This window comes from Labeo rohita, chromosome 6 (genome assembly GCF_022985175.1).
Source record: "Labeo rohita strain BAU-BD-2019 chromosome 6, IGBB_LRoh.1.0, whole genome shotgun sequence".
Lineage (NCBI taxonomy): Eukaryota > Metazoa > Chordata > Actinopteri > Cypriniformes > Cyprinidae > Labeo > Labeo rohita.
This window is the reverse complement of record NC_066874.1, coordinates 5,750,209-5,805,678: the sequence shown is the minus strand read 5'-3', so window position 1 is coordinate 5,805,678 and position 55,470 is coordinate 5,750,209. Positions and strand designations below refer to the sequence as shown.

The window sequence follows — 55,470 nt, the reverse complement described above, 5'->3', positions numbered from 1 at the left end:
ATGGAATGTTCCTCTAATGTTTACATAACAAAAAAAGGACATTTTGAAGGTTTAAAAACATTCTGAAATAACATTTTTATTACATTTAGATTACAGAAGATGTGAAAAATGTAGGTCATGTACATTTTTGGTGTTTTTTGTCCTTTTGAAGTTTGACAGCAGTGTTATTTTAGTATAATTTATTAAATGTTAGTATCGTTTACACAATATAATGTTATAGTGTTTATTAATATTTTAAAATCATTTTTAAAAATGTTTTACTTTATTATTTTAATTTTTTTTTAAATAGTTTTCTAATTGTTTAATAAAATTGTATTTTTATAAAATGTAATTATTTATATTATTATTTCAGTATTAGAAAATGACACAAAAATTAAATTAAATCTGGTTCCATGGCAACTGAAAATCTGAATAAAAAGTTTTTAATTTTTTATATTTTATTTTTATATTTTATTTAATTTCATATAACATTTATTTTAGTTAACATAAATATTTTTAATAGTTTTCATTTTAGTTTTAGTTAATAATGCCAACACTGGTTCTCATAGTCAGTATAAACAGTCAATTAAAAAAAAAAAAACCTAATTGACAAACTTTCCACAAACTGGCTAAGTGCAAACAGCCCGCCTTATTGGCAGAGGCTATTTACACAAACTCCGCCCACCAACATGTGATTGGACTAGTCAACACTACACAAGACCATAGTCTAATAACAGCTCCAGTGGTGTAAATAGTAAAGGATGTGCTTTGGTCTTTTGTGATGTGAACGACCTGAGTTCAAATCCACCTTTTGTCAAACTTTTTTTTCTCCCTTTTAAATCTCATATCACATTGAAAAGGCATTTAGTTTTAATAAAAATAAAGGAAATAATCAAAAAGTTGAAAAATACAGCATTGGTTAGGGTTAAGATAGGTGTTCGAAGGGCTTATATTATCCTAAAAAAGGTGGCATCCATTTAATAATTTGAATTAAAATACTAATTTACATTTAATACATTATAATTGCATACTGTCTAATAATGTACTACAATACTGAGGTGCATATAATTGCCATTATTTGCAATAAGTAGTATAAATTGCAGAAAATCCTGCTATGTTAACATAATGTAAATAAAATCTACACTACTAGAGTAGATTGAACTTGTTTTAAATGTTTTAAACCATAAAAAGGTCTGACTAAACCATAATACCATTAAAAAAAGTCTGACTAAACCCATGACGAATGATTTAATTTGAACTTCCTGAGCATCCACAAATCCCTCTTGACTATTGTAACGTCAGACAAGTAATCTAGAGGAGTGCTCTCCAAAAAGCAGCAAGGTTATGAACCTCAAAAGCAGCAGAAGCAGTGAAGTGTTAAGTGCTCCGCTGTTGCAGTAAGTCAGTAAACCCCCCTCTGAGCAACCTCCCATTTTCAATCACTTTCTCTGAGCCCCCCTGGGAAGCCTAATAGTTGGCATTATCAAACCACATAATCAAACAAACAAGGGAAACATCACGATTATGTATACTGGGCCTCTGCTAACGCCCCCTTCCCTCTGTATTCTCTCTTTCTTTGTGTCTCTGTGCAGGCAGAACAAGAACACTGATTACTTCTCTCAGCTGGGGGAATGCAGGACTAAAGCTCATAGCTGCTGCATTAATCAAAGTCCTGTATGGATTTCTCTCAAAACCGCAGGCCTACACATTTGCAGGGTGCTGCTTCGCAGGAGAGCGTACTGTGAGCACAGGAGCTTTTATGTTGTCAGTGTTGATGCTTCTTGCTTTATTATGATATCAAATCGTACTGTGAGTCACGCACATCCATTCTCACAGCTACTGTGTATTATTCGCCAGCAACATACTGTATGCAAATGTGTAATTTCCACCAATTTCCAAGGAAAATCATCTATTCTTGTCTCACAAATGTATTCAGTTAGTTTTGCTTGTAGTAATGATCATTTTCATTCGTCACGCTTTTCTAATAAGTTCATTTGGTTCATTTTTACCTGGGTTTCTGCAGGACTTATAAAGTCTTAATTCACTCTTCCACCAATTAAGGCCTTAATATGTCTTAAATTGGAGCAGAAAGTCTTACATTCAAAAATAATGGCATAAAATGTTGCATGCAATTCCTTAGTATTTTTGTCTCGCTGTCCAGATATCAAGACACATCTACTTAAGATGCAAAATGAAGTCTTGTTTTCTGAGAAATGTAATAATTTTACATTTTACATAGAGTTTATGCTTAAAACAAGAACAAATATCTGTCAATGGATTAAGAAAAAAACTTGTTTGTCCTTTGAATAAAGCTGATTTTTCTGGGCCCATTAAACTCACTTGCTCAATTTTGATTAATTTGTCTGAAAACACAACTTTATATATCTGACCTTGGACCACAAAACCAGTAATAAGTAAGTAACAAACCATACAACAATGGAAAGCTTTCTTCAGCTTTCATATGATGTATAAATTTTAATTAAAAAAAAACTGACCCTTATAGGTTTTGTGGTCCAGGGTCATGATGTAAGAATATCTGCACTGCAAAACAATACAAAAATAGAGGAATCAGAAGGTAAAGTAGAAGTTAATGCCATAATTTAATGGAAGGGTTAACAAAAACAAAATTATAAAATGAGAAATGAGAAAAACACATAAAAATGACTAAAACTGTAACTAAAATTAAATTTTAATTAAAAAAAATTAAATATAAAAATAAAATCTAATTCAAAATATTAAGAAAAACTCTAATAGTAAAAATTATATGAAAATTACACTATGCTATGGTTGGGAGCAGAGGTATTTAAGCCTGAAGCTTTTTTTATTCTATTTTATTTATTCATTTATTTATTTATTTAGAAAATAAATGCAAAAGTTATGGAAATCTGTTATAAGTTGTACTTTCAAATGCTTAAGTGTTGCTGATACAATTCATTGTGTGCTCCTATTTACATTTAGAAAACATATGGACATCTTATGTTCCCGTTAAATTATTACTTGGTTTAAGAAACAACTTTTAAAAAGACTTAAATAAACCTTCATAAAGCAGCCAAACTGAATCAGATCTGTGTTTTGCCGTTTGAAAAATGTATTTTGCAGCATAAGAAGACAACAGTGACACTTAAGGCAGCTAAACATTAATAGCCACCAGCGTCGTGTCTTTAAAAAAAAGAAAAAGAAAAAAGAATAATTGTCCCCATCTTGTTGTCAAGGCTCCTGTGGCGCTTGATGACTAATGTATGTAAATGCACTCAACAGAAAGATAAATTACCAGCTCTGTGTTCATGAGATGTTTACTGTTCCAAAGATAGCCGCTTCCTTGAATCTACACTGTCATAGCTATGCACTCTCTAATAATCTTAAACTTGTCAAAGCGGGATGTGTCTCTAATTATCATAGGAGAAATTATCTGCACTTGTTTTTTACACAAGATGAATAAAAGTGTAGTGCAATATAACTATTTGCCTACTGATTGTATTTTAGCTCAGGACTGGTCAGTTTGAAAAGGAGTGGGGAAGATTTTGAGGTGTCGTTTTTATGAAGTTACAGGTTATTAGTGATTGTTGTGGGAAAAATCTTATAGAGCTCCATTTAAATTGTTTGAGGAACAAGATGTTTTTCCGCCCCCACAGACTCTAAACACCAAGTGCCTTGAAGATAAATACAGACAGTCAATTACAGCAAGTTCAACAAAAGCCAAATGGTTGAATTATTGTTTTGTTGTCTTATCTCTGACAAGTGAAACTTTCAAATGATTATCTAATACTTGATTCAATTATAGATTGTCTTGAAAAGCACAATATACTGATGCAGATTTGATGGCATGGGGAAGCATCTATATAGGTCTATTATTCGGAGCTGTCCATGGTGCTGAAATACAGACAGGTTGAGACTAGAAAAAAAGTCTAAATTTTATACAGATCTTTTCACTGTTAATAATTTTCAAAATATAGAAGTTGTGGATGAATGAATGATTGCATCATTAAGTAAATCAAGGCCAAAGTGTGACATTTGCTTAAATGCAATTTTCACTCAAAAACTGCTAGTAAATTTCACATACAATTACACAGAAACAGCAAGTAACACATTTAATTAAACATTAAATTCTGATGCAGAACAACCATTATTCTCTCCACATAAAGATGTATTGTATTTAAAATACAGTCATTATTATGCAAACAGTGGACTTACATTATTAATATAATATAGGATCTTAAATTACTAATATCAAGTACTATGAGTCTCTAATTTGTTATTTGCACATATTTTGGTCTCTTCACTTATAGATCTCCAACTTTTATTAACTGGTCACTATTATTCCAATGTTGTTTCCAATACTGATTTGAGTGAATATTTTTACTTTGTTTATTAGCCTTTTGTCTTTATTTAGTAGGTCAGTGGAGAAGTGACAGAAGAGTACAAGAAGAGGGTGAACAGAAATGGGACATGACCCAGGCCGGCTCCACAACACATTCCCACAAGCCTCAACAATGCTTCCTATGTCAGGAGCAATGCACTAGCCTCTGAACCACAGCTCTGACTGAGAGGTTATTTGGGGTAAGAGAGACCAGGGAGTATTGTAATGGGTTTACTAGAACCAATTAGAAAAGAAATGGAAGTTTTACATTTCCTTGCACTTTCAGTTAAAAACCAAATGCCATATAACCTGACATTATTATGGAAAGCAAAATGTAAGAACTTCCAAATACTGGAAAGAAGAACATTAAAAAACCCTTCTGCCCAAACCCCAGATTTTTGTCAGGTAATACTGTTAAAGTAGGACACAAAGTAGAAAACTTTTGTCTCCTTAGCAAACAAGATAGGGGGGCTAGTACTTGCCATTTTTGGCTTACATAAAGGCTAAAATATACACTTAGTATGTCAACTTAAAGGGGTCATGACATGAGAAACCAAATTTCTCTTTATCTTTTGACATAGAAGAGTTGTATGCTTAATTCATCCTGCAAGTTTCATAACTTAAAATGTCCTCATCATCAATATAAAAGCATTTATGTAATAACCCTCAGAAAACGGCTCGTTTGGATCCAAGGTGTGAGGTGACGTCGCCCTGGCACATTCGTTTGCATAAGCACTGCCTCCAATGGAAGACATTGAAGAATAGTCTTCTTGTCACTATAGGCCCCGCCCACTGCCATTCAGTTGCTTAACGGCTGACACTTGATTATGCTGAATTTGAGTGTCGTGTTGCGCCAAAAGCAAATGGAAATTACAATCATTGCAGCGTTCTTGTCTACACTTGATGCAGTATACAGATGCGCATTCACTTTCTGACACAGTCCACGCAATTGAATCTGTCTTGACGTTTAAACAGCTCGTTCACATCTTTGTACAGATATCAGAAGGATCCCAGCCTAAGAAACAAGTGGATGGTTTATTTTTAATGGCATCCCGGATTGTGTCAGAGGATTGTTCATACTTCAGAGCATGTTGTTTTGTAAACGAGGCACAGTGTCATGGAGAGTTCACAAAGAAACTTTGTTGAAAGTTGAAGCGGTACTAGATTTTACTGCAGCTGCATCACAAACTGTAAGTAAATGGTTTCATAATGCTTTGTTTGGAAATTACAGTTTTATTTTGATTCTGCTGTCAAAATACTCACATGCAATAGTGAGGAGGTGGGGCATTAATACTGTTTCTTATGCAATGATGTTAGCCAATCAAAACAGTGGCAAGTCTTAAAGGACCCGCCCCTTTAAACAGATCGTTTTAGACAGAGGGTCAGAATGAGGGTTGAAAATAGTTTTTCCACATATTTATTTGTTTATTTTTGTGCAAAAAATGTTATTAACAATATAAGTGAAACTCAAGGAACATCTTAAAATAATAATAAAAAAATTAAACCTCTCGATATATTCGATTATAACTTCCCACTTATCTGATTTAAAATATTTTACTCAAGTCATCTTTCCTTGTTCTTTAACATTAAATGATTTACTTTATAAACTAAAATTAACAGGTTTTACCTCAGATTTATGTTGAAGACTTCCGGTTTGCAGCTGATAGCCTAGCAGCGAGAAGAACTGTTTGCAGTACTTGTTCATAATTAAGAAAATACATTAAAATAATATAATAAGACAAGCAAGTTTGCAATATCAAGCATCTAAACCAGCTAAAAATAGCTGAAAACTGAGGACACCTAAAGCTTCACACATTAAATTTACAAATGACCGCGCTTGCTGGTATGGGGAAAAATAAGGTGGATAACTATGTTTGCCATTTTTAGACTTGTGCACCATTTTTTTAAAAGTAAAAAGGGTTTGCAAATGTTCTGCACAGGCCAATTTAAGAATAAATTAATGCACACATTTTACTGTCCATCTTTTTCACTCTGTGTTGGATATTTGTACACTACTGAACAACTACTTTAATCTGTAGCAAACAAGTATGTGAACATTATGTCAAAGTTTCTTTGATATAAGTTCTGAGGGTCACCCTTCCACAAGCAAGACTGACCCAACAAGCTTTTGCATATAACGCATCCAATGATTTCTAGTTGCATCTCCCTCTCTTTCTCTCCCTCTCCTCACACGACGAGCAAGTTGCAACAGGAACTCAACTTCTTAAAGCTCATCTCAGAAAGCTGCATTACAAAGCAGTGCAATCAGCGCTGAAGCTCGGCGCGACGGAGCGGGTCTTTGGATGTGTTTTACAATGGGTCCGGATCTCATCTCCACAGCCAAAATACGGCTAAAATCTACGTTCAACATTGAGACGATCTGCACGGCAAATTCATGTTCAAAAAAGGTGCGCCGTTTTACCTGGTAGTTTATGAAGCTGCTTGTAAAAGCGTCATTTCCAAGTTTAGTAGGCTACAATGAGGAAACGCAAGGCTTGCTTTACCTTTCTGTCTACTATTTGACGGTCCACCTTTCCTTTATGTAACTATGATCTAACTGAAGGCGCTTCGCGGTGTTCGTCTGCGTTGAGACGCTCTTCGGTGCCGGATCAGACTTTGTCTGTGACTGTGAGCATCATCTTGAAAGCACCTGGACGACTCATTCAGCAGCAACAGCATCACCAATGGCGTGATCACGGATCGTTGTCTTTGCAATGGATGATAAATCCAACAAACTCCTTTTAGTTCCTGTTTTGACCGTTTTGTTTGTCATGATCGGCTATCAATATATTTGTCCTGCGGGCAGCACGTCCTGTCGGTTCGGCAATGGAGAGAGTTTTCCGTTCTCCAAATATCCAGCAGACGTCAAGAGAGAGTCTCCGGATCCGGACGAGGACGCTTCGTTTAGATTCCAGTCTAAATTCAACTTCACACGCGAGGACCTCGAACGCCACGTGGATTTCGACATGAAGGGGAACGACGTGATCGTGTTCCTGCACATCCAGAAGACCGGAGGAACGACGTTCGGAAGGCACCTGGTGCGGAACATCCACCTGGAACGCCCGTGTGACTGCCGCTCCGGTCAGAAGAAGTGCACGTGTCACCGACCCGGTAAAGCGGAGTCGTGGCTCTTCTCGCGCTTCTCCACGGGCTGGAGTTGCGGTTTGCACGCAGACTGGACCGAGCTGACGAACTGTGTCCCTGCTGTGATGAATAAAAAGCAAAAGAAAGACGCGCCATTGAACAGGCGGTAAGTGTGTGTGGCTTCTAATAAAAGTGATCAAAAGTTCAGTTGGTGAGACTTTAAAATAACTTTCAGTAGTTAATAACACGTTTAGTACTATTATTGCTATAATATAAAACATTATAATTTCACGTATGGGGAGTAACCCTTGTTTCAACATCTGTAACGCCAGTGTTTTTGCGTTTTAAACTTAAAATATTCACGTTTGTCTGCTACAAATGTGACCATGGACCACAAAACCAGTCATAAGGGTCCATTTTTTGAAATTGAGATTTATACATCATCTGAAAGCTGAATAAATTAGTTTTCTATTGATGTATGGTTGGTTAGGATAGTACAGTATTTGGTCGGGATACAACTATTTGAAAATCTGGAATCTGAGTGTGCAAAAAATCAAAGTATTGAGAAAATTGGCTTTAAAGTTGATCAAATGAAGTTTTTTGCAATGCATATTGTTAATAAAAAAATATATTTATGGTAGGAAATATCTAAATGGAACATGATCTTACCGTGAATTTAACGGTAATACTGTAAAAACACTACAGTAAAAAACCTGTTAAATGGTTAACGGTAAAAGGCCGTAAAATTTACAGTGAACAGTAAAATTTACCGTAAACTGACATTCCCAGAATTCCATGTGTTACATTTTTTTAAAATTTGATGTTTTTTTGTTGAAATAACCCTTTCTTCTTAGTTTTTTCTTAGCTGTTTTGTACATTAGGGTTCTATGTTACATCTAATGTTGTTAAATTAATGTTTATGCATTATTTTAGTTTCATGTGTTACCATGATGGTGTTTAGTGTTTGTGTGAATGACACTGTGCACCTTCTGTATGTTAATATTTAAAAGCTGTTTGTGATAAGCTTTGGTTCATCATTTGACTTTCTCATCACCACCTGCTTTTGGTGGTTATCAGTGTATTACAAAGGTACAGAACAGATATTTCAGTATTTCAATAGGTGGTACATTAACATTATATCAGTTAATGCAATTACGGTGTTTACCTGTAAATTTAAGTGCAAACCGCAAAACATAAAATGTTGCTACCATATTTTTTACGGTAAAATTCTGGCAACCACAGCTGCCAGTTTTTTACCGTAAATTTTACGGAATATTTTTTTACAGTGTACTTAATATAATAATGATTTTTGGCATAAAAGAAAAATCAATTTTGACCCATACCCAATGTATTTTTGGCTATTGCTACAAATATACCCGTGCTACTTAAGACTGATTCCGGTTATCCAGGGTCACATATTAGTTTCAAAACCATGTTACGAAATGGTATAAAGTAACTGAAGCACAAAAAAAATGCTGTTGAGTTGTAACACCAATAGAAAAACATATGTTTTAAATTTTGTAAATGAATTTACTGTATTGGGGTGATGAAATTTACTTTAAGTAATCATTATACAGCTCTACCATTACAGATGTACCAGAGATATTTTTCTACAGTCACTTCAGAAGGGTGGTGGTCAAATGTGATGGTGATTTCACCCCACACACTCTTAAAAAGGTTGAAGAACCTTTAATGGAACCTTTCCATTGCACAAAAGGTTCTTTGTAATGGAAAAGGTTATTATTGAAATAAGAAAATGGATCTTTTAAAAAAGGTTCTTTGGGGAATTGATTGTTCTTCTGTGGCATCACTGCAAAAAATCCACTTTTGGAATCTTTATTTTTAAGTGTAGTTTTACCTTGTTAAACTGGTGTTACAACTCTTCCTGTTACAACACTTTAATATGCATACAGGCCTGTAGCTATATAAAAGCTGCTTTTATACATGTGTAAAAATGTAAGTTGCTACCCTTTGTTATATAAGCATCAGCATAGCATGGAAGCTATATCTGTTGACGAGAAATGATATATCTTTATTCTTTTGTCAGTGCTTTGCAATATTTTTGCTAGTGTCATGAGTTTGAATATTTCACGGTCTGTGTCTAAAAATGATCCACATCTGTGAATATCAGCTCCCTGCTGAGGGCCATTCTGAGTCATGCAGTTTTGAATATGTGTGTGACTGAGTGTGGGACAGCTTTAGACAGCTGTAAATATGTTGCACAACTGCTTATGTCAAACTAAGCTAAAAAGGAATGGAATGTCTACTGTTCGATTTTACTCCAATAAGACTTAACGGGACGTTCCACCCCAAAAATGAAAAATCTGTTGCCATTTACTTAAAGGAGACCTATGACTCTTTTTACAATATATGTAATATAAGTCTCAGGTGTCCCCAGAATGTGTCTGTAAAGTTTCAGCTCAAAATACCCCACAGATCAATTATTATATCATTTTGAAAATGACAATTTTGAGAGGAAGCAGGAACATGCTGTTTTTGTGCATGTCTCTTTAAATTCAAATGAGCTGCTGTTCCCCGCCCCCCTTTTCAGAATAGAGCTGCACCTTTACAGTGATGGGAAGTTCAGATCATTTTACTGACTCGGACCTTTGAGTCTCATTCAGCAAAATTAACAAATCTTTTTTCGAGTCATTTTGTTCATTTTAGCAAAATATAATACAAATGTTACATGTTACTTCCCTAACACATCTACTGCTTACACAAACGTTGATCACGCTACAAACAAGACAAAACTACAATGCTATAAGAAACAGAAAAGATTAATTCATTATTTACATGGGTCTTTAGTCTATGATTAGCTCACCTCACCTCTTATCTGACAAGTTTTTGGGTTTTGAGTAGTTCGTTCATCACGTGACAGCCCTATAAGCTTAACCAATGCAGTGTGAGCCAAAAAAAGAACGACTCAAAAACCCGGAGACTCGAAACAGGTGAACTAATTCCGGCACAGAACCTAATAGGATGTTGCGCATGCGTGACTGAACGAATCACTCCCCGACTTCTGATTTAAAGGGGTCATCGGATGCAAAGTTCACTTTTACATGTTGTTTGAACATTAATGTGTGTTGGCAGTGTATGTACAAATCTACCCCATAATGATAAAAATCCATGCAGTGGTTTTTAATTAATCTGTAAAAATAATATCCCCTTTGTCAAATCGAGCCATTCTCAGATGCATGTCGGATGCCGACAGAGGCCGCTCCCATGATAGTTGATTGACATGAGCGTCTTACCTCAGATCAGCTGTAACAGTCTGACCTCCATTGTTTCGATGCCGGAGCAGGGATATAAGTTAGACTAGAATATCTCCAATTGAGCGATTGAGGTGTTGTGTTTCTGGATGTAATAATGAACATAGTGGTCGTCATTTACTCCCAGCATCTGAGCCGCTGAAGATGCAGTGGATTATGTTTGTTTGTGAATGCAATGTGCCTCCCGATCTACATAAATGTTTCTGTGTCCAGCTTCACTTACAGCAGAAGTGAGTATAAGGGTTTTTTTATGAATCTTTGCGATCGACTTTCCTAATAACGTGCTAGTTAGCAAGTTTAGCGGCTAAAGTAAACAGGCTCGTCACTCCACAGAGAGAACAGAGGGGCGGGGCAAGCAGGGCTTATTAACATTTAAAGCAACCTTGACCAGAACAGGATGATTTTTGCAGAGCTGATTTTGGCAAGGTAAAAAGGGTGTTGTTTTATACTACCATTGAGAATTTTTAATCGAAGTATATTATAGACTTTTCATTAAGACGCTAAAGAATCATCAAGGCTTACCATCAAGGCTTACCAAAAAAAAGTTACTGGGATGTCTTTTTTGACGTTTTCTGGGTTGGAAGATGCACTGGGCACACGATTATAGTAGTTAACGTGGAAAAAGTCAGATTTCATTTTCATGAGTCACCTTTAATTAAAGAAATATTTTGAGACACAATACAAGTCAGTGGAGTCCAATGTAGTTTAAACTCATTTTGGGTGAACTGTCTGTTTGAGACTTGTTCATTGATTACAGTGAGACAGATTCATCCTGATGGGTAGGTTACTAGGCCTGTTCGTGCAATAAAACGCACACCTCTTGTAACATGTGTTTGCAACCACATGAATATTCCCCCTCATTACCCTCCTCGTCTCAGTTGGCCTTGCAGAACTTCTTCAAGCATGTTTATGATCCTCCTCTAAAGGGTCTCTTTACCACAGAACATAAATCGATACTCTCAGCTGACTGAGTCAGAGGTGTTGATCCACTGCACAGGGCTTGTACACTCTATCATTATAATGTTATTATGGGCAAGAATAGCTAAAGTACTGCATTATCAACTGTATGCACCCTGTTAAGATGCGTTAAAATTGCTGATACAACAAAAAAGCAGCTTTTTTGTTTGTTTTGAGTTGATTTATTGTCTCGCTGTTCATTAGTTTGACAAAGCAGTCAGACTGTAATGCATAAGCTGCTGCTACACTCTTAATAAATAAGGTTGACATCTGCATCTGAAGTTCAGTGAAGAACTTTTAACATCGATGGAAACTGTGCATTGGACAAAAGGTTCTTTATAGTAAAAAAGATTATTTAGATTTTCAAAACCCCCTTTTGAAGCTTTATTTTAAAAGTGTGAAGAAAAGTGCACGCAGAAATGTTGCAACGCACAGTGCGGAACGCAGTGGAACACTGTATGTATTGCACCGCAGCTTCTCACTTTCCCGCATGCAACAATGGATGTGGTTTCATTTACACGATCGCGTTACGTTGAGAGGTCCACGGCAGACAATAGTGAAAAAAATCCCATCTGCTGCCACGATTCAGGATATTAATCCCCTCCCCACATACACACACGCCGAATCTCTCATCTTCTAAATCCTCCGTTCGTTCGTGATGCCTCGTCAAGCAGGCACTCCAGCATTCAAGCGGATAAAGGCAAAACGAGATGTGATATAGCAAAAGAGATAGCTCTGAGATCCAACTTCAGACACATTAATAGCTTTTATTGGGTACTTTTGAAGACAAGTGCTTCTGCAGTGCTCGTCCCCTATAATCATGTATTATTGCATTGGCATTTGAGATATTGTGTTGTAAGTAAAGACTGTGGAAAGTGTGTGCATTGGAGAAGAGATGACCTGTGATGAGTGTGTGTGTGTATGCATAAGGCAGCATAAGGCATCAGGCATGTTTGGAAATGGAGCACTACAGGCATTACATTAGCAATGCATGAAGGAGTGCAGCATGTCCTATGTGCAGCGATAGAATAACAATCCTTTATATAGACTGTTTGGCATTCTCACAATAGAAGCGTTGTTGGTGTCTCTCCTTAATCTAGCTGCTTTTGGGATATTTAGAAGGCTTGCTGCATTGTCAATTTTATTTATTTATTATTTATTTATTACTCCCTGAATATCCATAAGGAAGCAGTGGGAAAAACCACAATGAGAGCTTTGACCAGAATGCAACAAAGAAAGGGAATTTAAAGGAGTGGTTCACTTCCAGAGGAAAAATTTACAGCTAATGTACTCACCCCTTGTCATCCAAGATGTTCATATCTTTTCTTTCTTCTGACGTTTTTTGAGGAAAACATTTCAGGACTTATCTCAGGACTTATCTCAGAAAACGTAATTTTTTTATGACTGAAGAAAGAAAGACATGAACATCATGAATGACAATGGGGTGAGTACATTATCTGTACATTTTTGTTCTGGAAGTGAACTACTCCTTTAAAGTAATAGTCCACCCCAAGAATTAAATTCTGTCATCATTTACTCACACTCACGTTGTTCCAAATGGTTATTTCTTTTGTCTGTGGAACACAAAAGAAGATATTTTTAAGAATGTTGGTGACTAAACAGTTTCCAGCTGACTTCTTTTCTTCTTCTGTATAATGGAATTCAATACAATTGGGAAAAAAGTCTAATTGAGATTTTTCTGAAAAAAAAAAAAAAGAAAGAAAGAAGTTATTTAAAATGTGATTTAAAAAATCCAGAAACCCAAAGATGTTGGGTTGCACAATTTTGACAAATTTTAGTAATTATACATCAATATGTCTATAAAATAATGAGGAATAATAATAATAATAATAATAATAATAATAATAATAATAATTATTATTATTATTATTATTATTATAAATAATAATTTACAATTTGCATAGTAAAATATAATTTAAATAGTAAAAGAAAAAAATAGTATTTTAAAAATATAATAATAATAATAGTCATTTTAATTTACATTACAGTTTTAAAATTAAAATACTAATATTTATTGGTGTCTTACATTGTTCATTTGCAAATGCAAAACCATTAAAGTGTTTATTTGATGCATGTTAAAGTGACCTACATTTAAAGCAGATGCAAAGATTGAGTTTGTGGCAAATAATGAGCAGCTCACTTGTAAATGAACACAGTGACGTGCTTCACACTGAAATGCATAACACATAAATCTATTTTATTAAATCACAGCCTTTGCTATTTGATAATTGCACTAAACCGTATCACAATTTCATTTTGATTCATTATAGACTTTCGTTCTTGTGGAACACAAAAGAAGATGGACATATAATAAAAATAAGTGATGTTCATAGTTATTTTAGACCCTATTGGCATTCATTGTATTGGTAGAGACTGTTTAAACATTCTTCAAAATATCTTCTTTTGTATTACACAAAAAAAGGAGATCAGATTTGGACTTGATGGTGAGTTAAACGAGAAGTTCACTTCCAGAATGAAAATTTCCTGATAATTTACTCACCCCCTTGTCATCCAAGATGTTCATGTTATTCTTTTTATCAGTCACAAAGAAATTAAGGGTTTTGAGGAAAATGTTCCAGGATTTTTCTCCATATAGTGGACTTCAATGGTGCCCAATGGGTTGAATCTGTCTTTTCTTAAAACGTCATGCTTTTTAACCACAAATTCTCATCTTGCACTAGTGTGATGTAGGCGGTACCGACCCAGTGTTTACAAAGCCAACGTGCAAAGAAAGTAAAACCCCCTTTACAAAAAAACGTAAAACATCTGAAACATCTGATCAAAAAATATCTAATATATTTTAAAGTTGGAGGAGAAAATGACATGTATTTTTTCGCTCTACCCTACCTTTTTGAACCAGAGTACACAGACGAAGAACTAACAACATCTGATTTTTCCAACGTGATTATGTAATGCTTAAAGTCAAGCTAGTGGAAAACGAGCATTTGTGGTTAAAAAGTATATAAATTTCTATTTTTTTTTAGAAAATTACTAATCGTTTTAATAGATAAGACCCTTATTCCTTGGCTGGGATCGTGTAGAGACCTTTGAGGCTGCATTGAAACTGCTATTTTGGACCTTCATCCTGTTGGCCACCACTGAAGTCCAATATATGGAGAAAAATCCTGGAATGTTTTCCTCTAAAACCTTAATTAAACCTTAAAGAAAGAAAGACATGAACATTTTGGATGACATGGGGATGAGTAAATTAAGAAGTAAACTTCTTCATTAACCATGAAAGGATTTTTATTTATGGGTAAACTATCCCTTTAAATTATATCAAGCACAAATACAGGTTTAGCCTGTTTATTTTAACCAAATGTATGCCACTATCTCTGTCTCTCCACCCCTTTCCTCCTATTTGTGTAGGTAAATCCAATTCTACATATCAAACTTGTGTCTAAGCCCCTGTTGTCGTCAGACATTAATCAGTGAGGCATCAGTCGCTTCCAGCAAGGTATTCTTGAGATGCTTGTAATCTTCGGATTCCTTCAGGAAGATTAGTGCAAGCGAGAGCGGCAATCTCATCATCTGAGTGAGAGATTACCATCCAGATTTATGCAGAAGTCTGTGTCTTAATACCAGTTGTGTGTCCTCCCGCTGCTCTAGGGATCTCTGCCATCAGCTCCCGTGGGTTTATTCTTAATGTGTTTTTTATGTCGTGCCCTTTCGCTCCTTGAAAATTCAGAGCATGGAGTTTTTTTAAATGAAAATCAGGCTGATGATACCCATCACTGGCACCAGCACTCGAGAACGGTTTTCCTTTTCAATATGCAAACACATCAGCTTTATCCAGCAGAAAGTGTTTTTGTGCAAGTGTGATAAGCACATTTATTTCAATCAGTTCTCACCTGTGTTTCCTTTAGGTATCAAACTTGGTTTCAGATGTTTCTCTCAGTATTCCTTATAAAATATGTGGGTACATCTCAATAAATTTGAATGTCGTGGAAAAGTTCATTTATTTCAGTAATTCAGCTCAAATTGTGAAACTCGTGTATTACATAAATTCAGTGCACACGGACTGAAGTGATGATTTTGGCTCACATCTAACAAAAACCTACCAATTTACTATCTCAACAAATTAGAATACTTCATAAGACCAATAAAAAAAAAAAAACATTTTTAATGAAATGTTGGCCTTCTGGAAAGTATGTTCATTTACTGTATATGTACTCAATACTTGGTAGGGTCTCCTTTTGCTTTAATTACTGCCTCAATTTGGCGTGGCATGGAGGTGATCAGTCTGTGGCACTGCTGAGGTGGTATGGAAGCCCAGGATTTTTTGACAGTGACCTTCAGCTCATCTGCATTGTTTGGTCTCTTGTTTCTCATTTTCCTCTTGACAATACCCCATAGACTCTCATTGGGGTTCAGGTCTGGTGAGTTTGCTGGCCAGTCAAGCACACCAACACCATGGTCATTTAACCAACTTTTGGTGCTTTTGGCAGTGTGGGCAGGTGCCAAATCCTGCTGGAAAATGAAATCAGCATCTTTAAAAAGCTGGTCAGCAGAAGGAAGCATGAAGTACTATAAAATTTCTTGGTAAACGGGTGCAGTGACCTTGGTTTTCAAAAAACACCAAAAACACCAGCAGATGACATTGCACCCCAAATGCAACAGTCCATTTCTTCATCTCCTTAGCCCAGGTAAGACGCCTCTGACGTTGTCTGTGGTTCAGGAGTGGCTTAACAAGAGGAATGTGACAACTGTAGCCACATTTCTTGACACGTCTGTGTGTGGTGGCTCCTGATGCCTTGACCCCAGTCTCAGTCCATTCCTTGTGAAGTTCACTCAAATTCTTGAATCGATTTCGCTTGACAAGCCTCTCAAGGCTGCGGTTCTCTTGGTTGGTTGTTGGTTGTCTTTTTCTTCCACACTTTTCCCTTCCACTCAACGTTCTGTTAACATGCTTGGATACAGCACTCTGTGAACAGCCAGCTTCTTTGGCAATGAATGTTTGTGGCTTACCCTCCTTGTGAAGGGTGTCAATGATTGTCTTCTGGACAACTGTCAGATCAGCAGTCTTCCCCATGATTGTGTAGCCTAGTGAACCAAACTGAGAGACCATTTTGAAGGCTCAGGAAACCTTTGCAGGTGTTTGTTGAGAACTTCCAATTTGTTGAGTTTGTGAATTGGTGGGTTTTTGTTAAATGTGAGCCAAAATCATCACAATTAAAAGAAGCAAAGACCTAAACTACTTCAGCCTGTGTGCACTGAATTTATTTAATACACAAGTTTCACAATTTGAGTTAAATTACTGAAATGAAGGAACTTTTCACGACATTCCAATTTATTGAGATGCACCTGTATATGAAAACTTGTTTCCGCCATGAGATAAAAAAAAAAACTATATAAATAAAAAAGGTTATTGTGACTTTTTAGGCTACAATTCAGACTTTTTCCTCACAATTCTGAGAAAAAGTCAGATTTGTGATATATATTTACTCAGACTGTCAGTTTATTGTGTTAACTTAATTAATCAGTTATGAAAAAAATATTTTTCCATCATTTTGCCTTGGAATATTAATACTTTTGGAATAAATTATGACTGTAGCTGTTTCTGCCAGTTATATCTTGTGTTTTAGTAATGGCAATATTATTACCCAAAACACAATTTAATCGTGATGATAAAATTTCCATTGCCATTTGCGTCAGCATTATGACGCCAAGGGTTTCTTGTTTTGACCCTGCGTGTCAAAAAATTACACTAAAATGGTACCTTGTGCATCAGAAAGTGATGCCAAAGGGTCAATATGCGACGAGCTGGGAGTGAGAACGTGTTGCATAATCCATCAGAAAATGTCTAGGGAAAAAGAGCCTTTTCATTATGTGAAAACAGAACGGAGAATTTATGATCTATTTTATTTCAATGGCCGGACACAAATATCATCAGACCAGTCTGAATGATTGTGCCTCTATCACATGTGGCAATAAAATAACGTTGGCCTGGTGACACAGCGTCCCTTTAAACACTTCAGGACAGATCATATATTATAAACTTTGAGACACAGTGTGATGTGGCCACCAATCAACTTAAGAGCCGATGCAGAGAGATATGCAGAGAGTGCAGCACAGAGCGTTTGATGCCAGAGGTGTGTTGAATCTGGTCCAAGAGCCTTTGGGGTTCAGTGCTGGAGCTCTTAAATGCTATCTGGTTTCAGAGTCCTTGGGTATGCAAAGTCAGGAGCAGATTTATGCATGAACACACTGCGCACATTTGCTTTCACACACACACACACACTCTTGCTGCCTTTGTTAAATTCTCCTTTTACTCCATTTCCAGTCTTGCATCCCCTGGGGTTTCCAGCGTCTTCCAAGAATAGACTGCACTCTGCTCTGGGATCAGCAGTGAAGCACACTGTACGGGCTGCAGTGAAACTGATATGTGTGTACTAGCTCTCTGAGCCTATAGGTCTTTTACACATACAGCTGGCTAGTTTTGCTTAATGTACTGGCCTCTTTTGTATTTTATGTATTAACTAATATGAAACAATTACACTGTTAATCTTTGTTAATGCTAGTTAATAAAAATGCAGTTGCTCATTGTGTATGTTAGTTCACAGTGCATTAACTAATGCTATAACAAACACAACTTGTGAGTTTAATAATGCATTAGTGAATGCTGGTTTAAGATTAACAACTGCTGTAGAAGTATTCATTTTTAGTTCATGTTAACTAATGTAGTTAACTAATGTTAAAGGAGAAGTCCACTTCCAAAACAAAAATTCACATATAATGTACTCACTCTCTTGTCATCCAAGATGTTCATGTCTTTCTTTCTTCAGTCGTAAAGCAAAAAAATTAAATATGCATTTATAAAAAACCTAATAGTATGCAGTTTTGCTCCACAAGTAAATTGACAAATAGTGTGTTCTAGTTTTTAATATCCAAATGAAAGCAAATTCAGATTTATGCTTAAAACAAGAAAGAAAAAAATTCAGCAAATGTTGAAAAAACAACAAAAAATTATTTATCAAATATGTATTAAAAATCGTAATATTATGCTGATGTTGATAAATTGTGGTTTCTAGTTTTTAATATTAAAATAAAAGCAAATTCAGATTTATGCTTAAAACAAGAAAAAAATTGTGAATGTGGTAAAAAAAAAAAAAAAAATAATTAAAAATCTTACTATTATGCAGTTTTGCTCCACAAGTAAATTGACAAATAGTGTTTTCTAGTATTTAATATAAAAATGACAGCATATTCTGATTTATGCTTAAAACAAGAAAAAAATGCAAGTGTAGTAAGAAAAAACTTTTTCACTAATTAATATTATGCAATATTGCCATCACTAATTGTAATATTATGCAATTTTTCTCCACAAGTAAATTTATATTTTTCACAACAAAAGTACTAATTAAAAAATCATGTTTTTGCTCTGAACCTGTTTGCATCTGTTTCAGATATCTTGAGATATCTAACAAATTTCAAAATTAATTTTAGTATTAATTAATATTAGCATTTAAAACAATTGACCTTAGTGAAAAATAAATATACTAAAATGTATTTAAAATACATTTATTTCATACTAAGTATATGAAAAATACATGTTACTTAATAAAAATACAGCACAATTATACTTTTGGTGTGCTAAACTGATATATTTAAAGTCTGCAAAATTGCAACAACTAATGTTGTACTTAATGCACTTTAATTGTGTGGATGTAGTGTTGAAGTCAAACTAAACATATACTTAAGTATATTTGATAAATATTTAATGAATATTTTGCATACAAAGATATTATTTAAAGATCATACAATCCATCAATAGTGACATTAAAACATATTTTAGGCTTAATATTAAGAAATGTGCATTGTGCACAAGTAGTACTCAAAATAAAGTTTAATTAAAACTTTCTTATATTTTTATATCAGTCTCAAGCAATATGTCAGCAAATATATTAATAGACTTGAACTTTAGTATAAAATAAATGCATTTATTACTTTTTTTACTAGGGGATTTTAGTGTTGTTTGTTTTGTTTGTTTTTACATTTTATATCAAATTTTAATATCAGCTATTTATTGGTTATTGGCCTTTAGATAAAAATAATTATTGACTCATGGTTTAGGCCAAAAGTATTTTAATATCAGTGAATCTTTATATAATTTATATAATCAATAATATATACGTAGATAATTAAACATATATAATCAAATAAAGCACACAATACACAGGTACTGCTCATTGTGTGCATGTGAGCGCTATGATTTGTCGCGTCAGAGCCAGATGGAGCAGGAATCTCTGAGTGAGGCTTTGGCTCAGGCTTGTTTTTCTAATAGTATCACAGATCAAATTGGGCAGCAGTGAGAGTGTCAGCATCTTTGTGCAGCTTTTATATTTGAGTGTCAGTCGGGAATCCAGTGCCAACCAGTTGGCATCAGCCATGAGAAATCACTTCCTTTGCAGACCTCTTTATCAGAGACACAGAAAGACATGGTTTTCTATGCGTGTAGGTGGACAGGAGACAGACGGAGAGAGTGAAGGAGGCAGACAAAGAGAACATGATTGTGCGAGAATACGTTTTGTAGTTTGCCGCAGTTGTATGTTAAATTTTCATTTTTGGGTGAACTATCCCTTTAATGTATTTTTGTTGTCCAAGCTAACCAGACAGTTGAATGATTGATGTTTTTAATCGCTGTCCCTTCCTTTCATATGTTTGTACCTGAATAATTTCACATTTGAGCGGTCTTGTGTGGGCACTTGTGTTTTGATTGTGACAGCTCCCTTGTGAGCGAAAGCCGAAGTCCTGCAGTGATAACCGTTTCAAAACACAAGTAAATAAATAAGCAAGACATTATTAAACCAAACAAGGTCATGAAAGCGTGAAGTGTCAAACGTCTGAGTGGAAATTTAAATTCGAGCACAGACTGTTTACTTTGGGGCCCTGGTGGCACAGAGCATGAGCATTTCATCTGTCACAGCGTGACAAGCACTTCAGTACAGCTCAAAGTCTCACGACAATACCTGAGCCAGAATAATTCATCCAGACAGTTATTTACTTCACGAAAGACAAGTGTAAACTTCAGCACTGATTTGCACCGTGTGTAGGACTGATCTAACGCTAACATTGAAGGGATGAATAAGACTTTTATTGCTTTTTTACTCATTTTGTTTAGGCTTTGCACTATAGTAGCTTGTTTCCGCCAATGAATAAAAATAAAATGGTAATTCCGACTTTTTTCTCACAATTGCAAATACATCTTGCAATTCTGACTTTTTTTTATTGTGAAATATAAACTCATAATTGGGAGATAAAAAAATCAGAATTGTGAGATATAAACTCGCAGTTCTTACAAATATAGTCAGAATTGTGAGATAAAACTTGCAACTGTATGAAAATAGTATTTTTTTCCTCAGAATTGGACTTTTTAAATAGCAATTGTGAGAAAAAGTCAGAGTTGTAAGATATAAACTACCAAGTGTGCAAACAAATTGCAAGTTTATATACCACAATTCTGACATTTATTGCTTTTTATTTTATTATTTTTTATACTTTTTTTACCTGCTCAAACCTGACTTTTTTCCTTGTTATTTCAAGTTTACATCTTGCATTTCCTTTTTCTCAGAATGGTGACATATAAACTTGTAATTGCACATTTGTGAGAAAAAATGTCAGAATTGGAAGTTAATATGCAACAATTCTGACATGTATTGCTTTTTTTACTCATTTTGCATGATCTTTGCACAATGAAAGCTTGTTTCTGCTACTGAATAAAAATAAAAAAGTAATTGTGATTTTTTTTAATCTCATAATTCTGACTTTTTTTCTTAGAATTGTGAGATATAAACTTGTAATTGGGAGTTATGAAGTCAAAATTGTGAGATGTAAGAAAATAGTAGGTCTTTTTTCCTCAGAACTGGACTTTATAACACGCAATTACAAGTAAGTATCTCAAAATTCTGAGAAAAAAAAAAAAAATTGGGAAATTATTTTTTATAATTTAGAATTTTGACTTTTTTTTCTCACAGTTGCGAGTTTACATTTTGCAATTCTGTCTTTTTTCTCCAATTTTTGAGATATAAAATTGTAATTGCGAGTTATAATGTCAGAATTGCAAGATGTAAACTCACAGTTCATAAAAGTCAAAATTGTGAGATATAAACTTGCAACTGTGAGAAAAAAGTCAGAATTGTGAGTCGTAATTCTGACATTTGTTGCTTTTTTACTCATTTTGCTTGGACTTTGCACTATGGAAGCTTGTTTCTGCCACTGAATAAAAAGGTAAAAGGTAATTGTGACTTTTTGTCTCACAATTTTGACTTTTTTTCTCAGAATTGTGAGATATAAACTTGTAATCAGGAGTTATGAAGTCAAGATTGTGAGATTAAAAACTCACAACTGAAAGAAAATAGTCTTTTTTCCCTCAGAATTTGACTTTATAACTTGCAGTTACAAGTTTATATCCCACAATTCTGACATTTATTGCTTTTTTACTGATTTTGCTCAGGTTTTCTGTGACTGAATAAAGATAAAAAAAGGTAATTATCTTATAGTTTATCTTATAGTCAGAATTGCTAGATTATGTCACGCAATTGGGAGAAAAAAAGTCCGAATTGCGAGATTTAAACTTGCAATTGCAAGAAAAGTTTCACAATTGTGAGTTTACATCCCACAATTCTGACGTTTGTTGCTTTTTTACTTATTTTGCTTGGGCTTTGGACTATGGAAGCTTTCCACCACTGATTAAAAATACAAACGTAATTGCGACTTTTTATCTGACAATTTTAACTTTTTAAAAGTTTACATCTTTCAATTCCGACATTTTTCTCAGAGTTGTGAGATATAAACTTGTAAGTGCAAGTTATAAAGTCAGAGTTTTGAGAAATAAAATAAGAGTAAATGAGAGTAAAATCGTAATTCCAAAAAAAAAGTCAGGATTGTGAGATAAAACTCACAACTGTAAGAAAATTGACTTTATAACTCGCAATTGCAAGTCAGTTCTGAGAAAAAAGTCAGAATTGTGAGTTTATGTCCCGCAATTCTGACATTTATTGCTTTTTACTAATTTTACTTTGGGCTTTGCACTATGGAAGCTTGTTTCCACCACTGAATAAAAAAAAGGTAATTGCGACTTTTTATCTCTCAATTTTGACTTTTTTCTCACAGTTGCGAGTTTGCACAGTTACATCTTGAATTTCTGACTTTTTCTCAGAATTGTGAGATATAAACTTGTAATTGCAAGTTATAAAGTCAGAATTGCAACATATAAGCTTGCAGTTCTGAGAAATAAAGTCAGAACTGTGAGATAAAAACTTACAGAATATGGACTTTTTTCCTCAGAATTGGTCTTTATAACAATTGAAAAAGGTCAGAAATAATAGAAAAAGTCAAAATTGCATAATCACATAATTGTAAGAGAAAAAGTCAGAATTGTAAGTTTATTTCACACAAGTATGAGAAAAAAAGTCAGAGATATAAATTCGCAATTGTGAGACAAAATCAGAATTGTGAGTTTATATCGCGCAGTTCTGACATTTATTGCTTTTTTATTCATTTTGCTTGGGCTTTGCACCAGGGAAGCTTGTTTCCACCACTGAATAAAAAAATAGCTCATTGCAACTTTTTAACTCAGTTTTGACTTTTTTTTCTCATAGTTGTGAGTTTACATTTTGCCTTTCTGACATTTTTAGTCAACTGTAAGATATAAACTTGTAATTGTGAGTTATAAAGTCTGAACTGCGAGATATAAACTTGCAGTTCTGAGAAGTAAAGATCAAAACTTAAAAGTATTTTTTCCCTGAGAAATGGTCTTCATAACTCACGGTTGTGAGTTTGTATCTAACAGTTGTGAGAGAAAGGTCAGAATTTGCAGAAAAAAGTCAGAATTGCAATTTTATATCACATAATTCTGAGAAAAAAATTTCTTTAGTGGCAGAAACAGGCTCCCATATTACACAATTTCTTTTAAAAAACAGTTTTTATTTGCTACATACTCTCTTGAAACCTGTTAGTCGTTAAGGACCCATGAGACTAAAATAAGAAATACCTCTGTGGTTAAAATGCTGACACATGCAGATACTTTCCAAACACTGAGAGACATGCATTAGCAATGAATAGATGCTTTTTCTCCCAAGCGCACGGGGCACAGCGGTACGTCTTGTCTGCAGCTCACATGTAATGATAACAGATCAAAGCAAACCTTCTTCCATCAAAGCCTTTTGTTGCACAAATGAGCTAAATGAGTGAACGAGCGCTACCCTTATGTTCCCTTTGTCCTCTTATTTTAGTATGTGTGTAGGCACATTTTTCTTCTGCAGTTTCTTGTTCCCTGATCTGCTGCTCATTATCAAAGAGCGTTTGACACATATAGTAGGAGGAATAGCAGCAGTTTTCCCTGCTTTAACCTGCTTCTGTAGCGAACACAATTGCACCATTAACTCAGAGGCCACTTTATGAGACATAGCCGCATGTTAAAGGAACACTTCACCCAAAAGTCATATGTAGATGACAGTGTTAAGTGTTAAGACGACGACGAAAAATATTCGTTAACAAACAATTTTTCTGTGACGAAGACAAGACGTTGACGAGTTAACACTAATATCTGATAATAAAAAGTATGACAAAATTTATGCTGCCTCTTCGTTAACAAGACGAGACAGGATGAGAATGTTATTTGAGGACTAGCGGACATTGAAAATACATCCTATAGGCTTACTGTCATGAGGTTGCAATTGGATAAGAGGCGTTTGCATGTCTAGTCTCAATATGGCAGCCAAGGCTACCAAAATGCGAACTTGTGATCTGAAATAATGGCCTCAGCACCTGAAGGGCTAAGGATAGAGTCATCAGATGTCCCGTTTTCCCTGGTAGTCACAATTCGTTGTCGATTAACTTAAAGTTAGTGAAGGCAGAATCGCGCTGATAGACACACCAGAATCACGCAGGCTCCACTTCTTCTGTTTTCAGACAGCGCACAATCAGTTCTCAGTGCTCAGATGCACACACAGTAGCCCAAATGTCTATTATGTTGAGTATCTCATGTAAATTATGTAACAGGTGGGTAAAAACTGACTGTGTCAGTATTACATGCATGCCTTCCGTCTTAATGGGACAGCGTTCCGAATTAAATACCTATCTGTTATTAATGTTAAAGGAGAACTCCACTTCCAAAACAACAATTTACAAATAATTTACTCACCGCCCCCATGTCATCCACGATGTTCATGTCTTTCTTTCTTCAGTCGTAAAGAAATTATGTTTTTTGAGAAAAACATTTCAGCATTTTTCCCCATATAATGGACTGGTATGGTGCCCCGATTTTGAACTTCCAAAATGCAGTTTAAATGCAGCTTTAAAAGATCCCAAATGCGGTTGTAAACGATCCCAGCTGAGAAAGAAGGGTCTTATGTAGCATAACGATCGGTTATTTTAATAAAAATAATACAATTTATATACTTTTTAATGCCAAACGCTCATCTTGTGTTACTCTGCCTGGACTGTTTTTGTTCCGGTTCATGACAGTTAGGGTATGTCAAAAAACTCCCATCTCATTTTCTTCCTCAACTTCAAAATCGTCCTATATCGCTGTTTTACCTTTTTTGTTAAGGGTGTTTGATCTTCTTTGCATGTTCACTTTGCAAAGACTGGGTCGGTACTTCTGCAGCGATGTAGGATGATTTTAAAATAACTGTGAGAACAAAAAATAACTGATCGTTTCACTAGATAAGACCCTTCTTTCTAGGCTGGGATCGTTTACAACCGCATTTGGGATTGTTTGAAGCCGCATTTAAACTACATTTTGGAAGTTCATAATCGGGACACCATATCAGTCCATTATATGGAGAAAAATGCTGAAATGTTTTCCTCAAAAAACATAATTTCTTTACTACTGAAGAAAGAAAGACATGAACATCTTGGATGACACGGGGGTGAGTAAATTATTTGTGAATTGTTGTTCTGGAAGTGGACTTCTCCTTCAACCAACAAAAGATGTAAAATAAATGTATAGCCTACATGTTAATTAAACTTACTGTATCTGAAAAAATAGTTTAATTTGTATCTCTAGCATATTTGTTTTATTGTGCCTCTTTTTCAAAAATGATAAATTATATATATATATAAATTAACAACTAATAATTATATAATAATAAGTAAAAGTACAACTATAATAATAAGTACTCCTTTTTTCCATATTGTTAAATGGATAGTTCACCCAAAAATGAAAATTGTCATAATTTATTTAAGTTTTCCCAAATTCAAAATAGTCAAACTTCAGTTTGACTAAAAGTAATGACTAAAAGTTAACAAAAATGCAATGACTTTTCGTCGACTAAAACTATGAAAGACTCAAATGACTAAAATGTGACTAAGACTATTAAGCATTTTAGTCTCAAGATAAAGACTAAGACTAAATCAAAAATGCCTGTCAAAATTAACACTGGTAGATCAGTTTCCCTCAAGCAATCAAAGATGCAGATGAGTTTGTTTCTCTATTGGAACAGATTTGTAGAAATTGAGCTTTTCAGGACTGTCAGAGCAGTGCGAAAATGAAATATTCAGTTTTCAGGAGCAGTTCATGTGAGTGAACTCACAGCAAATTACAAATCTGTTGTTGTTGCTTTGGCGGTACAACATTTCTCCATCTCTGCCTTCCTCATTGTGTTGTTGAGGCTACAGACTCAATTTTGTTTAGCCCTGATCCCTGGCAGTTTTATTGACTTTTGGCCTGTTTCAGATTAGTTTTAAACTGCTTCTGAAGAAGCAACTAGTAAGAAAGTCAGAGAAAAAGCGACAGAGCCATGATAGTCTGTTTAGTGTCTGCCTGTGTCACTTCTGTTTGCAGGCTTTTTGTACTCTGAAAAAAATGTACTCTGAAGTCTAAACAAAACAATAATTGGATGAGACTGCAGTTAATTATTTATTAGAAATTAACAAATAATGTTTGGAATGTTTTTGTGGCTTGTTAAGAACATTCCAGTCAGTAAGTTGCTTGGATACCTTGAGATTTCCGGCAAATATGAAAATTCTGTTATGATTCCTTCACCTTCATGTAGTTCTGAACCCATATGCTGTTGAAACACAACAAAAGAGAAGTATGTCTGTCCAACTGTTTTTGCTAAAATAGCAGTTAATAGTGATGTCTGTCAGTAAATAACAACATTTTTATATAGAAATTTCAAAACTGGTATCAGATGATGTAAACTGATATGCTAAAATGTAATGTTCACAATGTGCCTGTAAAGTATATATTGCTGTCTGCTATCAAGTCAGCATGGCTTTAATTGGCTGCTTAGCAACTCCTGTAGGTGAACAGATGAGAGGCTGGCATCAAGTTTGATTTACAATACTGCAATTAACAATCACTATCTTGTCCTCTATGCAGTTTTGTGGAAAATGAAAATGATTAGCTGCTTAGTGGAAACTGATCTTGGGTTTTCAGAATGGAAATGCATTTGATATACGATGGCTTTGTCAGAGGATGCAGCAGACAGCTGTAATTAGACGAGAACCAATTATTAACAGGATGATGACAGGGAGAATGAACACCAGTTGTGACATGATGAATACACTTTGATTCACATTTATATTAATTGGCAAAATTCTTAGATTTGTAATTGAATGGCAAAAAAAAACAAAAAACAAACATACAATCTCATACTTTGGAAAGATAACTTACTATGAAAAGGTTGCGCATTATTCTGAACAGAGAATGGCTTTGGAATTCCTGAATCTGAATTGAGGATGCAGAATTGTATTAATTCTATTAATTCTAATTAATTTATAAAATTCAACTAAAAGTAGAATGTAAAATGTAATGCCATTTACATTGCTGATTGCTGTAAATGTAGTTGCATTTTATTTTTAATTGTTCATTTTAAGCATGCTATCATACATGCACAAGCATACAACTGTATATATACATACAGGTCACAGGTCAAGGTTTACATACGCCTTGCAGAATCTGTAAAATGTTCATTATTTTACCAAAATAAGAGGGATCATACAAAATGCATGTTATTTTTTATGTATTTCTGGCCTGAATAATATATTTCACATAAAAGATGTTTACGTAGTGCACAAGAGAAATAATAGTTGAATTTATAAAAATGACCCCGTTCAAAAGTTTACATACACTTGATTCTTAATACTGTGTTGTTACCTGAATAATCCACAGCTGTGTTTTTTTGTTTAGTGATTGTTGTTCATGAGTCCCTTGTTTGTCCTGAACAGTTAAACTGCCTGCTGTTCTTCAGAAAAATCCTTCAGGTTCCACAAATTCAAATCCATCTTTTCACACTGAGGACAACTGAGGGACTCATATGCAACTATTACAGAAGGTTCAAAAGCTCACTGATGCTCCAGAAGGAAACACAACACATTACAACACTTTAAATTTGAAGATCCTTGAAATTTGAACTTATTTTGTCTTATGGGAAACATGTAGGTATCTTCTATAGCTTCTAAAGGGCAGTACTAAATGAAAAAAATATGATATTAGGCAAAATGAGAAAAATGTGCACATCTTCTGTTCAAAAGTTTTAATTCATTGTGTTTCCTTCTAAAGCATGAGTGAGCATTTGAACCTTCTGCCATGCCTTTCTTTCTTAAGTCAAAAATTAAGAAGGTTTTTGAGGAAAACATTCCAGGATTTTTCTCCATATAGTGCATTTCAATAGGTGCCAATGGGTTGAAGGTCCAAATTGCAGTTTCAATGCAGCTTAAAGGGTTCTACACAATCAAGTCAAACTGTTTGACTTTCTTTGCACGTTCACTTTGTAAACACTGGGTCGGTACTTACGCCTACATCATGTGTGACCTTTCCAACATGACTACGATGCATGAAGTTGAATTAGTGCAAGACGGGCATTTGTGGTTTTATAAATATATATATATATATACATTAGCGTTCAAAAGTTTGGGGTCAGTAAGACTTGTAATAGTCTTTAAAAGAGTCTCTCATGCTCATCAAGGCTGCATTTATTTGATTAAAAATATAGAAAAAAAAACTGTAATATTGCAAAATGTTTTTACAATATAAAATAATGTTTTTTATTTTAACATACTTCAAAATAGAATTTATTCCTATGATGAAAAGCTGAATTTTTATCAGCTGTTACTCCAGTCTTAAGTGTCACATGATCCTTCAGAAATCATTCTAATATGCGGATTTAATATTAGAATGATCAATGTTGGATAATATCAACAGTTGTGCTGCCAAATATTTTTTGGAACCTGTGATTTTTTTTTTTCAGGATTCTTTCATGAATAACAAGTTTAAAAAGTACAGTGTTTATTCAAAATATAAATATTTTATAACAATGTAAATTATTTATTATTAACTTTTAATTAACTTTAATAAAATGTACTGACCCCAAACTTTTGAACGGTAGTATATATATATATATATATATATATATATTAGTTTTAGTCTAGAGCCCTTTGAAGCTGCATTGAAACCATTGAAGTCCACTATATGGAGCAAAAACATGGAATAATTTCCTCAGAAACATTCATTTATTTTCGACTGAAGTAGTGCTGCTTTCGTCAATGAAAATTATAACTAAATATCATCGTCAACGAACATTTATCACATGACGAAAATGAGACGAGACGCTTCCGTGTCTGAAATGGATGTATTCTTGAGTCTATAAAGTAACAATAATATAATAAGATAGCCTTGTTTGAAATGGGTTTGGCTAAAAGAAAATTTTGGTTTCGTCTATACTACTAGGTACTTATACTATATTCTGACTGGGTTAAATAGAATTGCATTGCTAAAAAGAGACTAAAATACAATTTTCATTGACTAAAACTATACTAAATGTCATCAGTTTTCGTCGACTAAAACTAGACGAAAATAGTCATGGATAATTCTGACTAAAATAAAACTAAAATGCTCAGACTTTTAGTTGACTAAAAAGACTAAAATGAGTAGGAAGGTGACTAAAACTAATAAAAACTAAAATTACAGCTTCACACAAAGACTAGACTAAAACTAAAATTAAAACAGGCCGCCAAAAACAACACTGGATTGAAGAAAGAAAGATATGAACATCTTGGATGATATGGGGGTGAGTAAATTATCTGGTAATTTTTTTTCTGGAAGTGAGCTAATCCTTTAAAGGCACAATATGTAAGTTTTCACAGCTAGAGGGCGCATATTCAAAACAAACAAAGAAACAAAGGCGTAGTGTGATGACCCAGTGATTGAGTGTGGAATCATGGTAGTTGTTGTCTTGCATCCCGTTGCAATCCATCGGGACTCACGGCTCGAAAGCATGCCACAGTCGACCACTTCCGCTTCTTCTGGTCATTCGTATGTAGGAAAAAACATGCTGTTTCATCATACTATATACATGTGAGTGTGTTAAAAGTTCTGTTATAATGCTACTCTGTGCGTTCGCCACCTGTCTAATAAAATGCATAACATATAAAGTGTCTTTGGGGTTTCCATGTTCAAAACATTTGGGATAATGTAAGTACACAAGTCAGCAAAATATTTAACACTGTTCTAGTGGTTTTTGGATATTTTAATAAATTTAGTAAATCCTTCCTGTCATTCTAATTGAAATTCAGCATCCTGTGGGATTTGGCCAATTCCATTTCCAGCTCCTAAATTAAAAAGCGAGCAATCCTGTTGCCGTCTTTGTAAGTTTTAGTAAGGACATGCTCTCTATTTGCAGACCAATTTAATAGTCTTTCTGTTTTGCATACTCAAATAATACTAACAATATGTAGTTCTGACATATGGTGGTCATGTGGTAAATATAATCATGAAGTAGAAAATGTTGTAATGCATCACCACTAGAGGTCATTAAACTTTCTTCACTGATTACATGGCACATTAAGTGAATCTGGGATGACAGAGTTCTCTATAGCTTTGATTTTTATCCTTTTATATTTTTTCCCCATCTATACCCAATCTCATTTGTGTAAGAGCCTGGAGCAGTGGCGATAACTGCGACGAGCGGCCGATGACTCAGCACATCCAGACAGAAACGGCCTATGGGGCGTTCATGCTTTGCTGTCTGTATGGAAATGGCAAGCTGTTCCTGCCACAGCCCTCTGCAATTGATGATATGACTAGAGCCGCCGCATGCCTGATGACTGCAAAATCTGCCATCTGCTTTTCTTAAGTGAAAATGCTATTGAAAGGAATGTGCACTTTCCGAATATGCTGCGGTAGAGGAAATTCAGAAAACGGCACAGTAAGAAGTATTCCTGAGCCAACCAGTGGTTAATCTTAAAAGAATAATTTTCTCAAAGATTACTCACCGCAATGATTCATTTATCCTGTGAGAGAATCATTCAGATTCAGCCAATTCAATGAAAAAAATCACATTTTTCACAAAAACATTTTTTGCTCATGATTCAGGCTTTACTGAATGTAGATGTCAAGATTTTTGGTGGAAAAAACTAAATTAAATTAGTCTGCTCTGCTCCCAAAAGCACATCCATCCATCCCTCCATCTATCCATCTGTCCATCCATTCATCCATCTGTCCGTGTATCCATCCATTCGTTTATCTGTCCAGGTATCCGTCCGTCCATCCATCCATCCACTCGTCCATCCTCTGTCTGTCTATCCGTTCATCCATTCATCTGTCTATCTGTCTATCCATCCACCCACCTGGCCGTCCATTATCCATCCATCAATCCATCCGTCCACTCATCCATCCTCTGTCTGTTCATCCATTCATCTGTCTATCCGTCCATACATCCATCCTTCTGTCTGTCCATCCAACTATCCATCCATCTACCCACCTGGCCGTCCATTATTCATTCATCAGTCTGTTTGTGTATCCATCTGACCATTCATCCATCGTCTATCTGTCCATCCGTCTGTCTATCTGTCTGTGTGTCTGTCCATAAATCCTGACAAATTTTGCCTTTGTAACTAAACTGAGTGACAAATATCTTTGAATTTCCTTACATGAAAAATTGAATCACACAAGTCACTCTCAATTCACAGTGGTGCACACCCCTGATTTTATGTAAACACAAAATCAAAATGCATTAATATTTAATTATTGATGTCTATTGTATGACTTCAGAAACTAACTTGTCATGTTTTCAGCCTCTGCGTCTACACTTTACGTAAACTTCATCTCCAGAGCTGCTCTGAGAATTCACCTCATGAGTGTTTCACTTTCTCATTTCATAAAACTGTCATTAGATAACATACAGTAGCTGAAAGGTCTTCAAAAGTGTTTTCCACTCAAAAAAAGGTAGTAGAAACAAATTTTCACTCAGAAATTGCTAGTAAATTTCACAAATAATCAGTAATCTGAATCTCCCGTTTTGTTTTTACGAATCATTATCACAGTGCATCTTTTTTCCTGCTTATTGTAATTGCATTGAAAAAATGACCAGTTCCGTGAAGGAAAGAAAGTCATGGTTTTGGATCAACTTGAATACATAATGACAGACTTTGCTTTTTGGGGGTCAACTATCCCTTTAAGGTCTTTCTTTGAAATGAAGCAGACCCCTCAGCTTTGCTGTCCTTTATCAGGGCAGTTTAAATGTGCTGTGAAACTGCTTTCCATTCAAGCAAACACCCTGCTTAGTGAAACAGAAGATTTTAAAATCATCAGTTAATGTTAACCCAGTAGAGCATGAAGCACCAGAGCAGATGTTGCTTCTGAAAGCTATCCTCAAATGAACCGCGATCGCAGTCTTAAATGTGGCTGCTTTTTGCAGTGATACTCGTTGTTTTAGAAGGTGATGTTGAAAGCATGCTAACGTAAGCAAATGGAACCTGCTTTTTAATTACGCCGGTGGCCTTAATGTTAATGAAATAAAATTGTTTTGGCTCATATCGATTTTCTGCGGAGCTCCCCTCCTGATGCAAGGAGACAAAGCATTGAGTTTAGTCGACACTCGCCCTGATCGATGAAGCCAGAGTGTGCGTCTGACTTAGGTGAAAAGCTGATTAGGTCAACCGACCTTTTATGATAAATTGTTCCTCAAAAGGAAATGGCTTTACATGACTTAGAGTTTGTTTGTGATGTTCTTGGACTAGCCTTACATGATCCTGCTGTATTGTCATCTCTATCTATCTATGTGTCTATGTAACTATCTATCCATATGTCTGTCTAACCCTCTGTCCATCTGTCTTTTCTGTCTACCCATTTATCCATCCATCCATCCATCCATCTCTCCATGTATCCATCAGTCTAACAATCCATCCATCTGTCTGTCCGTGTATCCATTCATCCATCCATCTGTCCATCTATCCATCCATCCATCCATCCGTCCGTCTGTCTGTCCATTCATCCATCCATCCATCCATCCATCCATCATGTCATTAATCCATCCATCCATTCATCTGTCAATCCATCTGTCTGTCCATCCATCCATCCATCCATCCATCCATCCATCCATCCATCTGTCCATCGATTCATCCGTCTATCCATCCATCCATCTGTCTGTCCAGTGGTCCATCCATCCATCTGTCCGTCTATTAACCATCCATCCATCTATCTGTCAATCCATCTGTCTGTCCATTCATCCATCCATTCCATCCATTGATTCATCTGTCTATCTGTCCGTCTGTCTATCCATCCGTCCATTTGTGTATCCATCCATCCATCCTGTCCGTGTATCTGTCTATCTATCCATCCATCCGTGTCTATTTGTTCATCCATCCGTTCGTTCATCCATCTATCCATCCATCTGTTCGTCCATCCTTCCATCCAGCCGTCCATCCGTCTATCTGTCCATCCATCTGTCTATCCATCCATCCATCCAACCAACCATCTGTCTTCCCATTATCCATCCATCCGTCCGTCCATTATTCATCCATCCAGCCATCCATCTATTTGTCTATCCATCAATCTGTCAGTCTATTTGTCCATCCATCCATCCATGCATCTATCTGTGTTTTTGTCCGTCTATCCATCTGTCTGTCCATGTATCTGTCCATCCATCCATCTGTTCATTATCCACCAGTCTGTGTGCCTATTTGTCCATTTATCCATCCATCCATCCATCCATGCATCTGTCTGTTTTTGTCCGTCTATCCGTCTGTCTGTCCATGTATCTGTCCATATATCCATACATCCATCCTTCCATTAATCCATCCATCTGTCTCCATCCATCCACCCACCTGGCCGTTCGTTATTCATTCATCCATCCGTCCATTCATCCATCCATCCATTCATCTATCTGTCCATTGATCCATCCATCCATCCATCCATCTATCCGTTCATTCATCCATTCATCCATTTGTCTATCTGTCTATCCATCCATCCATCTATCCATCTGTCTATCTGTCCATGTATCTGTCCATCTATCCATTCATCCATCCGTCTATCCGTCCATTCATCCATCCATGTATGGATAGATTCATTCATCCATCCATGTATGGATGGATGTATGGATAGATGGACAGATACATGGACAGATAGATGGATGGATGGATGGATGGATGGATGGACAGATAGATGAATGGATGAATGGATGAATGAATAGATAGATGGATGGATGGATGGATGGACAGACAGATGAGTGGATGGATCCATCCATCCATATATCCATCCATCCATCCGTTCATTCGTTCATCCATCCATCCATCCATCTCTGTCCATCTATCCATCCATCTGTCCATCCATTCCATTCATCCATCCATCCATCCATCTCTGTTCATCTATCATCCATCCATCCATCCGTTCGTTCATTCATCCATCCATCTCTGTCCATCTATCCATCCATCCATCCATCCATCCATTCGTTCATTCATCCATCCATCCGTCCATCTATCTATCCATGTATCTATCCATAAATCCATCTATGTCCTGATGGATTTTACCTTTGTAACTAAACTGAGTAACAAATATCTTTGAATTTCACAGTGTTTTAAATTCTATGTACTTACATGGAAATTTTAATTGCATATGTCACTCTCAGTTCACAATGGTACACAACCCTGATTTTATGTCAACATGAAATCAAAATGTATTATTTAAAGTGTAATATTTAAATATTGATGTCTTCATCTTATCAAGCATGATATATATCAGGGGTGCCCAAACTCTGTCCTGGAGGGCTGGTGTCCTGCAGAGTTTAGCTCCAACTTGCCTCAACACACCTCCTGGGAAGTTTCAAGTGTGCCTAGGTAGAGCTTGATTAGCTGGTTCAGTTGTGTTTAATTGGGGCTGAAGCTAAACTCTGCAGGACAGCGGCCCTTCAGGACTGAGTTTGGGCATCCCTGATATATAATTTAAAAATAATATGTAAAAAAAATCTCATCTCTTTACATGTAGTGCTCAGTACAGGTTCATCTTACTGAGGTTCAAGCAGAACACTTATGAAATACGACTGACTGATCAATAAACCACACAGAGGAACTGTAAATGACATTTTGTGACCTGTATCATATCCCCTCAGAAATATTCATATGGCCTGTGGTTCTTCTGATATAATATCTGTCCTATGAATCATTCTGACACACTGATATCACATATTTTAAAATGCCAGAGATAGCAGGGACGTCTTGTGTTCTGCGTTAGGTAACTGCGTTCTCAAGATAAATTTATCTACAGAATGACAGCTGTCCCTGTGCGATGACATCAGCAGGGGACAGTGAAGATTAGAACCGAATGAAATATTTATTAAAGGTTTCAGTTTACATATCTGTAGCCTATCTGGACCTGAGAACCAGTCCGTATTCAGAACAATTCCATTTTCTAAAAAAATGCCACCTGTTTTTTGAGTGTCTTCATTTCCATTAACAGTTCTTTGATGCTGCATATGGAAAACGCTAAACTAAAATATTCTGACAGTGTTTCTTGCAGGTTTTCAGCATTGATTATTCTACAACACCATTGCAAAAGAAATGCTGTTTTAGCTTTTTTTTTTGCAGTCTGAACTGAATGTTATAAGATCCAAAGTCACTGTAGATGACACATCTTTCTGCTGTGATATTCTTTTAACCCAGTTCTTTTATACGAATTGTTTAAAATGAGTTATTGGTTTGAATCAGTGTTCACTGCTACATGCATCCACCTCCGAAAGCAATTTATTACATATGGAAATGATTATATTCAGTGACTTTTCCTACATTTCTTAGTGATATTTAGTGCCAGTTTATCAGAAAGTGACATTTTTGTTCTCTTTGACTCATTGGGTGGAAACAGTGCTTTATTCACAAATGTTTTATGAAACATTCCAATTTTTTCCATACAATGGACATAAGTTAAACTTCCAAAATGAGTTTAAATGCACTTCAAAGGAACAACAATTCCAGCTGAGGAATTTACTCACCCCCTTGTCATCCAAGATGTTCATGTTTTTCTGTCTTTAGTTGTGAATAAAACACTACGTACTATTGAATCACGTCAAAAGGTCACACGGAACGTAGGCGGAACTACAGACCCAGTGTTTACAAACCAAATGTGCAAAGAAAAGAAAGTGCAAGTAAGTCAAATGCTGTTTACAAACAAAAAGGTACAACAATGTCGGACGATTCTGAAGTTGTAGGAGAAAGTAAGATGGAGTTTTTTGCCATACTCTACCTTTTTGAGCCAGAGTACACAGACGATGAACTTAGACAGGATTCGTAGTAGTGATGGGAAGTTTGGATCATTTTACCGACTCGGACGTTCAGCAAAATTAACAAATCTTTTTGCGAGTCAAATATATAATCGAGCAAAATATAATTAAAATGTTACATGTTACTTCCCTAACTCATCTACTGCTTACACAAACGTTGATCACACTACAAACAAGACAAAACTAAAATGCTATAAGAAACAGAAAAGATTAATTCATTGTTTACCTGGGTCTTTAGCCTATGATTAGCTCACCTCACCTCTTATCTGACATGTTTTCGGGTTTGAGTCTTTCGTTCATTATGTGACAGCCCCATAAGATGAACGAACGACTTGAAAAACCCGAAGACTTGAAACAGCTGAACTAATTCCAGTACAGAACCTAATAGGATGTTGCGCATGCGCGACTGAACAAATCACTCCTGGAGACGACTCGTTTTTCCTGAGTCACATTAAAGATTCGTTCAAAATGAACAAATCGTTTAAGAACGACCTATCACTAATTCGTAGCATTGTGAACGCACATCCCAGAGCCTTTGCTACACAAGCTTTTCTGCTTAAAAAGTATACAGATTTTTATTTTTTCGAAAAAAAAGGCTGATCGTTTTGCTAGGTAAGACCCTTCTTCCTCGGCTGGGATTGTTTAGAGCCCTTAAAAGCTGCATTTCAACTACGTTTTGCAAGTTTAAAATCGGGGCACTAATCAAGTCTGTGGAGAAAAATCCTGAAATGTTTTCCTCAAAAACCATAATTTCTTTACGGCTGAAGACAGAAAGACATAAAGATCTTGGATGACAAAGGGGTGAGTAAATTATTTGTAAAATGTTGTTTTGAAAGTGGAGTTCTCCTTTAAATTCGCAACTTTGGATGGAAACATAGCTATTGATAGTTGGGACTATTCCTTGCACTTACCATGCCTACTTGTCTTGCAATAATTTATCCAGTGGGTTATTTGCTATTAGATGTCAGAAAAGCCTGTGTTTACTGATTTGGGGCCAGATTTACTACAGCTTGTGTCAGCATTAAAAAACTACTGTCACAGTGAAAAATTAGCACTGAAAAGGCATGGACAGTTATTTTTGCACCTAGTCTTATTGCATATGCATTTGCAGGAGTTTCCCCTTCAGACACAAAATCTATGGGAGAGTATTTAAATGAATCACGCAAGGTGATTTACTAAGCTTTTCAGTAGTAAATTTACTGGTATTAGTGCCATTATTGAATGTCTACCAAAAAGCATGCCTTAACCTATTTTGCACCTGTGTTGTAGAGTACACCTGATTATCATCAGCTCCTACACAAATTTGCACTGCCTTTGGTAGATTGCATTGATCATAATGGAAATGCGCTAGCTGCATTTGTGTTCCTTAATATGCACATTGTCAGTAGATGAGCCACAGGTGCTTTTGTGAGATTGGACTCTCACGCTAATTTGCCGTTTAGTACATCTAGAAGGAATTTCAGCTAGCATTATCAGTTAGCGTTAGCATGAGCTGGCACACACTGCCCCCTCAGTAATTCAATTCGGTTGATGTTAGTAGGTATTTCAGCTGTCCAGGAGGCAGAGAACGCATTATCCCTCACTCCTCTGGTCATTTAAGTAAGTGGTCTAATGTGCTAGTCGCTCTGTCAGCCACCACATACTGACCTTTATTCTCGCTAACTAAATTAGTTTCTGCACTAGACCACTCACTTAGGCCCACAGAAACTAATGGACTTCTGAAATTTTCTCTGCCTGTCAGTATGCAATCACTCTGAATTATGCAGCGTCAATCAGTGGCTCCATCTTGAATACAAGCATTCATTTCTGAGCAGTATTGTAATTTTGGAGAATTTTGTCCTCCATACTAAACTGTTTGATGTTTTTCTACCTTTTACATTATTTTTGCATGAATTGTTTTGTTTCATAATACTTTCACTAATTAAACATCCTATAAAAGGCAGTTTGATGGACGTTGTGGCAAACTATCCCATAGTGTGACAACATGCCCCGGTGCGTTCAGTGAACTGTATATACATAAACTGACTTTCAAAAATAAAGCTACCCTGAGAAATACTCACTGCTAAATGTGAGGCAACTAGCATCGCTCTCCTAAATGTGTGTTTACTTTAAAAAAGTGTAAGTTTATCAGTGGATGCTCAATGAATTGATGAAGTTCATTATAGTGATTCATTCCTGTAATCTGCTGGACTGCCAGCCGGATAGAAAGTATTACTGTCATTGATTGTATATCAGTAATGAGAAGAGACTGGCTTCCTCTGAGCAACACTAATAGACTTTGAGCTGACTAATTAAATGGTGTGCTTAAAAAACAATTTCATGAGATTAATTAGCACACCTCCGTGGAGTCAGGGAGGAAGCTTCTACTCTGTCGTAAAAGATTGGAAATCTGTCTTTCTCGCTCCGTCATGCTCATACGGAGTTGGAAGACTTCAGGGCCTGGAAAATAAATGGAAATTACAGTTAAAAGTCATGCATGGAAATTTCAGTTTTAAATATATACACTTTTCTAGATGTAATCTGCTTTAAACTCTTTCAGGGTTTATGCTGTGCTACAGATAATTTTATTTTGCTCTTGACATATTAAGAGCTGTTCTGCTCCTGATTCGAGTCCTTCAGCTCTCTCCGCTATCTGATCTTGAAGTGAAAAAACAAACAAAAAAAATCAACAGTTAGATATTGCTCTTTGTAAGTGCTTGTGTAGAGTATAACATGCTCATATACCAGTGAGTGTGATTGTATTAGTGAATGGGTGCCGTCAGAATGAGAGTCCAAACAGCTGATAAACACATCACAATAATTAACAGGTAATCCACAAAGCTTCAGTCAGTCAACTAACATCTTGTGAAAAGCTGCATGTTTGTAATAAACAAATCCATCATAAGACATTTTAACTTTAAACTGTTGATTCTGACCAATCCATAGGACCAGAGTCCATAATCCATAATAATGGTTTTAAAAAGAACCATTTTGGACTGTGTTCGCTCTGAGTGGTGCTTGACATAGTTTACATACACCTTGGAGAATCTGCAAAATGTGAATTATTTTCCCAAAATAAGAGGGATCATACAAAATGCATGTTAATTTTATTTAGTACTGGCCTGAATAATATATTTCATATAAAAGGTGTTTCTTAATACTGTGTTGTTACCTGAATGATCCACAGCTGTGTATTTTTGGTTTAATGATAGTTGTTCATTAGTCCCTTGTTTGTCCTGAACAGTTAAACTGCCCTCTGTTCTCCAGAAAATCCATCAGGCCCCACAGATTCTTTGGTTTTTCAGCATTATTGTGTATTTGAACCCTTTCCAACAATGACTGTATGATTTTGAGATCCATCTTCTCACACTGAGGACAACTGAGGGACTCATATGCAATTATTACAGAAGGTTCAAACACTCACTGATGCTTCAGAAGGAAAAACAATGCATTAAGAGCCGAGGGGTGAAAACTTTTGGAATTTGAATATCCTTAAAAATGTAACTTATTTTGCCTTATGGGCAACATGTAGGTATCTTCTGTAGCTTCTGAAGGGCAGTACTAAATGAAAAAATATGATATTTAGGCAAACTAAGAAAAATGTACACATTTATACATTGTGTACACATGAACATGTACACATTCTGTTAAAAAGTTTTCACTTCCCGGGTCTTAATGTATCGTTTTTCCTTCTGGAGCATCAGCAAGCATTTGAACGTTCTGTAATAGTTGCATATGAGTCCCTCAGTTGTCCTCAGTGTGAAAAGATGGATCTTAAAATCATACGTTGTTGGAAAGGGTTCAAATACACAAAAATGCTGAAAAACAACAGAATTTGTGGGACCTGAAGACCTTTAATTTGCAAAATGAAGGCAAAATGGTATAAAAATCACATTTGCATATTGTTACAAATATAATCTCATTGTGAATTGAACACTGTGTTTTTGGCATAGTTATACATTTTTTCTATAAAATATAAATCATTTTATTGGCCCCCTGATTTCATGTCACCCCTGTTACCCTCATCAAAAAAAAAACTTGTAAAATAATGTGCACTTAAGTGACATCACTTCTAGGAGGTTACATCATCTCTCACCTAGTATTCCAACACTTAAAACATAAGCATGTTTCTGTTACTCCTCTATAATATTCTATATTTGATGATTTATGAGGTTTGACTGAGGGAGGGCCATCATTCAGTGTCAATCCTGTTACCATTTTTAAAATGTAAATTGACAATTATTTCTTAATTAATATCTACAAGTAAAATCATTTCAAAGCGTATAATATGTGCTTTTGTAAACTTGACTATTAGCTAGCAATTAACAAGTTGTTTGAAGTCGTCAAACCTGTTACTGTCAACCTGTTACTTTTTAGAGTAACAGGTTTTGACATGTGGGTAACAGGGTTGAATTAAACATTTTAAAGTTCACTTACTCCCGACATCTGAGCCGTTGAAGATGCAGTAGATTATGTTTGTTTGTAAAGGGAATGCACCTCCCAATCTACGTATATCCGTCTGTGTTCACGCGAATCATTCATGATCCAGCTTCACTTACAGCAGAAGTGAGTATAAGGGTTTTTTTATGAATCTTTGCAATCGCCTTTCCTAATAATGTGCTAGTTAGCAAGTTCAGTGGCTAAATGCGGCTAAAGTAAACAGACTCGTCTCTCCACAGAGAGAAGAGGGGGCGGGGCGAGCAGAGCTCATTAACATTTAAAGCAGCCTCGACCAGAATGAGATGATTTTTGCAGAGCTGATTTTGGCAAGGTAAAAAGGTGGTGTTTTACACAACCATTGAGAATTTTTAACAAAAGTATATTATAGACTTTTCATTAAGACCCTGAAGAATCATATCAACTCATCCGATGACTCCTTTAAAAATGTCTTTATGATAGATTTGTTTTTTACAAAAACTAATCTTATGACTTCACAAGATGTTTATTAATGGACTGGAGTGGTGTGGATTACTAGTGGATTATTGTGATGTTTTTTATCAGCTGTTTGGAGTCGCATTCTGACGGCACCCATTCACTGCAGAGGATCCACTGTTGAGCAAGAGACATAATGCTAAATTTCTCCAAATCTGTTCTGACAACTAAACAAACTCATCTACATCTTCCATGACCTGAGGGTGAATAAGTTTTAAGCAGATACTCATTTTTGCTGAACTATTTATTTAATGTAGTCATAATATAGAAATAATCCTCGGAGGAGCATCACAGGTAATGAACATGCTCTTATGTGGTGGTTCATGTGTGCCATTGACCTAAGTCTAAATCTCGCTCAGTCCTTCAGATTTAATTGCATGGAGTAGGCATAACTAAATGCATTAAAGCTTCAGAAACACTAACCCAAATCCATTTAAAAAGGTTATTTTGGTTGAAAGAGCCTAATTGCAAAGAAGACTTTTCTTCAGTTTAATTAAGTTCTTTTTTGAGTACTTATACAACGCTTTCTAGTGCTTCACGAATGCGTTGCGCAGTAACAGACTGACCTCTGTGCAGCCTCTGATCAGCGATCTGACCTTCATTATCATATCATATCCTGCTCAGCTTGACTGTATCGAGCGGGTTAGCATTTGACAGCGCTTCTCCAATAGGTCAGTGCTGAAGAGCAGATGGATTACCGTAGTGGAGCGTTATTGATTTCGCTGCATTATAATGCCATAGCCAGTATGACATTCTGGGCCGTAATTTGACCGTGATGTGGCAGATCACTCGATAGATCTGAGACGAGTTTCCAGGCATGACGTCACACTCCAACGCCTCTGTTTACCCAAAAATTTTAACAGCTGCCTGCAAGCTAAAATGTGAAATTCATACCCATTTGTTTTTGCATGTCATGTCTCTTATGCACCTTTGCTTATAGGATGTAAATGAATGTTGTTTTTCCAAGTTTCTGTAATCTCATAGATGACTTGTGTCCATGTGTCAGTAGAGATACGCTCAGCTCTTATTGAGCTGATTGGAAATAATGCGCTCCTCGTGCAGGAGGTAACAATCCCAGCAAGAGGAAATGAGACAAATGATGAGGAACTCGGTGACAATGAGCAGACCACATCTCACCACGCGTTCGCTCCAGCATGAGCCGGCTATTCTGAGCGCTGAGCGATTTCATTGCCGAGCGAGAAAATTGGATGTTTTATTGGGCTTGTTTTTCTCATTTTCTGATAAATGTCATTTGGAAACTTGTTTTCTCTTTGAGGCTGTGAAGTATTAATGGCAGGACTTTCTAGCACCTGTATCGTTTCTCTGCTGCATTGAGACTGTGTGAATGTAATGTGGTTTAGATCAGGCTGTCGTAATGAACTATGAGCGAATGTTCCTCTGTCCTCAACCGCATCTCTGTCTGAATCATTAGCTGTCGTCTAACACTAAATTATACCGGCGTAATTAACAAGAAATGCTCAGGAAATCCTGCATGGTGATTTTAATGAGGAGCACTGCCAAATATACTATTTATAATCAGTGCTTTTGTTTTGTTTTTCAGTAAAAATGCACATTGTTGGAGCTGTTGTGCACATGGGGACCTATGGGTCGTGTCCTGGTCCTCTGTCCCTGTCCCTGTTGTTTTTCTACTCATTATATCAAAAAGCCAGTAAATAATATATAAATAATATATAATCAACAAGTTAACAAGGTTTTTCAAAATAGAGTGGTTGCGTAAGCGTTCAGTAATAAAATAAATGTGAAAATGTACAATTTGTACAAATGTAGAATTTGTCAATTATTTTTTTCTAAATACCAGAAAGAATTAGAATAATCCTTTTTTTCTATTTACAGTCATAATTTTATATTTCTCTTCAGGTTATTTTACATCTAACAATACTCTAATGGTGAGTAGAAAAAGATACAGTGTCAACCAAATATTTTCCAGATAATATTTTATCTGTTTAATAATTATTATAATTTATACTCTTTTTTTGTTGTTAAAATGATTTCCATGAGTATGACTTTCATGACTATTGAAATAAAATATTGTTATATTGTGAAATCGTAAATAATAATACAAGGCAAAGGCAAAAGACAATGTTTGTTTGTTAAAGAAGTCTCTTCTGCTCACCAAGTCTGCATTTATTTGATCCAAAGTACAGCAAAAGCGATCAATATTGTGAAATATTTTTTACTATTTAAAATAACTGCTTTCTATTTGAATATACTTTAAAAAGTAATTTATTCCTGTAAGACAAAGCTGAATTTTCAGCATCATTACTTCAGTCTGCAATGTCACACGATCCTTCGAAAATCATTCTAATATGCTGATTTTCTGTTCAAGAAACATTTATTATTATTATTATTATTATTAGCAATATTTAAAATAAATTTAAAAAAAAAACAAAAAAAAAAAAAAAACGAAATATCCATTTATCTGAAATAAAAAAGCTTTCAAAAGCTTGGAGTCAGTATAAATTTTTTCTTTTTTTTAGTATAGAAATTATAGAAATTGATACTTTTATGTAGCAAGGATGCTTTAAATTGATTAAAAGTGATGATAAAGACATTTATAATGTTACAAAAGATTTCAGATAAATGCTGTTCTTCTCAACTTTCTATTAATCAGAGAAACCTGAAAAAAATTCTACTCCCCTGTTTTCAACATAATAATAATAATGATAAATGTTTTTGAGCAGCAAATGATAATATTAGAATGATGTTTGAAGGTTCATGTTTGAAGGTAACGATGCTAAAAATTCTGCTTTGAAATCACAGGAATAAATTACATTTAGAAAAATATTCAAATAGAAAGCAGTTATTTTAAATAATAAAAATGTTTCTAAATGTTTTGCTGTACTTTGAATCAAACAAATGCAGGCTTGATGAGTAGAAGAGAGTTAAAATCTTACATTAAAAATCTTACTGTTGAAAACATTTGACTGGTAGTGTAGTATTACAATATAAAATAAAAGTTTTCTATTTAAATATATTTTAAAATGTAATTTATTCCTGTGATTACAAAAATGAATTTTCAGCATAATTACTCCAGTCTTCAGTCTCACATGATCCTTCAGAAATCATTCTAATATGCTGATTTATTATTATCAGTGTTGAAAACTGTTGTGCTGCCTCAAATTTTTGTGGAAACTGCATCCTTCTGGGCTTAAAATGCATCCTTAAATGCATCCTTGCTAAACAAAGAATCTTTTTTTTTTTTTTCAAAAATAAAAAAATAACCTTACTGAACACTATTTTGAGCACTACTGTATAAAAATACGTAACAGGCTTGCAGAATTAGAATTCTGAAGAATATCTTGGCTACTCTTTTCCATATAATAACAGAAAGGTGACTGATGCATATTTGTTATTCTATTAGAAAAAAAAGAAGCTGGAGGACAATTTCTTAGCCATTTTTTTATTATTCTATGTTCCTCACCTTCTGCATTCTCTTTGCAGGAACTTCTACTACATCACCCTATTGCGTGACCCCGTGTCGCGCTACCTGAGCGAGTGGAAACACGTGCAGCGTGGTGCCACGTGGAAGACGGCGCTGCACATGTGCGACGGGCGTCCTCCTACTCCAGACGAGCTCCCGGCCTGCTACAGCAGTGAAGACTGGACCGGCGTGTCTCTGGAGGAGTTCATGGCCTGTCCCTCAAACTTGGCCAACAACCGGCAGACTCGCATGCTGGCCGATCTCAGCCTGGTGGGCTGCTACAACCTGTCCTCCATGAGCGAAGAACGGCGCGCCGAGCTGCTCCTCAGCAGCGCCAAGCGCAACCTACTTCGCATGGCTTTTTTCGGCCTAACTGAGTACCAGCGTAAAACACAATTCCTTTTTGAGAGGACGTTCGGCTTGCACTTTATCACCGCCTTCACTCAGATTAACGGGACGCGGGCGGCCGGGGTCACGGTTGCGACGCCCACTCGGAGACGCATAGAGGAGTTGAACGCATTAGACATGCAGTTGTACGAATATGCACGGGAGCTTTTCTCACGCCGCGTGCAGTACTGCCACCATCAGGAGCGGCAGGAGGAGAGGGAGAGGAAACGAGAGCAACGCAGGAGAATGAAGGAACAGAAAGCATCACAGATTCAACAACAGGATGATGATGAACCAAAAAACGCTGAGCAGGAAAAAATGGAGTTAAGTGGGGTGACGGAGGACTACAGCAGTCAGGTGGTGAGGTGGTGAGGCTGTGCTCTCTGGCTATGTTCAGAATAACATACTAACATACTACTCATACTATCTCGGGAGTATATAGTATGTGCATAGTATGCAGTGTGCCTACTATACACTTAAAAATAGGTTTTCCAAAAGGATCGCTATGGAAGCCTCTTTTTGGAACCTTTATTTTTAAAGGGACAGTTCACCCAAAAATAAAAATTACCCCTTGATTTACTCACCATCAAGCCATTCTAGGTGTATATGACTTTCTTCTTTCAGATGAATACAATCAGAGTTATATTAAAAAATGTCCTGGCTCTTTTAAGCTTTATAATGGCAGTGAATGGGTGTTGAGATTTTGAAGTCCAATAAAGTGCATCCATCCATCATAAAAAGTACTCCATACAGCTCAAGAGGGTTATTAAAGGCCTTCTGAAGTGAACTGATGCATTTGTGTAAGAAAAAATATCTATATTTAAAACTTTATAAACTGTAATCTCTAGCTTCCGCTATATGTCGTACGTGCGTTACGAGAGAGTGGCGTTCCAGCGGATGACATAGGACAGTACGAGAGTTTATAAAGTTTTAAATATTGATATTTTCCTTACACAAACACATCGATTCACTTCAGAAGGCCTTTATTAACCCTCTTGAGCCGTGTGGAGAATTTTTATGATGGATGGATGCACTTTCTTTTGCTTTAAAATCTCAACACCCATTCACTGCCATTATAAAGCTTGGACATTTTTAAATATAACTCTGATTTTATTCATCTGAAAGAAGAAAGTCATATATACCTAGGATGGCTTGAGGGTAGGGATGTAATGATATCAAAATGCCACGATATGATAATATCGCGATATGAAGTCCACGATACAGTATTTATTGCGATATTTAAAAAAAAAGACATGAAGAATTGGGAAAAAAATTAAAAATTTGTACATTTTAAAGTTACATTACTCTATCTAATGCACTTTGAGAGTTCAAACCTAAGAGCTCCAACTTATCTTTCTAAGAAAACTTAAGTCAGACAAAAAAATTGACTTGTAAATTAACTTTAACTTTAAAGGGGACTCAACCCTCCTCCTATTTTTTATGATATACTGTCTCAGTCTAAGTTACATTCGCACTGGTGCTTTAGGAAGCCAAACAAATTAGAATATAATAATGTTAATAATAACAACATTTAAAGTAACATCCATATATTGTAAAACAACTGCACTGCAAAATAAATGAAAATGAAAATTTACTTCTTTTTTATTTTCACACTTCAAAGACATACAGTAGTCAACATTTGAAGTGGATCAAAACCTTTCATCAAAGTTGTCCTAAAACCAAAACAATACCCGTTCTTGTCTTAGGACAACTTTGATGAACCTTTCTGATCCACTTCAAATGTTGACTACTGTATTTTGAATTTGTACTGCAATAACATTACCCATTTAAACCGCTAGCTATCAGCAATTCATACTGCACTTTTAAGCTTTAATTTTGATAGAAATGGCAGTAGAGCTTTTATTTTGAAGGAAAACTGTGGCTTCAGTGAAAACAAGCTTACAAAAACATGTCTCACTACAAATCTAGTGAATCATCTGCTCTGAAAATAAAGCATAACTGGTGGCCATTGCGTTCCCAAACGCACACCAAACTCAGAGTTCATGCAATAAACAAATTCGCTGCATTTATTCACTGTGAACGGAGCCTTTCTGAGATGTGGAAAAAGCAGATCACGAGCTGATTGCCTGAACAAAGTGTTTGCTTCGCTTTGAAAGACACTGTGAAAGCAGACTTGATGAAGGGATTAAGCCATATTACGCTTTCAGTTTTAGTTTGTTTTGACAGATACTGTGCCAAAGCATAATGGTCCAAAACACAACTTTAAAGACTCTTTATGTTATAGTAAGAATATTTTAAATACATTTTAAAAACTAGACTTTTTGCCCGGAAGACCTATCGTTTCATGTCGTCATGTGACCATGATAATATTAAAACAGTGTTATTATCGCAATATTGACAATATCATTTGCATCCCTGCTTGAGGGTGAGTAAATCATGGGGTAATTTTTATTTTTGAGTGAACTATCCCTTTAAGAGTGTGCAAAATTATTAACATGACATAAGCTGAAATGGAAGATCCTAATAGATGGAGCAACACAGATGCAGAAGGCGAGTTCTTTTTACTTGACAAATGTGGTGCAATGGCCAAATATGTCCATCTGATGCATGTTTACATAGCTCAGTCGTTTAAAAATAGCGCAGATGGAGCACAAAAACACATCGTATGAATGGCTCAGTGTAGTATATTCTTCACCTGCATTGAGGGAGCTGATCTCTACATACTTTTTTTTACTTTGCAATGACAAGCTTGTTTTTCACTCTGAATTAAAACTTTATTAGACTATTTATTTTCCTGTCCTAGCCATGCATCGTTATATAATTGCAATTTAACCCTGCAAAGATAAAAAAAAAAAAAAAGTTGAAATGAAAAAGTTTATTTGTGGAACAGATTAACATGATTTTTCTAAAAAAAAAAAAGTATGGATGGATAATCTATTAAGTCTTTCAAGTAATGCCTTATTGCATATCAGATATAATACAGTATTACAGGGTTAGTATTTGTATTTAGCTTTGTGTTCACAACTCGAACAGGACACCCTTCGATCGCAACCCACCAGTTGAGAACCACTGCAAGGAATACGGTATCCCAAAGTGCAATGTGCTCAGCCTGACCTCCCTTTCCCAGAATGATCAATGAAGCAGAAATAAGATTAACTGTGATCTTCAATTGGCATGCACAATATATCAGTAGCATATATCAGTTAGCCAATATTAAGGATTTTTAACATTAAATTTCGTTGGGTTTTTACAATTAGATTACCATCATATTTTAGAAAACTGGTTCACACTGCTATGTGAGTGTTGAAGGAGTGACATCAAATTTGACATTTTTCTCTTCTGATGAACTTAATTTTTTTGGATAGTCATAGAAACATAAATGTGGATGTTTTGGGGAATACAAAAAATACATTTGTTGTAGTTTATCCAACTATGACAGACCCTCAGGCTCCTTAGCACTGTTAAAGGAGAACTCCACTTCCAGAACAAAAATTTATTTTTGCCTTTCTTTCTTCAGTCGTAAAGAAATTATGTTTTTTGAGGAAAACATTTCAGCGTTTTTCTCCATATAATAAACTGCTATGGTTCCCCCGAGATTGAACTTCCAAAATGCTGTTTAAATGCAGCTTCAAACGATCCCAAAAACTCGTATTTTCTCCCTCAGCTTCAAAAATGACTTCAAAATCATCCTACATCACTGCAGAAGTACCGACCCAGTCTTTGCAAAGTGAACATACAAAGAAAAACACCCTTAACAAAAAAGGGTCAAACAGCGATATAGAACGGTTTTGTAGTAAAGGAAGAACAAGAGATGGGAGTTTTTTGACATGCCCTAACTGTCATGAACTGGAAAAAAACTGAGTTCAAGGAGAGTAAGACAAGACAAGCGTTTGAGATTAAAAAGTATCTAAATTGTATTATTTTTATGAAAATAACCGATAGTTTTGCTAGATAAGACGATGATCATTTACAACCGCATTTGGGATCGTTTGAAGCCGCATTTAAACTGCATTTTGGAAGTTCTCGGGGCAACATAGAAGTCTACTATATAAAGAAAAATGCTGAAATGTTTTCCTCAAAAAACACAATTTCTTTACGACTAAAGAAAGAAAGACATGAACATCTTGGATGACAAGGGGGTGAGTACATCATCTGTAAATCTTTGTTCTGGAAGTGGACTTCTCCTTTAAAAGTGGTAATTAACAAATCTCAGAATTGCTATCCATTTTCATACTGTGCATTATGATATTGTGATGCTTAAAGGTGCTGTATGTAATTTTTGACTGTACCAAAGCCAAAAATTTCCATCCTGTGTTTACAGATATATAAGAAACATGCATATATAAGTTCACATACTTGTTTCTATGAAAAACAATGCTGCAGCCAGTTATTCTACTTTAAAATGTGCATTCTGTGTCAGAGTGTCTGCTTTTGTTTTGGTCTGTGTGATTCCACCCACTGCCGATTTACCCAATAGCATTTTGACACCCCGGGTTGCCAGTTGGTGGAAAAAACAACGTACTGCAGCCATGGAAGCCAGCAAATGAACTGGGAGAAAGATGTCAGATTCTTCAACATGTCCTCCAACCAATACGCCAGTATAGGTCATTTGTCAAATCCCTGAAATACGACCCATTAGAATGTTTACTAAATTTGCACCCCATATGGACAACTGGACACTTTCATATTAATGCATTGTACCCTTTCATCTACATCATAATTTGGTTTCTGTGTAGCTCAATTGGTCGAGCAATGCATTGCAAAATGCAATTATACGATCATGGGTTCGGTCCCAGGGAATGCATGTGCACTCTAAATCACTTTCCAACATGTCTGCCAAATGCTAAATATAAATGTCTTGCGAAATGGAAATAGGACAAATAGTGGGTGAGGGACTGTATGAAAAGTCCATATGTTGCATTTAAATGAACACGGAATTTGATTGGTCATGACAGTCATACGTTTCTTGACACAACACGACACTGTCATTATTTTTACCTCAACATTAGGGTGCTAAACTTTAAAACGTAAATATAGGTCATAATAAGGTGCTTGAATCTATAGAGTCGCTGTTTGGAGGAGGACAGGTCTACCCGACCTAAAAAGACTTGGCACCCATTTAAAAGCTCTGTGACCTAAGGCCTATTAAATCATAAATCAGCTCATCAGCTTACAGTGTAAGGTTCGTCACCTTTCATTGTCAATTGCAGTCGTTCTTATTGGGTGTTCTCAATCTGGCAACCCTCATGAGAATCAAATCTGAGGAGGGGGGACGGGAGTGACAACGCTCTACAATATTTTAAATTGCCTGTCAATATTACGTACTGCACCTTCAAATTCACTTGTTTTATATAATTTAGGTAAAATGGGATGGCGTTTTAATATCAGCCATAACATGAATAAAACATTTGGTTTGTTGGCTTATCAGTATCTAACAGAATTTCAGTATCAGTGCATTCTTCAATTTTAACATCTACTGACTCATTGTGTTGTAGGTTTGCCAAAAGTGTCAGCATTTTTGCACACAATTAATTATAAACTGCAAAATAATCATTTTGGTTTCCAAGTTAATAACTGTCATATGACAGAAGCGTAGCATACTTAATCATTTAACAGATGCTTTTATCCAAAGTGACACTACTGAAACATTTATCATGGAAAATGTGTACTGTATCACTTACTATTATACTGCACAGCGTTCAGGTAGTGAGCTAGTATTCTGTTCTGAACATAGCCTCAGTCTGATTTTATTCCTCTTCATCCTCTCTAACAGATCTCCTCCTCCTCTTGTGTCTGATGGTTAGCGAACCCAGGCTCATTTAAGACCATCATAAAAAGCTCTTTACCAGCAATTGTAATGTTTTGATCCATTCTGATGAAATTGAAAACTTGTTTCCCCCTACAGCTTTATTGTCTGTTCTGCACATCAAAAAGCAATTGAAAGATGTGGAAGATATCCTTCTTCACATGAAACCAAAAGATCATTAATGAATTGATCTAAGAGGAGCAATGAATGTTCTTTGACTGAAAACTATGGTTTATCACATTTTGCAATACCAAACAGTAATTCTCTGTTCTTCTGTTTTGGAAAATATTATAATAAGGGACATGCAGTGGACACGTGTCCAAAAGGTCTGACTGGACCAATTTGTCTACTTGAATCTTTTTATGTTTGCTTGTTTTTCTCAGTTTGTACCGTGTGTGAGATTGTGAGATATTTAAAATGAAATGACTAGAACGAGAATGACGTTTGCATGGTTACAACTACAGGTGTAAATTGATTTGTTTTCCAAGTGTACTTATTGAGTCAAATAAAGAAGTATTATATATCTGAAAATTACTAGCAACTGTTCATTTTGCTCTGAACATGACTCTGATCAAAATTAGAGAACCCTTACAGATACTTTCAAGTTATTGGTGTTAATGTGGCACCTGGTGCTGATTTCCTTAATAATATGACAAACCATATTTAACTGGCAGTATTTCTACAATTTTCACTGAGCAAATAAATTGTGCAGATGAATGTGAAAGGCATGACCCTTTCAGCCATTGCAAGAAAAGATGGTCATTCCAAATCTTTGATTTCTTAAATATTGCAGCTTTACAATAACATAAATTCATTCAAGTCCTCCAAAAAGACAGGTCGTCCATTTAGGGCAAATGCATAAGAAGACAGGATAATGCAGAGACTCAATGGGGAATCGGTTCAACACTGCAGCTGGAATTGCTTGCCCAACACATTCTCACTCCCAACTCGTCACATATTGACGCTTGGACAGGACGCTTTGCCATCACTTTTTGATGCACAAGGTTCCCCTTTAGCATCATGTTTTGACATGCAGGGTCTTCCATTGCTTTAAATAGGAAACCCTTGGCAATATCAATATGCTGATGTGAAAGGCACTTGGAATTTTATCGTCATGATTAAATTAGGCTATATATTGGGTAATTATATTGCCATTATTGCATATATGTTGGGGTGTATTTTCCAATGTAAACAGTCACAACAGTTTTATTTATATTACACTATTTACACATTTATGAGCATGTGACCCAACCCCTGCCCCTAAACCTAACCATTTGTCAATAAAACACAAGATATAACAGGCAGATACAACTACAGTCATAATTTATTTAAAAAAATATTAATATTCCAAGTCTTCCGAGGCAAAACGGTTGATTTGTAAGAGGAATAGACGCAATCACCATCTCCGTCCGCCATAAAGCTCAGTCTGTTTTGCGTAAATTTAAAAAATGCCATCTTAGGTCAGCCTTGGTTGTGAAATACCATTGGTTTTTGTATGTCTCGTCACCGATTGCGTCATGCTACATTTTTGAATGAGATGTGAGCGCGTAAACTGATGGGGATTATTTCCAGCAAATTAAAACCTTATGTTTTACCTAAGACTATAGAATACCCGAGACTTGTCACTCGTATAGTTTTGAAATGGGAAAGATGCAACGCTCATTATGGTCGCAAAGCCCCACCTTCTTAATGAAAGAGCCAATCGTTGATTAGTAAAGTCAGCGCGTCACTGCAGCTGCTGTTCTAAGTCCCGGTTGCTATAGAAACAGCGTTCTGAGACGTGCACTCAGTACTGCACATGTGCACTGTCTGATCTAGCCTGAAAAAATACGCTTTTTAATGCTATTGGAGCATAAGGAACAACATTTATGAGGCAGTTTTTTTATGAGGTGATTTTAAATATGAAATTCAATTGTAAGCTTGGCGAACAGCTTTGGAGAATTTGTTGTTTCCCCATTCAGATAGATAGGAGCTGCACTTGCCTAGCCGAGAGGCGTTTCAAAGATGGCTGCCGAGTGAAATGACTTGCTTTAAAGGGACTTTGGTTTTACTCTCTTCTTCACATAAAGATATCATATGTCTTCAGAAGACTTGGAGTGGAACAGGACTTGTTTGTAATTCTTTTATACTGCATGTTTATAGTCAGTTTTTGTGATAAATACCTGTGGCTGTATGGTAGGGGTGGGGTTAGGTGCTCCAATGAAAGTATAACTTTATATAAAATTATTTCTATTTTTTTTACAAATGCTTGCAAACCATTATCTTTGCTGAGGAGCATGTTGTGTGGAGAGAAGAGAACTGGTCCAAAGTTTACTTTAGTGATTATTTGGGTCTGATAGGAAACATTTTGTTCAGTGTCAAACTGAGGAAAAATTGAAGGCAAAGTGCATAGTCAGTGAAAGGTGGAGGAGGAAGTCTCATGGTTAAGAGGATGTTTTCTGCACCTGGAGTTGGACCACTTATACAGCTACATGGCAGGATGAATGCAAATATTTATCAGTACCTCCTTCAGCAACATGCAGTTCCTTCCCTACTGTCACACACACACACGCAGGAGGAGACGAGAGGTAAGTAACAGTTGAATTTGAGATTTATTTCACAGCAATTGATGAACAGAGCAGTAGTTTGAAATGCAGAGAAATAGCTTAGCTGACAGTCCTGGTAGTGATGAGCAGATATCAGTCCAATATTGAGCCACAATAAGTCCAGCCGGAACACGGAGAGCAGAGTCCAAGGGAGTAGCATGAGGGGTCAGGCACTAACGTAGGAGGTGTAAACGGTAGACCCGACAAGGTGAGAATGGAACCAGTGCTCTATATAAAGGGTGGAGTTAATCAGCTACAGGTGTGCGTGATCAAAACTCCGGTGATGAGGAACGAGTGGGCGGTGCTCCGGGTGGTGTGGCAGGTGAAGGTGGCTGTGGTGAATGCCTGACACCTACAAGCATCTCCCAGTCAGCCTGCAATTTTCAATTTTCGTCACAGTGCAAAACAGGTAAAGCAGTTCCTTAAAGCTAAAAACATTGAAATAATGAAATGGCCAGGCCTGATTCCTGATCTAAACCCGATTTAAAATCTCTGGAAAATCCTTGGTGACAAAGTTATGACTAAGAAACCCACTACAGTTACCAAACTATGGAAGAGCGTGGAAGAAGAGTGGACCAAGATCACACCGAGTCAGTCTGAGAAACTAATGATGTCCTGCGGCAGCAGATGTGCTGAAATCATTCAAAGCAAGGGCATCTACATTTCATAATCATTTCTGACAGCTGTAACCCTCCAGAATTTTAGTTGTAATCTTCTTTTGTACTACAGTGGTTACTGGTCTCTAATTTTGATTACTGTGTTTTACACAAAATAAAGTTTTTGTTGAAATGCCTTGGATATTTTGTCAAACATGTTAGTAGAACAGTGGTGTGTCTACAGCAGAGGTCGCGTTAACTGAAAATTGACAGAAAACAAGAGATTGAATGTGATTTAAGAATCAATATTGGTTCATTAAAATGAGAATCTATTAAAATCGAGAAATCTATTTATTTATTTATTTTTACCCAGCGTATTTTGTTGTTTTTAAACACTACGGTGTCCTCCTGTAGGTTCGTGATTAAAAATTAAAATGTGAACAAAAATAAAAGCAATTAAACGTGTTATTCAAATTCAAATATGAAAATTAAAATGATGGGTAATAATAGATTATGACAATTTTTAGGACCCTGTCCGTCAAAATGACAGACAATTTTAAAGTCTAGTGCAACCTCTGGTCTACAGCTAATATTCCTTCAAATGTAAAGCAATGAAGATTAAGAATATTTCAGAAAAATCAGACATTTACAGATTGTTCTCTAATTTTGGTCTCCACTGCATGTAGATACATAGATAGAAGCTTGATACATACTTGCTTCAATCTAAACTATTTTAAACAACTTTTTTGGATTTTTATTTTATGATTATACAGGCAGTTTTCATGCTTCTGCATTCATTTAGAGGCTATATTTGTACTTTCATTTGGAATTCATTTGTCACACCGCAGGACCGTTTAAATAAATTACTGAATCTAGCAGCCATGTCAACACAGTTGAGATTCTCGATAGAATTGACTACACATTGTTATACAGTGATATTTTTAGTTGCTATCTTGTCTGATTTTTGATGTGGTTTCTCTTTAAACATTCCAGACGACACACACTGTGTGTGTGTGTGTGTGTGGACAGGCTGAGGGTCTGGGCATGCAGAAATGTGTGGTCTCTGGTGAGCTGTATGTGGTCATGCACAGACGAGCTGTTGAGCTGTTGTGAGCTTCCATCCTCACAGCTCTAATCTCCTGAAACCTCGAGAAATGGGCTCCCGAAATAGACCGCAGAAGCGAGCTCTGAAACAAAATTAAGGCTGATGAAAGGAAAATGAAATTCTGAATGAGGAAATCCAACAGCTCTGTCAATTCAACAGCAGTGTGCGATATCTTTACTGTATGCAAATACATGCATGGCGTAGCTTTAAGATTTGCTTTCTCTGAAAATATTGAAATAGGCAAAGCTGTACATCCAAAGGGAGTCTCCACGTACTTTTGGCCATAATAATCCATGTAAGTTGTTTAAAAGTTGTTTAAAAGTTGTTTTTTTAAAAAAAAGAGTGTCTTATGCTCACTAAGCCTGTTTTTATTTGATTGAAAATATAGGAAAAATTTATATTGTGAAATATTATTACAATTTAAAATAACTATTTTGTATCTGAATACATTTTACAGTATAATATACTCCTGAGATAGCAAAACTGAAATCATTACTCTAGTCTTCAGTG

At 35.8% G+C, this 55,470-nt stretch overlaps 1 protein-coding gene across 1 annotated transcript; it reads left to right on the top strand.

Moving 5' to 3' along the window:
- The first annotated feature begins 5,453 nt into the window (after nucleotides 1-5,453).
- Nucleotides 5,454-45,490, top strand: hs6st3a (heparan sulfate 6-O-sulfotransferase 3a). Its single transcript, XM_051111488.1, has 2 exons — nucleotides 5,454-7,586; nucleotides 44,541-45,490. Exons 1-2 carry the CDS (start codon nucleotides 7,051-7,053, stop codon nucleotides 45,277-45,279), a joined length of 1,275 nt encoding a protein of 424 aa, XP_050967445.1. The 5' UTR covers nucleotides 5,454-7,050; the 3' UTR covers nucleotides 45,280-45,490.
- Nucleotides 45,491-55,470: the final 9,980 nt, after the last annotated feature.

Coding starts and splice junctions, on each gene's coding strand:
- hs6st3a (XM_051111488.1), top strand. CDS start 7,051: ATGGATGATAAATCCAACAAACTCCTTTTAGTTCCTGTTTTGACCGTT. Junction 7,587..44,540: donor GACGCGCCATTGAACAGGCG/GTAAGTGTGTGT, acceptor TTCTCTTTGCAG/GAACTTCTACTACATCACCC.